The sequence below is a fragment of the Arachis duranensis genome, chromosome 6 (assembly GCF_000817695.3).
Source record: "Arachis duranensis cultivar V14167 chromosome 6, aradu.V14167.gnm2.J7QH, whole genome shotgun sequence".
Taxonomy (NCBI): domain Eukaryota; kingdom Viridiplantae; phylum Streptophyta; class Magnoliopsida; order Fabales; family Fabaceae; genus Arachis; species Arachis duranensis.
This window is the reverse complement of record NC_029777.3, coordinates 10,960,398-11,026,648: the sequence shown is the minus strand read 5'-3', so window position 1 is coordinate 11,026,648 and position 66,251 is coordinate 10,960,398. Positions and strand designations below refer to the sequence as shown.

Genomic DNA, 66,251 nt, shown 5'->3' with positions numbered 1-66,251 from the left:
AATAATAATAATAATAATAATAATAATAATAATAATAATATCTACAGATTTTATAAATTGGTTTCATTCATTCCAAAACATATTAATCAATAATCATAAATTTCATTCCAAATCAAAACATAACATATTATTAATTAAAATTATTCACAGACTTTATAAAAACTAATTAAGTCTACTTTAATCTCTATTTCTAACACCTAACAATAACAATATCATACATACATATCTACTCTCTATTTAGTACTATTATAATATTACTACTAAACTCTAATATTATCACTATTATTTTTATTAAATCAAAATATTAAAAAATAAAACTTACATAATTTAGATACCCAAGATAATTAACAACATAATTGTAAGAACCGAACTGGTGATCGAACTGGTGATCAAACTGGTTAAACTACTGATTTATTGGTTTATTAGTTCAACCGATAAATTATTGGTTGAACCGGTAAAATCGATCATATGTAAATAAAAAATATAAAATAGTCAAAAATTTTAAAAATTTTAAAATACACATCTTCACCTATATTTTAAGAACAACTAAGTCTCAAATTTTAAAGACAACTAATACAAATATAGACATAAAATTAGTTAGTACTACTACACTAGTATTTTAATTTGACACAATAAGAATACCAATCCATCATATCAGTAAATTTCAATGCTAGTATCAAAACAGATAACTTTAATCACAATACTAACATTAAAATAGATAAAGATTAATACATTTTTAGTAAAGTTTATATTTCTATTAATAATGGTACATAATTAAAAATATCATTAATTCGAAAAATAGAGAATACAAAATTAAAATTAAATTAGATATTTATATAATTATTTAATTCAAAGATTTATTATATAATTAATGTTTGTCACATATAACAATGAGAAGCACGTTGATAGAGTAGCATTGAAGGTGGATTAACAAGTGGCACGTTGAAGGATCGTAGGATGCACTGTATCACAGGTGGAGATGCGGTGCTATGGAGCACCATAGAGTTCACCGTTATTGAATCAGTTGGAACGGTTTTTACCTAATTTAATTGGTTTATAATTCAGTTCATCGGTTTTTTGTCAAACTGGTCGGTTCGATTTGATTTTTGCCGCTATTTATTAACAATGTGAAGCTCTTGCTAATTCACTTCTTTAATATTTGGTCTTCTTGGCATTGTATTTCAAATTTTTTTTTTCAGCTGCTTTGTTGTCCAACAATGGTTGAAAATGAAGATGGTTGTGGGGTTGAGGTACAAACAGAGAGGAATCATGTATGAGAGTGAAAATGATGGCTACTGAGAAGGAGAGATATAAGATGCAACGAAACCAACCAAGAACCCGTTGCATGCACGCCACGTTGATTCAGTATGCAAATCGGACGATCCGATTTGTGTACCGTACGATTACTGAAATTGGACCGTCCAATTACAGTCCCCCATCGATCCGTTCGATTTGCTCGGCGCAGCCATCACAACCCGATAAAACACCATATACCTCCATAACTATGCTATATACCAACAATCACTCCATATCAAAATTAAAAAAAGAACTCTAAGTTTGCTATCTAATCCAGTAGAAGAAAGGTTGTGTGGTCTGCTTTTCGGTTTTTTTCATTGGATCCATAATAATACTGGTGTAAGCCATGGGCCTTTGGACTTACTTTTTTACTTAAGTCGCTATGGGCTAAGGGCTCAATCGAGGAAAAGTTTTATCAAAAATTTATTTTACTGTGAAGTACAAAGAGCGGAAAGAGATAATTATGATTTAGTAATTATTTATTAATTTTGTTTGAATGAAAATAATAATTGAAAATGGTTAAACAGTTCACACTATATTTAGTTAAATTAATTAATTAATATAATATATAACCATTTTAATATTATTTTTTACATAAAATATCATTATGCAACACACAATAATAGTGATTATTGGTGATTAATCTATATATTGCATATTTGCATCAATTATTAGTTTGTTACCATTGACGTTGATTGATTCTATAACATATAAACAAAAAGAATCTATCTTCTCTGTTTCTTTCCAACTTTTTCTTTTCTTATTATTTTTTGATGTTTTTAAATTTAGCATTGTCAATAGGTCAAGAAATACAAAACATATATAGCCACACATTTAAATGTGTAAAATCGGCATATCAAAATTATGTATAAGCTTATCACCATTAACTTTATAAATTATAAATTACAAGTGATTATCATCAAATAAAATGGAGTAACCACCAAATTTATTCATAAATTTCACAATATTTAACTATCAATGCTAACTGTTCACTCAAATATAGTTGTCAGCATTTGTATTTGAATTATTCATGTTTTGACTAATTCTGTTCTCCATTTTTCTCATCCTATTGATCTTATCCCTACAATATTTGTCAGCATCAATTTTTCTTTTTCTATCCTATTTTTATTTTATATCTAATCAATATTTTGCTCGGTAGAGCACTTATAATAAAATCCCTATCACCCTTAATTGCTTAATTTAAGTATTATTACAGGGAGTTATTCAGATAAAAACGACTAAAACGTCTTTTTTTAAAAATGTTTTTCAGTAATTAAAATTTAATATATATAATTGATTAAATCATGTTATTTTTGTCAAAATTAAGCTAGACAAATTGATTTAACCGAAAAAATGGTAAATCAAATCTTGAATTAATCTAAATTAATATTATTTTTTTATAAAAAATGACTACAATACTCTTATTATAGAAAATGATTAAAATTAATTTATTATATATATATATATTAATTTTAAAAATTCTAAATTCTAACCCTACGATAGAAAAATACAAGACTAAAATTTAGAATTCTCAAAGTTAATATATATAATAGAAGTATTTTAATAATTTTTTATAATAGGATATTGCAGTCATTTTCTATAAAAAATAATATTAATTTAGTTTAGTTCAAGATTTGATTCACCATTTTTCGGTCAAATCAATTTGTCTAGCCTAATTTTGACAAAAATAACACAATTTAATCGATTATATGTGTTAAATTTTAATTATTAAAAAACATCTTTATAAAAAAACGTTTTTAGCGTCTTTATCTGAATGACTCCCATCGTTATATCAATTAACATATCTATTCTTAATATATAAAAGTAGGTACATAGGTTTACTCACGTTGCTTCTAAGTTATTTCTCTTCTTCTACTAACGCCATGTCAGCACCAACGCTTACTTGGCAAAATTTTAAAATCCACCACTCAAATCTTGACAAATCAACTTTTATTTTCACATTAAAAAAAACACAAAAAATAACTAAAAAACACAATAAAAACCAACAAATTAACTTTTTCCAAATAAATCCTTATTTCTAAAACAACAAAAACACAAATTAACATTTAACAAAAAGCTCTCAAAACTAAAGAGCTTATTACTTTTCTCAAACCCTCACCCTCTTACCACCTCTCCGTACCAATATCCTATTTCCTCCATCCTCTTCTGGTCTCATCTTATTTCCTCCATCCTCTTTCGGTCCCATGAGCCATTGTTTTTTCCTTAAAACAAATTGTACATTGTGATGTTCATCTCCGGCGAAGCCTCATTGCATAAATTACAAAAATCAGGGCAAACTCCATTCCTTCTCTTGCAGTTTCCCTGCCAGAGCTGGATTCTGGGTCTCAAAACAACGTCACAATTCGGCGGCGCCAACGTAAGAAATTTGTCCCAGGTATCTTCCTAAACATAACTATCATACAACTTTTATGTCATCTCCGGTATTACCATCAACAACATGAGTTATTTACAACACCAATCTCTAGCATATGCAAAGGATTAATCCACGCAGTCTGTAATCCCTGTTATCTTGTTGTGAAAGATGACATCATTTCTGCGTAACCATATAGTCCATATCACTGAAAAGAAATCAACTATCCAATACCTGCGTTCCTCTTTCCTCATTGGGACAGCTCTCCAACTCTCAAATTGCTCTTTCACAGTGCTAGGGATAATCCACTTTTGTCCAAATGTCGATACCCAAGCACACCACACCTGCCAAGAGTACTCACATGTAATAAACAGATGTTGTATATTTTCAGCATCTTTCTTACATAGCATGCACATAGTATCATTCTGTTGTAGGACACCCAGGCGACTAAGCCGATCCTTTGTATTGACTCGGCCTACCAAAACAAATTAGGAGAACAGTTCCACTCGTGGCGGAACTAGGCCTTTCCAAATGTCTTTTGTGAACTTGTAACTCAGGAGCTCTTCATCCATAGTCTCTTCTTGCAAAATTTGCACAAATGAATTAGTTGAATAAACGTCTTCCTTGTGAAACTTTCACACCACTCTATCTTGTACATCTGTTATCAATCTAACAGATTGCAGGACAAGCAGTAACTTTGTATTAAGGTCTCATTGCATGTTATGTTCTAAGAATATTTCTTTTCTTTTTAAAAAAACACCTGTTGTCACTTATTGCGATCTAATCGAAAATTTATATCTAATATGAGAATTTAATTATAAACTTTTAAAGTAAATAAACTTAATTGAAAATTTGATAAAGCTACGAGAAGTTATAATGTAATTAAATATAAATAAAATTTCTAATTAATTGACTTAAAGATGACTTCAGAATGAAAAAGTGTGTGTCCGGTAATCTCTCTCTCTCTCTCAAATAAACATCAAATGACAATCTCTAACAAATTCATACATACCTCAAACATCTCTCACAAAATAAACATCAAATGACAATCTCTAACAAATTCATACATACATTCATACATACCTCAAACATCTCTCACTTTCTTTAATTTATTACCACTTTTGATTCTTCAAACTAAAAATAAAAACTTTAAAATTGGCTAAAAGTTAAACATCAAACATCAAACAAAACCATAGAATTGGCCAAAATAAATATACGACTAGATCTTATCAACTCGAGATGTGACAATTTAAAAATATCAAATTGAACGTAGCATTCTTTTTAGATAGTCATAGTTAATGCAAGCACGAAATTTTTATCGTCAAGGTCCAAGAAATTGCATCCTAATAATTAAAAACAGATTAATTTAGGATTGCTTATAAGATTATTTAATTAATAATACAATAAAACAAGACTAAATAGTAAATACTCAGTTCGACACCATTTTTTTTTTTGTTGACTATTTCTTATTCTTTTTAACAACACCTGTTGTTACTTGTCAGGGATCTTATAAAAAGTTTGCATCTAATATGAAAATTTAATTATAAACTTTTAAACTACAAAAACTTGATTGAAAATTTGGTACAACTCTAGAAACCCATAATGTAATCAAATCCAAATAAATTTTTCTGTTACTTGATTAAAAGGTGACTTCGAGTAAGATATTAGAACGAGTAAAGTATTTGTCCTGTAATAAAATCTCTCTCTCTCTCTCCACATCTCATAATTAATATGGTTTACTCATTACTCGTATACCTTTATGCTGCAATTCGTCCAAGTGTCTCCAATTATTTTTGTGTAACGACATTGTTAGTTATGCTGTTCTGTTTTACGCAGAGATTCTTCAGGAGATTAAAATAAAAATAAAAACACATACATCAGACATATTTCACTTTCCTTAATTTATTACCACTTTGATTCTTCAAAATAAAAATAAAAACACATACATGATCAAACAACAACACTTTTTCTCATGATCATCCACTTCTTCAATTTTGCCATTCTTATTGCAGTTGTGACATAGATCGTGTCGGCTAAATCTTCCACCCATCTGAAGTAAGCATGCCTCCATGTTCTCTTGAACCACAAAGTGCCAATAACTCCCCAAAACCCAGTTGCAAAGCCAATTGCAATAACAAAGTAAAACAACCACTTTTCCAACTTATCTGTTTTGCTGTCTTCATCTTCAAATTCACTGCTCCCATTAACTTGATGTGAATAACCACATTTGTTGGGCAGAGGAAATCCACAGAGATATGGGTTGCCAGCATAACTGGATGGATTATAAGTTAAAAACTCGTTATCTGTGGGTATTGGTCCAGAGAAGTTATTGTGTGACAAGTTTAACTGACTGAGTGATGTTAAGGCTGACATACTTCTTGGAATTGTACCCGAGAGTTGGTTAGTTGAAACATCAAAGGATTCAAGTGATCTCATATCCCCTATCATGTTAGGGATCTTTCCGATCAAATGATTGTTTGATAGATTCAAGCTATGCAAACCATTGAGCAATGTTATTCCATTTGGAATGGAGCCAACCAAATTATTCTCGGACAAATCCATCATGACCACAAGCTTCAAGATTCTTATGTAGTCAAGTTCTCTTCCTTTCACGACTTCTATGACATCCTCAGTTTTCCAACCAGACGAATTGTGAAGCTCAAGCGCAAATAAAGTAAGAGACAAAGCGGGAGCGGGAGCCTCAAGAGTCATTCCTTGAAATTTGCCTATGCAGGGAGGTATTGAACCATTTAAATTGTTGCGAGAAAGGTCCAAGATTTTAATGGATGATAGTTCACATATCTGCGAAGGAATGCTGCCACTTAACCTGTTTTGCCGCAATCTTAGAATTTGTAGTGAAGAAAATGTGTTAGCACTCCATGATGGGATGGTGCCAGAAAGTTGATTCTCTCCGAGATCCATAATCAACAACTGTGACAAATTTCTCATAGACGCTAGAAACTCTCCATGAAGGCTGTTATTGTTCAAATGCAACCATGACAAAGAGGAAAGATTCCCAAATGAGCTTGGAATTTATTTCTTCCAATGCTTTGTTATCCTTCCAACAGTCAGGAATTTTTTCAGATAGCCTGTTCTTTGAAAGGTCAAGGATACTCAAATGATCAAGTTGGCACAATGATTTTGGAATTGAACCATTTATGAGGTTATTTCCAAGAATCAAGTCCTCCAAATTGGGCATTATATGACCAATATGTTCAGGAAGTGAGCCACTGATTTGATTATGTGAGAGATTCAAATACCACATTTCAGAGAGAACCAAAAGCCTGCTTTCTTCCACTGTAATGGATCCATTCAAATTGTTTGAAGATAGATCCAAGTATGATAGATCCACAAATTTTTTAAAATCAATACAAATTCTCCCATCTAGTTTATTCCTTGAAAGATCAAGTGTATGCAGATTTACAAGTTGGTTAAGACTAGTAGGGATGATTCCTTTTAAATAATTATTTGACAAATCAACATAGAATAGATTTATAAGTTGACCAAGACTTGAAGGAATGGATCCCCTTAGATAATTATTGGAGAGATAAAGAGTATATAAATTTACAAGTTGTCCTAGATTTTGAGGAATAATTCCCTTGAAATAATTATTTGAGATATCAAAATATTGTAAATATACAAGTTGTTCAAGATTTTGAGTAATGGTTCCATTAAATGAATTATTTGAAAGATCCACCCCCCGTAAATTTACAAGTTGTCCCATGAAATCAGGAAGGTCCCCTTCTAACTTGTTGTTGGATAAATTCAAGTCTTCCAATTTCAGTAATTTTCCAAAAGAAGAGGGAATGGGACCATAGAAAAAATTATATTGGAGATAAAGGTAGCCTAGATTTTCAAGTTGTCCTAACCAAGATGGCAAATGATCGTTAAATTCATTTTCACTCAAGTCAAGATTCTCCAAATTATGTCTAATGCAGGTAGACAAATCATTGTTTTCTATGGATTTTTTTAGGAGTCTGTTTCTTGCTATATCTAAACTTTTCAGGTGACACATTTTTTTTAAAATGAATGAAATGGAATATTCCATGGATGTTAATTTATTACTTGAAAGACTGAGATAGGCAAGTTTCTTTAACTCAACAAACCAAGATGGAAGTGAAGTGAAAGAGTTGTCAGAAAGGTCAAGGGACTCAATGCTAGTCATATTTTGTAAAACATCAGGAATTGAACCCTGGAAATTATTAGATGAGAGAGAAAGATGCTTGAGTTTCTCAAACTTGTGAAACCAGGATGGAAGAGAGTCAAAATTGTTCCAAGAAATGTCCAAAAATTCAATGGAAGTTGCATTTTGGAAAGCATTTGGAATTGGGCCATGAAGCCCACACTCTGAAAGACTAAGATACTCAAGCTTTTTGAAGTTGTCAAACCAAGATGAAACTGAAGTAAGATTGTTCCCACCAAGATCAAGATGCACAAGAGATGTCATGTTTTGTAAAACATTAGGAATTGAACCCTGGAAGTTATTAGACGAAAGATAAAGATGCTTGAGTTTCTGAAACTTATGAAACCAGAATGAAAGAGAGTCAAAATTGTTCCCAGAAAGGTCCAAACTTTCAATGGAAGTTGCATTTTGAAAAGCATTTGGAATTGGACCATGAAGATAACACCATGAAAGATCAAGATACTCAAGTTTCTTGAAGTTGCCAGACCAAGATGGAACTGAGATGAAAGAGTTGTAAGAAAGGTCAAGAGACTCAATGCTAGTCATATTTTGTAAAACTTCAGGAATTAAACCCTGAAAATTATTAGATGAAAGAAGAAGATGCTTGAGTTTCTCAAACTTGTGAAACCAGGATGGAAGAGAGTCAAAATGGTTCCAAAAAAGGTCCAAAAATTCAATGGAAGTTGCAGTTTGGAAAGCATTTGGAATTGGGCCATGAAGCCCACACCCTATAAGATCAAGATACTCAAGTTTCTTGAAGTTGCCAAACCAAGATGGAATTGAAGTAATACTGTTCACACTAAGATCAAGATGCACAAGAGATGTCATGTTTTGTAAAGCATCCAAATTTGGCACATTAAGTCCATTGTTGGCAAGACTTAGGAATTGAAGTTTAGGAGCAGTGATGGTGAGATTAATAATATTAACCTGAGGGAGGAACAAGAAGCAACTTTGTCAAGTCCATGAATTATTAACCATCCAACTATCCAAGTAATAAGTTAGGATAAATACCTGAAACTCATTGTAAATAAAAGAGCCCTTCATGTTGAGGTGCTCCAGCAATGGCAGTTGAGAAATCCAGTTGATGTTGCTGTCTGGTGAAAATTCATTCCAACTCAGATCAAGAAAGTGAAGGTTGGTGAGATTTCCAAGATTATTGGGTATTTTCCCGCCAAAACCAGCACCAGAGAGGGACAAATACCTGAGGCGTTGCATAGAACCAATGAACATGGGTATGGGATTCCAATGGAAACGATTTCCAGTCAAGTCCAAATGAGTCAAGTATTCCAGTTCCAGCAGCGATGAATTAACATTCCCAGCTTCTAAATATTGATAGCGTAAAAGGTCACAGTTGTCCTCATCATCACTTCTTAACCAATATTCTTCTTCCGGCATGGATCTCCAGCATTTCAGATAAGGAGTGGCGAGATCAAGCATGACAACGTGACCAGTAACATTGTCGCAGCCGATCCCTTCCCATCGACAGCAGTCATCGCCATGCCATGAGGAAAGCGTGTTTGACGAATCATTCAGGGATGCTTTGAACTTCACAAGAGCTTGCCTCTCTCTTTCAAGACACGGAGAGTGGAGGAGAGTACTTGAATTTGCACAAATGCCTGCAATTTCAGCCATCACCATCACAAGTACCAATACTGCGCATGCAGCAACATTTTGGTATCCAATTCCCATTTTCAGTTATTGGTGATATTTAATTTGTGAATGGCTTTCACTCCACTCACTCAACCACATTATATATACATAATCATGAGAATGGAATAATCAATCAAACCAAGCTTTACGTTCCAAGAGTCTTGAGTATGTGTGGTAAAGTTTTAGTCTCCAATGCTTATCTTAAAAGTCTTTGAGCGATTCTCTCTCTCAGTTTCTAATTATTCCAGGAGTACCAAATACGCATGGAAAATAATGTATCAATTTGCTCTAATTCTTTGCTATATCCTTGTCACTCTTTAAATTTATATGCAGATGTTTATGACATGATATGCATTTTTGCCTTCCTTCATAAACACGGAAAACAAAGTATGTAACACTCAGAGATGGATTCCATGCCACTCTCTGATTAATGTATGCAAATTATATATAAACTTGCGAGAGATAATATATGAAAAATTCATAAATATTAGCTCAACATTATTTATATTAGAACCCAAATATTCTTTGGAAAATTGAAAATAATCAACTACTTAACCATTACCAAATATAAAATAGAAAGATAATTTTTTTTCTAATTAAGTATTTCAAGTGATATATATACATATATATAGATTCTTTTCTTTTTCTTTTTCTTTTTTCAATATTTGGTTGTAGTTAAATAGTTGATTATTTCTGGATTGGCCAAATGTAACTCAAAAGAGTGAAGTTAGTGTCCTATTTGGCAGTTTCTATACTCTTAGCTTACAAATTAAAACATTTTATTAGATTGTAGATTTTAAATATTTTTTATACTTTTCTCACTTTTTAATTAGTAAGTATTTTAAATACACACATTTAATTTAAGATTATAAACATATTATAAGTTCTATATATTTGTAAGAATATAGTTTATTTAAAAGCGTAAGATAACTTTTTTATTTTATGAATTAATTTTTTTTATGAAGTTAAATACACTCAATTTTAATAATTTATTTGATTCAATATAGTTGGACTATCCAGCAATTGTTCTAACTAGAATGAGATCCGCACGATACGTGGGACGGTTAATTAATGATAGTATATAATAAATATTAAAAATTGTTATGTTTTGTAGAAATAAATTAAATATGTATAAATTGAAGTTAAATTTAAAAGATGTTTTATTTTAAATAATTTGTAGTACAAAAAATTTGGATATTGAAGTTGTACAAAGGGACATTTTTATTTGGTGGTTTGATTTTTGTATTTGTTTTAGTTGATGGACTTAGTCATCTTATGTGGCGCTCGTCCTCTTTTTTTTGTGGTTTTTAGAGTTGGTGTTTTCTTCTTTTTGTAGTAGGTTCTTGCGAAAACATGTTCTTTATGAATTGTTGAGTTTGATGCACTTTCTATTGTGTTATTTTGTTCTATCTTTGTATGTATGTTCTTTTTCCGAAGATGTGTCTTGAATTTATATGGTTTTCCTTCTCCTTAATCTCTAGATCGGGTGATACTTCAATGTCATTATTTTTCTGAAATGTCATTAGATTTGAAGCTGTTGTGCCCAATAAGTTTTTTGCGTCGCCATCAAATAGTATAAAAGTTGTTGTAACACTTTGATCTAAAACCTTTAATTGAATTCTGAACCTAAAATAAGTATTGGGCTAACAACTAATAATTTGATAGATGAGATTATAAAAAGCATATAGAGTTACCTTATTGTTGGATATTGTGGTGTTTGATTACATGTGCCACAAATGTAGTTGTTTCTTTTTTTATATGCTTTCTTCTGACACTTTTTACATTTAACATAATTTCATCCTAATTTGTCATCAATTTCGTTTATAGTTGCTAAAATTGTGAAGTATATGGTATTTGAGTAAGTATGAATGTATGATGCATGTTGTGATTTTTTTTGTCATACCTCATCATCAGATTCTCATTGCATGGCCATTAGATCTTGGATAGTTATTCGATTTCTAATCGTTCTACACTGAAAGAATGATGCTTTATTGAGTAAGTTTGAGATCTGCAGTTCAAAAATAAATTTTCTGTGCTAAATTTGATGTTAGGTGAAGGAATAGTAATAAAAGACTTATATATGTAGTTTAAATGGTATGAAATTTAAATACTTATAACGTAAAATTTATTATGGTTAATAATATTATTATGAGATTTGTAATATGGATGTTTATTACCTTTAGTGAGTTATTTATAAAAATTAATAAATTAATTGTTGCGATTATAAATTTATTGTATTGTTTATAACGGTAAGATATAATAAATATAGGAATATGAATTCAATGTATTTAGAGGTTACAAATTTATTGGATTCTATTTTTTAGTTTTTTATTTATATATTTTTTTTACTGATTTAAAAATAATAGTTGATTTGGCAATAATTGAGTAGTTAATTCTAAAATTATTGCTCCCTATATACTATCGATTGCAATATTTTATCATCAAATTATAAATTGTTATTTTACATGTGAAGTACTTCTTCCACAATTTACATTTACGTGTTCCTCTTTTTCAAATTGTTATTCCACATGTGCAGTATTACTTCCACAATTTACTTTGAATAGATTATCATTCTTTGACCATGTCTTATTCTCTTTGTTGTAGAAGAATTTGCAGTACCGAAAGAGTTAATACTCAAAATTGCTAGATGAAAATCAACCAGTAAAATATTTTAAAAAAATTAAAACAAAAACTCTTATCTATTATTATTCAATTGAAACATCAAGTACTAATTAAATACAATAAATATACATTAAAAGTATCATAATAATAATAATTATAAGAAATTTCAGTTACAAATATTCAAATTCTACAATTTATACATATTAAGACTCTTACTACTCTTCATTTCTTAATCTCTTATACTAATTGTCAAAAATTTCTTAAATTTAATATAACATTTTTATATGTTTTTCATTCTCATTCATTTATTTTTTTCATTATTTACAAACAAAGAAACCGCAAGAAAAGACAAAATGTAGCCATTAATGCAAATCGAAAAATAAAAAAAAAAAGAAAATGCAGTTTTGTATAACTTTAATATAAATAACCTATGTCTTTTTTAAAAATAAATAAATTCAAAATCTATTTATAATATGTTCTCTAAAATTTTTTAATATAACATTTATTAAAATATATTATATAGTATAAATAATTTACATCTCCGCGCATTGCGCGGGTCTCACTCTAGTTCTTCCAAAATGATCGATAAAGATTTGAATTCAATCAAGAGGTTCAGATTCAGAAACCATTGCCAATACTCAATAGGCAATACGACAATCTAGCAAAATGCATAAATATAGATGTTTGAAGTTTGAACTTTGAAAGAGTAGTACAGAACTTTAAAAAACAAACAGAAAATTTTCAGACCAAAGGCTTGCTCATAGAAGCGGTGCAATATAATGGGAAAAAGATAAAGCATAGAAACACTTGTCATATGTGTTTGTGTTTGTGCTTGTGCTGCTATGCTTTTGTGATCCACCTACTCACCTGGTAATCATCACACCAAATAAAATGCTATCCAAGTTCTTGAGAAATTCCACCATTTTAGTTACATGTGCTAACTATTTTCTCAAATATGTATATGTTTCAGCAAGTAGATGATGTCATGCATGCATGTTCTTCCTTGAGATTGTAACTTAATTTCTACTTTGTACAGAATCTCATTAGAGGCAACACTAAATCAGACTCGTTGAATTACCATCTTGAATTACAAAAGAACATACAGAAAATTAAAAAATCACTAAAGGCATATAGTTCAAAACAAAACAAGGACAATAGTACACATTACGGAAACTGATGAAGAAACAAAAGGCACTTTGACTCCAATCCGGGTTGTCAAGACAATTCTTCTTCATCTTCCATGAGATACTCCATCTTCAATTCTTCATTACTTCCTAATGTCAGTATGCTTGATGTGAGATATCATGGGCCAGCACTCTCCAACTTGTGGCTCGTATTTTCTATATAACTCGGTGCAATTTAAGATTCGCAAAACTTGAAGACTTGTTAGACGGTGGATATCACTGGGAAGAGACTTCAATTTTGGACAACCGCCCATAAAAAGAAATTTCAAAGAACTCAGATTTGACAGCCATTCAGGCAGTACCTCCAGCTCGTAGCAACCTACAATCACCAAAGTTTGTAATGTGCTTGCATATTGTTGGAGAGAATGAGGCAATGTTACCATTTCTGAAAGAACAATGGTTTTTAACCTCAAGACAGCATTAGTATCCTCTGATCTATCAAGCCAATCTTCATTGCCAACACCGCTGATTGCCAAAGTTTCTAACTGAGGAAAATGGTGAGTATCAAGTGGCAAAGACTTTAGACTCGCACAGCCACCAACTTCCAAAGTCCGAAGTTTAGGCAATCTTGTCTCAACAAACAAGGACTCCAAATTAACACAATTTTGGACACACAAATGTTCAAGACAATTCAACTTTGCAATGTCACTCTCTGGCAAAATAGATTGCTTTGTGGTTATCTCCAATCTTTGCAGGCTGATCAACTTTCTTAACTTTTTCGGTAAAGTTTCAAGATTTGAACACCGATCAAGACGCAAAACTTGCAAATTTTGGAGCATGCAAATAGAGTTAGGGAGCCTCTTTATTCTTTTATTATCACAAAGAGAAATATATCTTAAATGTTTCAACTTACCAATTGACTCAGGCAAAGTCTCACATGTAGAATCACTTAAATCCAAATATCGCAGGTATTTGCAGTTTAAAACCCATGCATCCAAGAAAGCTTCACTGGCTCCCTGATTGTCAACTGGAAACAGAATGCTTCTCACACCTTGTAAGCTTGTCTTGATGGAACTGTAAGGCAAACCATTCTCAACAAAAGACAAATGCAGCACATTTTCTGATATATCCTGCGTGTTTGAACTGACCAATTGACACATATCTCTTGCAACATATACTGCAAGATCATGCACTAAATCATGCAGTTTGAATCCATAAAAGGTGCCAAAGTCAAGAGCATCATTGAGAAAAGATCTTGTCATTAAGTCACTCAAATATTGGTGGGCATCGTCTAGCGTTGTTTTATCTTTGCTTTGCAATGGAAGCAAACCTGCTGCCCCCCAAAGTGAAGCAACGTCAAAAGAATTAAAGTGATGATTCTTTGGGTAAAGGGAGAGCAAAGCAAAACATTGCCTCAAATAGGATGGCATTTCATCATAGCTTAACTTTAAGGCGGGTAAGATATCATCCTCTTTTTGCGGCAAATTCCAAATCTCCTTGTCTCTCAGTGATTCCCACTCTTGTATATCGTGTTTGGAAAATAGTGAACTTCCCAATGTTCTTACCGCTAAAGGAACTCCTTTGCACTTTTTTAAGATTTCTCTTCCAATCTCTATCAAATCCGGATACTTTCCCTCTTCTCCTTCTTTAAAAGCCCATCTAACAAACAAACGCAATGAATTCTTGGGAGAAAGACCTTTTAAATGGTGCGAGTAGGCAACGGTACCCATCATGGAAGCGATGGACTGGCTACGTGTTGTGACTATAACTTTGCTTCCTTGAGCACCCACTGAAATGAGATGTTGCAGCTCAACCCATTTAACACGATTTTCATTCCATACGTCATCCAAGACCAGCAGGAACTTTTTACCCTCAAGCACGTTTCTTAGACGATGTTGCAATTGCTCAATCTCTAAGTCTCTTAAGTTTTGTTGCCCAGTAGAAGAAGCAAAATCACTGAGAGGATTGATGATTTTGAGAATCAATGATTTAATATTAAAATCATCAGAAACACTCACCCACCTTTTCAATGGGAAAGACTTTGTTACCCTCTTATCATTGAAGACAAGCTTAGCAAGAGTGGTCTTTCCCAAACCTCCAAATCCCACAATGGGAATCACAGAGATATGTTTATAGCCAGCATTGTTGTCAAGAATCGGTTCCATCAAGAGCTTTATGATCTTTTTTTTATCATGAGCACGTCCTATGACATCAGACTCAACAACATGGGAGTAAGTCATCTCCCTCTTATGCACAACTCGCCTATCAACATCAATTACTTGAAGCCCAAACTTATCCCTATCAGCTGCAACTTTGTCTAATCTCTTCTTAATCTCTTTGATCTGATGAGCAAGCTTATAACGAAACACAAGCGGATTAGAACTCGAGAAGAAGCGGCCTACCTTGTCCTTGGGAGTGCCATAGTCTCTGATGACTTGCTTGCGCAGTGTTTGACAGTCAACTTGATCAAGCAAGTTCTCAGCATCATAGAAGACGAGTTTGATCTGCTTCAGCCACTCCCGCAGCTCGTGGCTCTGCTCCTGCTTCTGCTTCTGCTCAGCATCCAAGAGCACAGCTTTGACATAAGAGAGACTGGTTTTCAAGTCTTGGAGGTCATCATAGACACCAACCACTCGAGACGCTTCTCCGTATGCACGAGAAGCAAGCTTGGAAGTGAGTGATTCAGCGATGCTGAAGATGAATGATTCCGCCATGGTTACCACATATCCAAGAATCAGAAAGAAGAGAAGAGAGATAGCAATGCAATAATGCAGATCAGAATAAGGCTAGTAATGTATGCGTTGAAGACCAAAGTCTAGATATCAAAACTAAGTCGTACGTTCATCAATAATAGCAATAATGGAGATGAATAGTAGATGTGACGGATGGAAGAAAAAAATAAAGCATGTGAACCAAGAAAGATATTACCCACTACTTCAGGCCCCAGACACAAATTTGATTTAAAATTCTATTCCATTAAAATATCTATATGACTTAATTATTTCCTTTTTTACTCGTTTACTTTTAAAGTTTTCCACATCTCAATATACATGTCTTCCTCCACACCTCTATTCTCCTTTTCACTGCTTCACTGACATACGCACAAAGTACGTATATTATTGTTCTTCTCTTCTTCCTTGAACGTATATATTAATAGGAACCTATATATTAATAACGTATATATATTGTTTTTGTTTCAATTTATATATCGTTTGTTCAACTGCCTTTGGTGTTTGCTCAACAAGTCAAAATGGATCTTATGTGAAAGTAAAGTACGAAGTCAAGTTGTTGAATTTTCAAGTTACAGTTCATTTGAATCAGTCACTAATCTCTCTAGAAAATTTTGAACAATTGAAATAAATTCCTTCACCTTTTTTTCCTGGGGCAAATAATTTATATATGTTTTGTGAATTTTTATATATTCATGTATATGTGTGTCAAATAATTTTTTTTTTTTTCAAAAGAGGTAACTTAATGTCTAATTCTGTAGAGAATTTTAACCAAGACAAACCTTTAAATCAGATTTATTAAATTACAATATATGACAGAGAAAGTTGCTCAATTATTACAAAGAGTAACAACCAAAAACAGAAACAATCATCAAATACATGGTCCAAAAGGAAACAAGAACATCAATTAGACATCATGGAAGAAGAAAAATAAAAAAACACTTGGACAATTTGGTGCCAATACTCTCCATGTCTTGGTTGTCACAGAAATCCTCTTCACGACTCCTCCATGTCTTCCTAATGTCAGTATGCTTGATGTGGGATATTTGGTGCCAATACTCTCCAACATGTGGTTGATACTTCCTGTACAGTTCAGGGCAATCGTGGATTCGCAAAACTTCAAGGGCTATAAAACGGTGGATGCCATTGGGGAGAGATATCAACCTTGGACAACTCCAGATATGAAGATATTTCAAAGAAGTCATATTTAGCAGCCATTCAGGAAGCGCCTCCAGCTCGTAGCACCTTGCAAACACCAAAGTTTGTAATGTGCTTGAATATCCCTGGAGAGAATAAGGGAAGTTCATCACCATGCTAAAGTAAATTGTCTTTAACCTCAAGACAGAATTCATGTCCTGATCTCCATCTGACAGTTCAAAATTACCACATGCATGGAGAGTGAATTTCTCTAGTTGAGGAAAATGGTGCGTGTCAAGTGGCAAAGACTTCAAATTCTTACACCTCATAATCCGCAAAACTCGAAGGGCAGACAACTTTACCTCCACAAATGGGGATTCCAGGTTGTCACAAGCATAAATATCTAAATATTTAAGCGAACCCAACTTTGCAATATCACCCTCTGGCAAGACAGATTGCTTTGAGGTTATCGATATTCTTTGCAGATTGATCAAATTTCTTAATTTTTCTGGCAAAGTTTCAAGCTCCACACACCCACGAAGATGCAACTCTTCCAAATTTTGGAGCGTGCAAATAGAAGCAGGGAGTTTCCTTATTCTTCTGTTTTTTATGAGTGAAAGAAATCTTAAATGTTTCAACTTGCTGATTGATCCAGGTAGAGTCTCAAATGTGGAATCATGCAGATCCAAGTATCGCAAGTATTTGCAAGTTGACACCCATTTTGTGAACAAATATTCGTTGCCAGCTTTCTCTATTCCAAAAGGAAATAGTATAGTTCTCACACCTGATAAGTTTATATCGAAAGATTGGCTAAACAAATCAAGTTCTGTAAAAGATAGATGGAGAACATTTTCTGGTATATTTGGATTTTCAGAACTGATCAGTTGGTAGTCATCGCTTGCAACATATTGGGCAAGATCATGCACTAAATCATGTATAAAAAAGTAATAGTATGTGCTTACGTCAGAAACATTTTCAAGAAAAGACCTTGACATTAATTCACTCAAATATCGGTTTGCAACATCCAGTGAAGTTTCATTTTTGCTTGGTGGTGGAAGCAAACCTGCTGCACGCCAAAGTGAATGAACGTCATGACTCTGAAATTCAAAATCTTTTGGAAAAAGTGAGAACATAGCAAAACATTTCCTCAAATAGGATGGCATGTGATCGTAGCTTAATTTTAGTGCAGGTAAGATGTCATCCTTTTTTTGTGGTAAATTCCAAATCTCATCATCTCTCACTGATTCCCAATCATTTATCTCATATTTTGAAAATAGCAAACTTGCCAATGTTCTTATTGCTAAAGGAACTCCTTTACACTTTCTCACAATTTCTTTTCCAATCATTACTAAGGTAGGGTACTTTTCCTCTTCTCCTTCTGTAAAAGCCCATTTAACAAACAAAGAAAAAGATCCTTCCGAAGAAAGACCTTGTAAGTCATGAAAAGGAACAGTACCCATTATAGAAGCAACAGAACGACTTCGTGTTGTCACTACAATTTTGCTTCCTTCAGCACCACCGGCTTTGATGAGATCTCTCAGTTGAATCCATTTGGCACGATCTTCACTCCATACATCATCCAAGACAAGCAAGAACTTTTGACCAGTTAGCTTATTTCTTAGAAGATATTGCAATTGTTCGATGTCCATGTCTCTCAAGGTTTGTTGGTACACGAGAGCATCAGCAGAAGTAGTACCGCTAACAATAGCAGCATTGATGATTTTAATAATCAATTGCTTAATATCAAATTCATCAGACACACACACCCACATTTTCAATGAAAAGGTATCAGTTATTCTTTCATCATTGAAGACAAGCTTAGCAAGAGTGGTCTTTCCCAAACCTCCAATTCCCACAATGGGAATCACAGAGATATGTTTAGAGCCACCATTATTGTCAAGACTCGGTTCCATCAAGAGCTTTACAATCTTCCCTTTATCATGATCCCTTCCTATGACATCAGACTCAACAACATGGGAGTAAGTCATTTCCCTCCTATACACAATTCGCTTATCAACGACAATTGTTTGAAGGCCAAACTTATCCCTGTCGGCCGCGACTCTGTCTAATCTCTTCCTAATCTCCTTGATCCGTTGAGCAATCTTATAGCGAAACAAAAGTGGATTAGAACTCGAGAAGAAGCCACCTACCTTGTGCTTGTGAGTGATTCGCAGTTGCTTGCGCAGTGATTCGCAGTCAACTTCGTCAAGCAAGTTCTCAGCATCATAGAAGATGAGCTTGATCTGCTTCAGCCACTCCCGCAGCTCATGGTTCTGCTCCTGCTTCTGCTCAGCATCCAACAACACAGCTTTGACATAAGAGAGACTGGTTTTCAAGTCTTGGAGGTCATCGTAGACACCAACCACTCGAGAAGCTTCTTGGTATGCACGAGAAGCAAGCTTAGTTATGAGTGATTCAGCGATGCTGAAGATGAATGATTCTGCCATGATGGTCAATCTAAGAAAATATGAGAGAGTATGCAGAAGATGTGAATGCAAAAACGCAGACACTGTTTTCAATCTTCACCAGCGAAGTCTTCAAATTACAAGTATTAAAATCCAGAGTCTTCGGCAAAGATGAAGTAATCTCTGGCGCCACGAGTTGGTGGACCGTTTGGATGCGAATGGAGTAATGCTAACTATTCCACCAAACTCATGTTTGTTTTTATTTATTTATTTATTTCACTAGTGTTAAAAAGTTAACCAATCACAAATTTTAAGAGACTAATGTAATGAAAACCCTCCATCAGATGAAGTTGCTGATGAGTTGCTGATGAGTGTGTTTTGACTTTTAAGTGAAAAATTAGTTTATTTATATAAACAGTAAGTTTGCTTCAATTTTGATAAATAAAAAGTTATTATTTAAAAATATTTTAATTTCAAATAATAACAAAAAAAAAAGTCATTGCTTTCCTTCAACAATTTTTTAATAATTTATTTCTTTTTGAATATTTTAAGAAAAAGTATATGGAACCAAAAGGTTATCAGCCAAAAATTAAACAAAACCACATTAATTTATATTAATAATTAATTTTAAATTTTTTAAATTCAAAATTTAAAAAATTTGAAATTAATGAATTTAAAAAATTTAAAATTAATTAAGTAAACCTAATTAAAACCTATAAAAACTTTTTTTTTCTCTCTCACATTAACCTACTAACTTCCAACAATCACAAACACAAACCTCTCTCAACATTAACTGATGCTAACAATAGAAGAAGAAAAAAAAAAAGAAAAAGAAAACTTTTTCTCAATATAATGGGATCAAAGTTAGATCCTCCAACTTTAGACTATTCAGAAAGATTCGATAGCTTCTCTGTATCAAATCTTAGATCCAACGTTGAGAGGGTCTTACGTTGATGGGATTCATTATTGGCTTAGTTCTTATTATTGTGATTGATCACTCCAATCATATATGGGTGTAAGAGAGCATAATTGGGATGTGATTCAGTTTTGCCATTACTAGAGAAAATTGATGATGTTATTGACGATGCATTATTCATATTCATAATATTTTTGGAGCTCGATGATGTACTGCTTGCACTAACAGTGCCTGTTTTTTGCCCCTGCTTTTCTTACATGCGCTTGTGTGTAAGGTTAAAAAGGTGGATGGTGCTATGATGCTAGTGAGAATGATGGTGGATGATTGAGTTTCTATTTTGTATTTAACACACATGTTTGTAATTAGGAGTTTATTGCAGATGTTGTTTTCTGTGTTTTAGGATATTAGGTGTCCTCGTTTTAATGATTAAAGAGAATGTAAACTACACCATTACAGAATTATAAAAAAATATTTATTTAATATGAAAAAAAAAACATCATAATACTTAACAAAAGAAACATTTAATTATATTTTAGCAAAAATAATTAAATATCTATAAAATTTAAAAAAAATATGAAATTCTTAAAAAAATAGAGACATTCACATTTGCAATACAAAAAAATTCGAAAAATATATAAAAGAACATCCATTTAGTATGAAAAAGAAACATTCTGATACTTAGCAGAAGAAACATCCATATATATTAACTCATAGCGATTTTGGAAGTATTTGGCTGATTTTTGGCTAATACCCTTTTGGTTTCCTAATATTGCTCATATTTTAAAAAGCAAGCTTCTAGTGCTTTTGCTTTTCTTTGCTTCTTCGGTGTGTTTTTGCTTTCTTAATTGGGCTTTAAGCCGAACATAGTATAAGAGGAAAGCAAGGTTGTGCTCTGCTTTTGCTTCGCATCTAACAGTAGAGCATGCCATTGTATTTTTTTGAGAAATTCTTACTTAATAACTTCGAATAATTTTGATAACTGAAAGAGAAAAAGAAAACTAATAGCAACAATGGAGATGGATCGTAAATGTGATGGATGGAAGAAGGAAAAAAAAGTAAAAGGAAATGAACAGTAAAGGATAGCAATACACAAAACTTCAGGCCTCAAGCACAAATTTACCAAACTAAAATCCACTATGATTACTTTCAACTAAATACACGGTTGTTGATATTAATAACCATTAAGATCATATATAGTTAGTTAACCATTAAGAATAAAATGGCAGTTGCTAGTACTTACCTATCTCCAACGGTAGTGAAGTTGTTAATAACTAACTAATATAGAACAGAATTAGGAGATGTCTTTAAGCCTACTGAATAATAAAAAATTGGATGACATTTTCAATTACGGTAGTAGCAACGAGTTCATATTGAAACATCATACCTTTAGATAGGTATGGACAAGGTGCAATTCTGAGTTTTTTTGTTTTTTATTTTTCTTTTTAAGGACGTTTCGAATGATGATATCAATTTTTGTTCGACTATAATGACTTACATAGTGTAAAATAATAATTAATTTTTTGGTGATATTTAAGTATACATTATTTTATTGCTCATTCATTTTTAAATTCTAAATTTTTATTTTGTCCGAGTATATCTTTTTAATGCCAGTAAATTATTTATAATTGTATTTTTCTTTTATTTTAAGAATAAAAGCGGTTTTTTTAGGTGCCTCCAATGGAGGCTAAAATTTATGGCCTTTTTCTCTCTAAATATATGACTATGTCTTATATTATATATAGAGCAAAATTCACTAAAATAAATATAATCTTTTATTTCATTTATTTTTACTTATTTTGTTTGATTAGACACATTAAAGTTAACTCAAATCTTTGAGTTGTGTATACTAAAATCAATTACTGAAATTAGGCATTAATATAATCCCAACAAAAAGAACGCTAATATTTAACTCTAAGGGTGTGCATGGGCCGGCCTGATCCGAAGATTTGGCTCGATTCCGAACATTTTAGGGGCTAATTTAGTGTGATTTTACCGGGTTTATGGCCGGGTAAGGGTTTCAAAAATAGATCCGGTCATTATTTCGGGTCGGACCTGGGTCATTACTCGGGTCACCCGAAATCGGCCCGGTGACCCGATCATCATACACAATTAATATTTTGTGTTATTAGTGATGGATGATGGCTATTCTTATGTGGAATTTAAGTACTGTAAACCTTAATATTTTGTTATTAGTTATTATAAGACTGTAAGTTAATGTTTTATGTTTAAAATGCATAAGATTTTAGACTAATTAATGCATAATATTGTGTTATTTCTATTGATTTAAATATTTGGTGTTATTAGACAATATTAATATTGATTATGGTTGTGCTTTAATTTTAGAGAAGAGTTGGTTCTTATTATATTTTTCTAAGTGAATTTTACCATGTCAAATAATGGTTGGAGTCTTGAAAATTTGGATATTTTCACATGCTAGCTTATAAGAAGGTATCAAGGTAATATAATGTTAACAGCCCGGTTTTCACCCGATTTTTATCCGGTATAATCGTGGCCCGAAAGTGTATAGGTTTTATCGGGTCTAAGATCGGGTTCGGGTCTAATAAATATACCCGGTATATATTTCGGGTTGTATCTGGGTCACATCAAACCCGATTTCACCCGACTTATGCACACCCCTATTTAACCCCTTGTCATATCCGACATTGTCATCAATAACAAAAAAGATTTACACCTAACCATTCCTTGTAGTTCGTAAAGGACATATAGATGATTTCGTCAACGCTTTTTTTTATTCTAAAAAATCCTTCTATTCCTTTTTAACCAGATATTCCAGATTATCGCACAAAAACACACCATCCATCTCTTGTGCACCTCCTTTGTAGTTGATATCCCAGTCCAACTTAAAAAATATTTCTTTAACGTCTCTGGGTATAACCATTGCCTTCCAACAAATGATAACTAAGCACACCATACCTGTCAAAAAAAAATCACAGCCAAGAAACAAATGTTGACTATATTCAACACTTTTGTTACATAATACGCATACAACATCCTTCGGATTAATAACCTCAAACCGACTCAACCTCTCCTTCGTATTGACCTTGCCAGTCAATACAAACCAAACAAAAAGTTTAACTCTTGGTGGAACTAAACCTTTTCAAATTGTCCTAGTAAAGCTGTAGCTTGTTATACCCTATGTAGTTGTTTCCGCCTGCAGTACCTGTGCAAAAGAGTTAATAAAAAAAATCCTTATTTATCAAATTTCCACACAACTCTATCCTCTCTCTTATAAGTGAGTTGGACCAGCCTTAAAACATCATAGTGCTGGTTCACTAGTTCCAACTCTCATTGGAATAGCTCTCGCCTTAATTGGAAGTTCCATATCCACTCAACCCCATCCCAAAACCCACAATTTCGTATAACGAATTTTCTTTGTTTTGAAACTGAGAAAAGCCTCTAAAACTTATCTTTCAGAGAACCACCACGCAACCATACATCCTTCCAGAAACGCGTCTCTCTCCCATCACCAACCTTCATAGACAACTCAGTAATCATTTTCTGTCTTATTTGTTGATTCTTGAACTGACATATATTTTTCCAGGGTCCCCCGACAGGTAAAACTTGAGAGGACAGCAACACATTTGGATTCATGTTATAGCACGAGTAGACCACCTTCTTCTACAGTGAACATTCCTCCTTTGAGAATCGCCACAACCACTTAAGATACACATAAAAAATAAGTTAAATAACATATGTATTTATTTATAAATATTTAATAACTAATTTTAGTAGAAGTATTGGATCTTGGATCACCACACATCTACGTAAGACATGATAATTTTTGCAAGTTGAAAATGGGAGAAAAATAATAAATATAAAAATTAAGTGATCATCATAAATTATAAATTATGAAATTCTGACCTGGTGGAAATGCAGATTCCCGATTACCTATGAAAAAGCTGGAGGCATGTGGAAATGGTGGGTAGAGCTAGTATTGAGTCTGAACTCTGAAGCAGCAAAAGGAAGCTTGCAGTCGCCACAACGCTTCTATAGAACATTTAGAAGAACAGAAATTTGCATATCTTTGATAAAAGAAGTAATACTCCTCAGCATGTAATAACTAGTAGCTACTACAATCTCTCTAGCCGAGGAGATTTTGGTAAAAACCCATCTTCCATATCTTAGTGTGTTTTTGCTAACGAGGGCATAAAATTAGTCTCGTAAAAAAGAAAACAAGAAAAAGTGAAAAGTTTATAAAATAAAAGATCATTAACTTATCATTAAAATTTTGAGTTGGATATGATATTTTTTTTTATTTTATATTCTCTCACTTGGTGCCACTTCAAAATCTCTCTAGTGATCGAAAATTCCTCATGGTGGCCCAACAGCAGTATTTAAGTCCTCTAACTGCCAATGAAAATTCCCTCTAATCTGAGATGTTTTTTGGGCAGTTCAAAAGTGATCAAATTTCGTCGGTTTAATGTCCAAAACAATTCCGTTAGGAATTAATCTGTGTATTAATTTTTCTTGGGGACTGATTTGGGTAATTATTCTTTTTTTTAATGTTATAAATAGATTTCTACAGCCATACAAAGGTTTTGAAAAATAAAATGATAATTTTATTCTTTAAATATTGAAAAAAATCCATAACAGCCTTGACAATTATCTCAAAGGACAACGAGGTCTTTGACAAAAAAATACCCAACCCGACCCTTGAGCTTTACTCTTATGAGACTAATTAGCCCCTATGCCAAAAAAAAGTCAATATTGTTTTTTTTTGCACAGAAACTAATCAGGAGCGGATTGGGTGGAGTATTCACTCTTAAATATAATTTTATTCTTTAATGTTTCTATTTCTTAAATTCTGGCAGCCACCCTTTTTTTTCTTATTGTGTTTTATTCAGCTTTACAAATTTGATCAAAATCATTTGGTTGTTAGTTAGTGCACCGTGCTACTTTTTGTGATAAAATCCCTTCAAGTTGTGAATTTATGAATTCTAATTTGATTGAATCTGCAACATATCAAATTGAAGTAGCAAATACTGCTGTTCCAATTTTTCTCATCCTCTTATTCTTTGATCTTTCTATCACATATTCTCAGAAAAAAAGCTAAACACTCTTCCTTTTTTCTAAGGCCGTCTCTTAAGCATTTTAAATCGGAACAATGTCTTACTAAAGTCAAACCCCCAAGACAAGGAATCAAGGCTTTAAAATTGTATTTTCTGTTATGAAGATCTATAATTAGCATCACCTTGGCCTTCTTTCTATATGATTAGAAATGTGTGTTTTAATGCTCTATGCTGCTAATATCAATCCAAATTGCCGCCTTGTTCTAAAGCAACCATGCCCCATTCTTTCACTGCTAATGAAGTTTAGCATGAAATTCGCCAAAGATGTTTTACATTGCTTGCATCAAATAATCCATAACACTTATAATAGCATCATTAGTGATTATTAATGTATTGTGTCAATTGAGCTCACAACTCTAGTCCACAATGCAGCTTTTGTTATACCATCTATTCCAATCAAAGATTTGAAGTTAACAATTCTAATTTGTCAGGGCCAAGAAAGACAACATATATAGCAGCATATTTAAATGTGTATGATGGACATATCAGAATTATGCATAAGCTGATAAGCTAACCACCATTGGCTTTGGTGCCTGTACTTGGCATAATTTTACAAATCACAAGTGATGAAGTGCCATACAAATTTATTTAGAAATTCTATTTCATTTAATTATCATTGCTAACTATGTACTCTATTACAGGCTTCAGCAAACTAATAAATTATCATATATGTATGCCCCTCTGGCCCTCTTTGATATCCTAACTTGATTTTGTAGAGAATTTCAACCAAGACAAACATCATTTAAATCAGATTTTCTAAATTACAGTATATGATAGAGAAAGTTTATTACAAAAAGCAGCCAACAAAAACTGAAACAATCACCAAAATGAAAATAAAAGACACTTGAACATCAGCGTTGGTTGTCATAGAAATCATGTTCCTCTTCCATTAGCGACTTCTCCATGTCTTCCTAATGTCAGCATGCTTGATGTGGGATATTTGGTGCCAATACTCTCCAACATGTGGCTGATACTTTCTGTATAATTCAGGGCAATTTTGGATTCGCAAAACTTCAAGGGCTGTAAGGCGAGGGATGCCATTAGGGAGAGACATCAACTTTGGACAATTCCAGATATGAAGATATTTCAAAGAAGTCATATTTAGCAGCCATTCAGGAAGCACCTCCAGCTCGTAGCACTTTGCAAACACCAAAGTTTGTAATGTGTTTGCATATCCCTGGAGAGAATAAGGGAAGTTCACCACCATGCTAAAGTAAATTGTCGTTAACCTCAAGACAGAGTTCATGTCCTCATGTCCATCTGACAGTTCAAAATTACCACATTCATCGACAGTGAATTGCTCTAGTTGAGGAAAATGGTGCGTGTCAAGTGGCAAAGACTTCAAATTCTTACACCTCATAATCCTCAAAAATCGAAGGGCAGACAACTTTACCCCTACAAATGCAGATTCCAGGTTGTCACAAGCATAAATATCTAAGTATTTAAGCGAACCCAACTTTGCAATGTCACCCTCTGGCAAGACAGATTGCTTTGAGGTTATGGATATTCTTTGCAGATTGATCAAGTTTCTTAACTTTTTTGGCAAAGTTTCAAGCTCCACACACCCACGAAGATGCAACTCTTCCAAATTTTGGAGCGTGCAAATAGAAGCAGGGAGTTTCCTTATTCTTCTGTTATTCCTGAGTGAAAGAAATCTTAAATGTTTCAATTTGCTGATTGATCTAGGTAGAGTCTCAAATGTGGAATCGCGCAGATCCAAGTATCGCAAGTATTTGCAAGTTGACACCCATGTAGTTAACAAATCTTCATTGCCAGCTTTCTCTATTCCAAAAGGAAATAGTATAGTTCTCACACTTGACAAGTTTAGCTTGAAAGATTTGCTAAACAAATCAAGTTCAGTAAAAGACAGATGGAGAACATTTTCTGGTATATTTGGATTTTCAGAACTGATTAGTTGGTAGTCATCGTTTGCAACATATTGTGCAAGATCATGCACTAAATCATGTATAAAAAAGTAATAGTATGTGCTTACGTCAGAAACATTTTCAAGAAAAGATCTTGACATTAATTCACTCAGATATCGATTTGCAATGTCTAGTGATGTTTCATTTTTGCTTGGTGATGGGAGCAAACCCGCTGCACGCCAAAGTGCATGAACGCCATGACTCTGAAATTCAAAATCTTTTGGAAAAAGTGAGAACATAGCAAAACATTTCCTCAAATAGGATGGCATTTGATCGTAGCTTAATTTTAGTGCAGGTAAGATATCATCCTTCTTCTGTGGTAAATTCCAAATCTCATCATCTCTAAGTGATTCCCAAACATTTATCTCATATTTTGAAAATAGTAAACTTGCCAATGTTCTTATTGCTAAAGGAACTCCTTTACACTTTCTCACAATTTCTTTTCCAATCATTACCAAATTAGGGTACTTTTCCTCTTCTCTTCCTTTAAAAGCCCATTTCACAAACAAAGACAAAGATTCCTCAAAAGAAAGATCTTGTAAATCATGAAAAGGCACAGTACCCATTATAGAAGCAACAGAGTAACTTCGTGTTGTCACTACAATTTTACTTCCTTCAGCACCACCGGCTTTGATGAGATCTCTCAGTTCAATCCATTTGGCACGATCTTCACTCCATACATCATCCAAGACAAGTAAGAACTTCTGACCAGCAAGCTTATTTCTTAGAAGATATTGCAATTGTTCAATGTCCAAGTCTTTCAAGGTTTGTTGGACCACATGAGCATCTCCAGAAGTGGTACCGTTAAGAGTAGCAGCATTGATGATTTTAATAATCAATTGCTTGATATCAAATTCATCAGACACACACACCCACATTTTCAATGGAAAGGACTCATTTATCCTTTTATCATTAAAGACAAGTTTAGCAAGAGTCGTTTTTCCCAAACCTCCAATTCCCACAATGGGAATGACAGAGATATCTTTAGAGCCAGCATTGTTGTTAAGACTCGGTTCCATCAAGAGCTTTACAATTTTTGCTTTATCATGATCCCTTCCTATGACATCAGACTCAACAACATGGGAGTAAGTCAATTCCCTCCTGTGCACAACTCGCCTGTCAACTGCAATTGTTTGAAGCCCAAACTTATCCCTATCGGCCGCGACTCTGTCTAATCTCTTCCTAATCTCTTTGATCCGTTGAGAAATCTTATAGCGAAACAAAAGTGGATTAGAACTCGAGAAGAAGCCACCTACCTTGTGCTTGTGAGTGATTCGCAGTTGCTTGCGCAGTGATTCGCAGTCAACTTCATCAAGCAAGTTCTCAGCATCATAGAAGACGAGCTTGATCTGCTTCAGCCACTCTCGCAGCTCATGGTTCTGCTCCTGCTTCTGCTCAGCATCCAACAACACAGCTTTCACATAAGAGAGACTGGTTTTCAAGTCTTGGAGGTCATCGTAGACACCAACCACTCGAGATGCTTCTTGGTATGCACGAGAAGCAAGCTTAGTTATGAGTGATTCAGCGATGCTGAAGATGAATGATTCAGCCATGATGGTTATCTAAGAAAATATGAGAGAGTATGCAGAAGATGAACGCAGTCAGAGTCTTCAATCTTCAGCAGCGAAGTCTATAAATTACAAATTTTAAAATCCAAAGTCTTCTTGGATCATTGGATGCTAATGCAGTTTTTTATTTCACTAGAGATTAAAATTTAAAGACTTAACCAATCACATATTAAGAGAATAATGTAAATATGTAATTGCCGGAAACACGCCAGCATCACATGAAGCAAACTCAAGTGTCTTTAAAATATTGGTTAAACAAATTATTTAAAAAATGTTAAATTAATATCACAATTCATATCATTAGATGTATTTTCAAAAGACTAATTTACAAATAGATATTCTTTTTTCAATATGATTTAATTATTCGTATGAATACTATGGGAACATTTTAACTAAAATTAAATCCTTTGTTTTAATACATAGCATGACTCATTCTGTATTTTAAATAGTTCTCACTGCTGCTCTAATTAATATCAGGTAGGTAGAGGTGTTCAGATTCAAACAGGTCCAAAAGATATTGGGTTAAGCATGATAAATATCGGGGTAACATACATAACAATGAAGACTAAGTATGATAAAATATTAAATTAGTGACCGGATGTGTTTTTTGCTCAAAATCTATCCAAAACCGCCCTGTGAAAATTATGCTTCTTAGTCCAAATTGCATTACTTTGTTATATATGTTGCATTGAAATTTCATGTTCTCCAATCTAGTTCTGCTACAAGAGTGCTTTGTTTGATGAACTTTGAAGATTTCTCCTGTAAAAAAATTGTTAATGGTAATTATTTGTCATTTTTTTCCCCTCTACTAATCTGGTTTAGCTTGAACTTCACTTATGATCTTTTGCATCCCTTTCATCAAATCCAGAGAACACTAAATGGATTGTCAATTAGTACACTTCAGGTTCCAATGCATATCTTATCAAGCTTTTTCATCTATCCAAATCCAAGTCAAGATTTAAATTTTCAAGTTGTGAACTTATGAAGTCTAATGTCTTGTACTAAATAAAACTTTTAACAATTAGAACCGGTGCAATATAATGGGAAAAGATAAAAGCATAGCAGCACATGTCAAATATGTTAGTGCTCGTGCGGTGCACCTAGTCCATAGTAATCATCACACCAAATAAAATGCTATCCAAGTTCTTGAGAAATTCCACAATTTCAATTACCTGCGCTAACTCTTTACTTAAATATGTTTCAGCTAGTTAGATAATATCATTCATGCATGTCCTTCCTTCAGATTGTAACTTAATATCTAATTTGTAGAGAATTTCTAATCGTGGCAACACTAAATCAGACTTCTTGAAATACCATCTGATAAGAGAAAGTACAATAATTACAAAAGAACATACATAAACTTGAAAAACCATCAAAGACATATAGTTTAAAACAAAACAAGAACAATAGTGTACATTACGGAAACTGAAAACAAAAGGCACTTTGACTCCAATCCGGGTTGCCAAGACAATTCTTCTTCATCTTCCACTAGCTACTCCATCTTCATTACTTCCTAAAAGGAAATAGAAGAGTTCTCACACCTATTAAGTTTAGATCGAAAGATTTGCCAAACAAATCAAATTCAGACAAAGATAGATGAAGAACATTTTCTGGTATATTTTGACAATCAGAAAGTTACATTTTGAGGTTGATGATCATTTAAACCAACTCCCAGTTGATGCACTTCCTGGTATAGGGTATGTTATACAGGAGAAATTAAAGAAGCAGAATATTCATACTTGTGGACAGTTGTGAATGATTTCCAAGGTTCTACAGATTCAGTTGATTCCTCTTTAAGAACGTCAATTTGTAATGCTTTCTGTCTGTTATCAATCAGTTCCCTGTGGTCTTAGCTATTTCTCTCATTCCTTGAATTTAGAAGGCACATGGATTTATAAGGCTTAGAAAAAGGGAATATATGCTCTGATGAAATAACTAATTTTGTCAGAAATTTTAGAAATTACACTGAAGACAACAATAATATGATACGATAAGTTCTTTCGAGCAAAGGAAAAAAAGAGAGAGAAGTTGCAGCCCTTTTTTATTCAAGAATATAGTCATTGCAAAAACTTGTGTATTGTTGCAGCTTAGTTCATGTACCTCTATACTCCATAGCTATGTTCAATATTTCTTTTGGTGCATATAATTTAAAGGCATTGCCATCTGTAAATTCAAGATTGTATCCCTGCTTTCTTTGGTTTTTACAGACCTCACTGCAGAAAGGACTATGGAATGAAAACAGGGGAAATGCTGTGGTATTATAGCAGAGGAATTGATTATCGACCAGTTGGATCATTGAGGTAGTGAAAAGCCTATCATTTGTCATTAGATTTGCGGTATGTTAGAACTCCTTAACTTCTTATTAAACTGTTAGGATAGGTGGCTTACTCTTCTAAATAAAAATTGAATTTTAGTACAAGAATGATAAGCATGTGCCTTGTTCATACTTGAAGCCCAAAAGGAGATTGAGTATTGGATATAAAATCAATCGTGTATTTTTAGCTAAAAATTCAAGTTTTTGACTTTTGGAATGGATGATTCGCGAGTTACGCGAGTTACAATCAGAGTGTCATAAGGCATAATTGTTAGTGTTGCAAGAGGAGTGTTGAAGTTAGTTCCACATCAAAGAAAGTATGGAAAAGTGATGAGTTTATAAGATGAGAGACCCATTAAATTAAAATTTTAGAGTTTTGAATTGGATGTGGTGTCTTCTCATTTTATGTCCTTTCACTTCATGAGCTCTCCATAGTCAGTCCAACAATAATTTGAGTCTGACATGATCTCAAATAGAAACAATCCCATGTTATAGGCCTTTTTTTTTTCGTGCTAACTAGGAGGTACCTTTGCGTGAAGCATAAATTGAATAGGATGATTTCTAATTCCAATTCTGTGATTCCTAATCGTATCACATCCTATATACTCACTCCGGAAACGATGCTGTCAATTCCACTGAAGAAAACTGATCCGGTGGAGCTGTACCTGCCCTTACGTAAGTTGGTAGCCTCAAAATACTCCGAGAGCGATGCACAAAAAGTTGAAAGCGTTCTGGAAACCCTAAACAAATGCCGCAGGGACATGGTGGAGCGCAGAGGGGACCTCTCCCTTCCCATGCAACGTGACTGCCTCCTCCACTACTTCCAATGTCTTTGCATGGTTGAGCCACTATTCACCTCTCTCTCCTCCGACGCCGATCCCATCATCTTTGTCTGGTACGACGCCATCAACCCTGAGCATGAGGAAGGGGTCTCCTCCGAGCGCAACGCCATCCAATTGGAGAAGGCCGCTGCTCTTCAACCTTGGAGCCATCTACAGCCAGATTGCTGCCTCTTGCGACCGTACCACCGCCCTTGGCCGTCATCTTGCAATGGAATCCTTCAAAGTCGCCGCCAATTTCTTCTTCAAACTCTGGCAGGTTTTTGCCAAGCATGTGGTCTCCGCCACCCTCGATTTGACTGTCCACTTCGCGGAGTTTCTGCACCACCTCTTCTCCGCTCAGGCTTTCGAGCTCGAATTACGGCAACAACTCAACAACAACCACGCCAGTTACGCTCTCCAACGACACCGATGTGCCCCATTGTTTAGCCCGGTCAGTCTTCACTCTTGATTGATTTTACATTTATTTTTTCATTCTATTGATGATAAATTGATGATGATGATGTAGGTTTGTTGGTTTTATCTTAAAGCAAATTGTCTGATATTTGCGGTTTTGGGTGTGGCTGGACGGAAACATGACTACCGTTTTGACCAAGGCAAAACCTGGGTAACTCATCTTTCCCAGAAGTTGGACTTCTTTAAGGCGGAGGCGAATAAGGCTTTTCGTGTGAGGGAATCATCCATCCTACCCAGATACTTGCTACCTGAAGTATACTCATCGGTCAATTCTTGTGCTCTTGATCATGATGCAGAATGTGTCACTGAGATAGTAGTGAGAGGGATTTGCAGAAAACCCAACCTACAACAAATATACCTTGACCTCCTCCTCTCCGAGTTCAATCCTTTCAAGATTGTCAAGGATGGAAAGCTGGTGGCTAACCCATGGGACATGCCTCCTCCTTATCCAACAAATTCCGCAATCCTCTCATCTTCGCCGTCTCCGTGGTTTTCAGATATTCTTCAATACCTTCCTTTGAAGAAGAGTGAGCACTTGAATCTCTACGAGTCCCTGCGCAATTACTTTGTCCTCAAATACTCTGAGAGCGTGGCAAAGAAAGTAGAAGGCCTTCTCGAAATGCTACGCAAATTGTGCAATCAGATGCTGCGTGATGAGCTTTCTCTACCCTTTCACCGTGACTGCCTCATCCGTTATTTCAAATGCCTTTGCATGATTGAGCCTTTCTTCCCTATGAATGCCTCACCCAACCCACCTATCTTTGTTTGGTACAATGCCATCAGCCCGCAACAGCACTCTTCTCAGCATAACATCCATTTGGAGAAGGCCTCTGTTCTCTTCAACCTGGTAGCCCTCTGCACCCGCATTGCTCTCTCCTGCAAGCTCACCACCATCCAAGGCCAACGCCTTGCCATGGACGCCTTAAATGATGCTTCAAATTGGTTCTCTCTACTGAGGTTTGAGTCTAAGAAGGCATCTGGCACGATTGACTTGTCAGAACCATACACCACTATGATAGGAAATGAGATTTCCAACTTGAAATTGAAGTTTCCTCATTCCCAATCTGATGAATCATCATTACCTGGATATCCTGTATGTATAATCATCTACCTTTTTAGTTGATCTTTTCTTAGTACAATTTGATTGATGCCAATCTTTATTTGTTAAATTGTTTGATTGAGATGATGCAGGCTTCAGCTTATGCTTGGTCGATATTTGGGCTTTTAGGTGAGAATGTTGAGTGGAAGATGGAAACCTGCCATGATGAAACGGATCCGAATGATGTCACCGAACAATTTATTTTAGGGTATTGTAAGTCTCACTCCCTGCTTCAAGTGGTTTGTCAACTACGATGTTTGGACCTTCTCTCTGAGGTTAGCCCTGTCATGGCTAAGGATGGAAATCTTGTGGCCAATGCAACCTTAGAGGGACTAAATTTGGCATTGGAGAACATGAGCTTGCAGGAGACACCACAGTAACATTACCGAGAAAAACTAAACAAGCTTTAGGAATTACCTTGTTTTCTTTTTTAAATTGGATGTTGGAACTTTGTATTTTGATGCTAGAACTCTTCTTGTGAAATATTATCCTAGTGATTTTGTTTGTTGATGTATGAATATATTCTTCTTATTCATCACCAATTTGTAGTGATTTGTATGCCTCTGATCTTATCTCGTAGCTATTGCTAGTTATTGTTGCATATCGGTAAACTGAACTTATTGTGTTTGCAATCTCCATCAAGGCCTAATAATTTTAAACAAACAAATAATATGTTTCGTTTAGAATCATTTTAAGTTTTTAATTTATTTATTGTATATTTATTAAAATTAAAAATTTAAAAATTAGATTATGCACATATAATATTGGATTATATAAAACAAATATTAGAATATAAAATGGAATATATGTGCACCAAACTTTGCTACTTGACTTATCCTAAGCACTAACAAAAAAATTTGGTCAATTATAGATGTAGGCCTTCTTTTAATTTGTTCATGTTATTATTTGATACTTAGATGGTCATATGAATATATTATTACGCAAGACTCTGCAATGTCACACTCTGGTAAGACAGGTTGCTTTGTGGTTATTGACATACTTTGCAGACTGATCAAGTTTCTTAACCCTTTTGGCAATTTATCAATCTCTATACATCCAGTAAGAAGCAAACACTGCAAATTTTGGAGCATGCAAATAGAAGAAGGAAGTCTCATTTTTATATTATACCTGAGTGAAAGATATCTTAAATGTTTCAGCTGGCTGATTGATCGAGGTAGAGTCTCAAATGTGGAATAATCAAGATTCAAATATCGTAAATATTTGCAACTTGACACCCATGCTCTGAACAAATCTTCATTGTTGGCTCCCACTCTTCCAAAAGGAAATAGTAGAGTTCTCACACCTAATAAGTTTAGCTTGAAAGATTTGCCAAACAAATCAAATTCGGACAAAGATAGATGAAGAACATTTTCTGGTATATTTTGACAGTCGGAACTGATAAGTTGGCGCTCATCTTTTGCAACATACAGTGCCAGATCATGCACTAAATCATGTATACAAAAATGATAAGATGTGCCACAGCCAGAAATATTTTCAAGAAAAGATCTTGACATTAATTCACTCATCTAGTGAAGTTTCATTTTTGCTTGGTGTTGGAGGCAAACCTAGTGCACTCCAAAGTGAAACAACCTCAACACTGGTAAGTCTACAATCCTTTGGGAAAAGGGAGAACATAGCAAAACACTGCCTCAAATAGGATGGCATTTGATCATAGCTTAATTTTAATGCAGGTAAGATGTCATCCTTTTTCTGTGGCAAATTCCAAATCTCAGCATTTCTTAGTGATTCCCAATCATTTATCTCATATTTTGAATATAGTAAACTTCCTAATGTTCTTATTGCTAAGGGAACTCCTTTGCACTTTTTCACAATTTCTTTTCCAATCACTACTAAATTAGAATGCCATTTCTCTTCTCCTTCTTTAAAAGCCCATCTAAGAAACAAAAATAATGAATCATCTAGAGAAAGACCTTCTAAAGTATAAGAAGGAATAGTACCCATCATAGAAGCAATGGATTGACTTCGTGTTGTCACTACAATTTTGCTTCCTTTATCATCCACTGTAATGAGATCCCTCAGCTCTACCCATTTAACGCGATCTTCATTCCAGACATCATCTAACACAAGTAAGAACTTTTGAGCATCAAGCATATTTCTTAGATGATATTGCAATTGCTCAATCTCTAATTCTTTTAGATTTTGTTGGCCAGCAGGAGCATCAGTAGAAACAAAGTTGCTAGCAGCATTGATGATCTTAACAATTAATTGCTTCATATCAAAGTCATCAGAAACACACACCCATATTTTCAATGAAAAAGACTCACGAATCCTCTCATCATTGAACACAAGCTTAGCAAGAGTGGTTTTTCACAAACCTCCAATTCCCCAATGGGAACAACAGAAACATGTTTATCATCATCGTCATCATCAGAAGTCTGTTCTATTAAGAGCTTCACGATCCTTTCCTTATCATGTTCCCTTCCTATGACATCAGACTCAATAATAAATGTTATATTAATATCAATAGTCATAATCTATTCTAGACTCAATTCTAAACACGAAAATCACAGAGACCATCAATGTAATGAATTATAGTGAGCAGGTGACACATCTTAGCATAACAGAGGAAATAGTGGAGTTCATGTTGTGAGAGTGGTGTTAGAACTTTGAAGCGTGTCTCGCTGCCACAACAATTGTTTGTTCTCTTAAAAGCATTCTTTCTTGCTCCTCTATTTTATGCTTAACAATGACACAATTATACAACAATACAACATCCTTTATACTTGTTTGCACTATAGGTCATATTGGATTATTGACTGAAAATGGAAACTTAGATTTTCTTTGTGTTTTTTTTTTTTTTCAATTGTTCAATGCATTGATGCAACTGGAGTAGATGTTGCAATCATAGTTACCACCCCTCAGCAAGTCTCTTAATGACGTGAGAAAAGAGGTGAGTTTCTGCAAGAAAGTTGGAGTGAAAGTTTCTGGGGTAGTAGAGAATAGTCCCTCATGGATTTCAAGTTCATGAAGTTGGCAGATAATGGTGAGCAGAAAGATGTCACGGAATGGGTGTTGGGATACATGAGAGAAAAATTCATCTTCATCACACATTCCATAAATATCATTCTTTTAATGTGTCTCATTCCTCTTAATGTCCAACTTCCACAAGAGTGTTTATGCTACTACAACTGCATGAAATCGTTACATCAATAACCACTGAATCAAATATTGTGTTTGATAAAATTCTCCAAAGATTTCTACAACCAAAATTTTCAGTTCTATTCAACTTGGAGGAATTTTCATTCATTGCCGTCCTGATTTTACACGCATATTGGGAGATATATCTTGTTCAGCAATAGTGGCAGCAGAAAAAAGAAAAAATACAAGTTTTCTTTATGAAACCTGTGAATATTGGTGGAGGAATTTTGTGAGTTGGATAACGAATTATTTGTAACGGCTCAAACTAGGAAAGGAAGTAGATGGATATGCATTTCAATGATACAAGTTTGGACTGTTCTCAATGATGAATGATTTCAGCAAACTCATATTTGACCAGTTTGTAGCAACCATAAATCAACAAGGATTGCAATGTGTCCGGAGATGCTAGAGCTTTGAAGCCAATGAGGCAAGGTCAAAAATATTGGTAGAGATTTAACCTCGAGTCTCTACATATAGGGAGGGACATCTATTTACAACTACTTAGTACCCTGCATCAATTCTCATTACATCAAACTAGAATGAGACCCGCGCGATGTGCGGGACGGTAAATTAATGATAGTATATAATAAATATTAAAAATTGTTATGTTTTGTAGAAATAAATTAAATATGTGTAAATTGAAGTTAAATTTAAAAGGTGTTTTATTTTAAATAATTTGTAGTACAAAAGATTTGGATGTTGGAGTTATACAAAGTGACATTTTTATTTGGTGATTTGATTTTTGTATTTGTGTTAGTTGATGGACTTAGTCATCTTATGTGATTGTTAGAGTTAGTGCTTTCTTCTTTTTGTCATAGGTTCTTGCAAAAACATGTTCTTTATAAATTGTTGAGTTTGATGCACTTTCTATTGTGTTATTTGGTTCCATCTTTGTATGTATGTTCTTCTTTCGAAGATGTGTCTTGAATTTGTATGGTTTTCTTTCTCCTTAATCTCTTGATGGAGTGATGCTTCAATGTCATTATTTTTCTAAAATGTCATTAGATTTGAAGCAGTTGTACCCAATAAATTTTTTACGTCGCCATCAAATAGTACAAAAGTTGTTGTAACACTTTGATCTAAAACCTTTAATTGAATTCTGAACCTAAAATAAGTATTGGGCTAGCAACTAATAATTTGATAGATGAGATTATTAAAAGTATATAGAGTTACCTTATTGTTGGATATTATGGTGTTTGATTACATGTGCCACAAATGTAGTTGTTTCTTTTTTTATATGTTTTCTTCTGACGCTTTTTACTTTTAACATAGTTCCATCCTAATTTGTCATCAATTTCGTTTATAGTTACTAAAATTGTGAAGATCTTTTCCTATTCCAATATTCAACTTATGTTATCATTAGGTATTGGTATTTGAGTAAGTATGAATGTATGAGGCATGTTGTGATTTTTTTTGTCATACCTGATCATCAGATTCTCATTGCAGTTCAGAAATAAATTTTTTTGTGCTAAATTTGATGTTATGTGAAGGAATAGTGATAAGAGACTTATATATGTAGTTTAAATGGTATGGAATTTAAATACTTATAACGTAAAATTTATTATGATTAATAATATTATTATGACATTTGTAATATGGATGTTTATTACCTTTAGTGAGATATTTATAAAAATTAATAAATTAATTGTTACGGTTATAAATTTATTGTATTGTTTATAACGGTAAGATATAATAAATATAGGAATATGAATTTAATGTATTTGGAGGTTACAAATTTGATACTCTTTTAATAAATTTGTTTTTTTTTTTAGTTTTCAAATATTCTTTTTAAAATTTATATTGGTAAAATAAAATAGAATTTGTTTTTAATAATAAGTAAAAACTACAATAATAGTTCTTTGTACCTAGTGTTACTTCTAAAAATTAAAATGATTATTTTTTTTTTACCAAATATACAGAGATTCGAATTCGCGACCAATATGGAAGACTATGTTATTTGAGGTATAACTCATTGACAAAAATTGTATTGTTTATAACGGTAAGATATAATAAATATAGGAATATGAATTCAATGTATTTGGAGGTTACAAAGTTATTGGATTCTATATTTTAGTTTTTTATTTGTATATTTTATTTTTTTGCTGATTTGGAAATAATAGTTGATTTAATAAGAATTGAGTGGTTGATTCTAAAATTGTGTCGTGTAAGTAATATTGCTGACATGGCATTAGTAAGAGAAAAGAAATGTCTCAAAAGTAATGTGATGCATGCTTATGTATCTACTTTTATAGATTAAGAATAGATTAGTAACAAATTTTAAAGGCGGCAACACTAAGCAGGAGTGTTTGAATTGCAGTTTGAGGGAAAAAGAAAAATACAGGAACAGAAGACACTAAGATAAAAGAGATGTTGTCATAATGTTGTACATTAAACAGACAATCCAAGTGCAGTTCTGATCAAGTGTACAGTATGGAGAACAAAAGTTATTTAATTTTTAGTCATCTTTTTAATTTAAATATTTATTTTTTATGGATAATTTTTAAAAGATAGTTAGTTACACTGATAATTAATATTTCTTTTCCAATAAATGGTTACTTCATGTCACTTTCCGTCCTTTAAACAATCATTCCAGGGATTATTTGGTCCGTACATGGAATAACAATAAATGAAGCATAAACATGTGAACACTTTCTTCTTCACTTGTTTCTATTTTCGTTTCTGGGTGTTGTTGTCCAGGTCAAGTAGTTGAAGACTCTAAAGCTGACTTGATAGTTGATAGTCTCCTAAGCATTTCCATTGTTCTGTCTTTTTATCTCTTCTGGCCTATTTCCCAGCAATCATGATTGAAACTACCATTGTGAGCGTGGCGGGATCACTAATAGGGAAGATTTCTTCTCCTGCATATAAAGAAATTTGTAATGTGGTAGGTGTATGTAAAGGCCTGCAACACTTGAATGAAACCCTGTCATACATCCAAGCTGTGCTGTCTGATATTAAGCAATTAATTATCAGAATCATGGCTTCTTCCGAGGGGGGTGCTTCCTACTAGTCTTAGATGATGTATGGAACGAGGATCGTGGTAAATGGGTTGATTCAAGTGGGTGCTGAAGGAAGTAAGATCCTAGTGACAACACGTAGTTATGCAATTGCTCTTACAATTTGAAGGGTCTTTCTCTGGAGGATTTATTTTCTGTGTTTTGTAAATGGGCTTTTACGGACGGAATGGAGATTGTGAAGAAATGTGGAGGAGCTCCTTTCGCGGCAAGGATGATGGGCACCTTACTCTTTCAAAAATTCATCAAGACAGAAAGGAATTCTGGGAATCACTAAGGAATTTGCCGCAAAAGACATATCACATTTTTCCTGTTTTAAAAGAAAGGTATGATCAAATGCCATTTCACTTGAAGCGTTGTTTTGCTGTTTTCTCTCTTTTCCCCAAGGGTTATCAATTTGTTAATTACGAGGCTGCTGCACTAAGGAATGGGAAGCAACAATGAAGATTTGATGAACGCATGGTTGGCAAGGTATAATTGTTTGCGGTTTTTGGATACAACTGGTTCTATATTTAAGATTTTACCTCGGTCAATTGCTCAATTGAATCAGTTTACATGTTTCTCCCTCAGGAATAACACAGAAATAGAGACACTCCCTTCCACAATTTTCATGCTCGAAATAAAGTTTGCAAGTTTTGTATATCAGTGAATGTCCAGAGCTTGAAGAAATACCAAGTAGATCCGACATGATCACAGAGAGATCTGCAATTGTGAGCTCTCTTGAAGTTGTATGTATTCATGCTTGCCATAAGTTGGAGTCTGTTTTTGCAGGGATAAAATTGCCTACTCTTCGGAAGTTGAGAGTCTAAAATCACTGCAACTTGATATCAACCATTTTCCTCAGTTAGAGACTCTAACAATCGTCGGTTGTGCCAACTTGGAACTGTCAGATATACATCCGGATAAAAACTCCATCTCCAAGTTAAAATTTCTTTCTCTTGAGTGTTTGCCACAGGTGGTACCTCACCTGGTTGGATTCGGATTCATGGAGCTGCAAGCACGTTATAGTACTCGAGGGTTAAAGATTGCAAGATGCTGGAAGAACTTCCTGAGTGGTTACCAAGTATGAATGTCCTGAAATCTCTTTGCATCATAAATGCTCCAAAATTGATGTCTCTTCCTAATAATGTTGATCGCCTCACAGTCCTTGAATCTCTGGATATGATAGGTTTGTCCTAGCTTATATGAAAAGGAAAATTATAGGTAGACAATGAAAATATTAAACAATGTGAACAATGAATGTATCGGATGTTCATTTTACTAGGTGTGCGGATGGTTATTCTAATATTAAGATTTAGGTGGGTAATTTAGAGATGTAGTGTGTTTTTATTTGATTGGTGATTGTTCATATTGTTCAAGAAAGTCATTGGTTACCTAGCATTACCCATGTGAAAATATAATCCACAAGATATCTCGCATTTCACATGTGCATTTTCATTGTTGATCTTGAAGATCTGGAGATTACTTGATGGAAGTGGACAGTTATTGTTTCTGAATGTAATTGATTATTCTCCTAGGTTAGGCAAAGTTTTCTCTTAGGTATTATCTTCTATTAATTGTATATAACATTGATAATGATACTCCTCCAGTGGATTTGTAGTGCATTGGATGCAGGGAGCCTTTGTGGCTGTCCTTATAGATAATATATTACACTTTTCCATTGAATCAGATAACATTCGTTTTGTCACCATAAGCAGTTTGATATCTCTTAAGCAGATAACAGCACATTGTATGATCCTGAGAAATTCTTAATAACTCTCAATAATTTCAAAAACCAAAAGAAAAAGTAGATGTGACGGATGGAAGAAAAAAATAAAGGATATATGATCCATGAAGGATATTACACACAAAATTACCATCCATTGTGATTATTTGCAACTAAATACTTTGTTGTGAACATTAATAACCATCTAGATCATTGTTAGCTTGCCTTGATGAATAACAAGTATTAAACCGCTGCTGCCTGCTAGTAAGAGAAGTAGTTAATCACTTTAACTATTGTATTTGTATTATTCATTTTTGACTAATTCTGTTCTTCCTATTGTTCTTTTGCCTTTCTATTCCACAAAGAATTCTGGCAGCCACCATTTCTTTCTTATTCTGTTCTTTCAGATTTTCAAAATTAACCAATATTATTTGGTTGTTAGTAAACGGTGCTACATTTTGTTATACAATCCCAATCATGATTTTCATTTTGCAAGTTGTGAATGTATACGAATATGCTCTCATATATGTATGCCCCTTATTTGAAATGGTAACTTTATTTGGCAGACAATTTCAACCAAGACAAACATTTAAATCAGATTTAGTAAATTACAGTATATGATAGAGAAAGTTCCTCAATTATTACAAAAACCAACAAACAAAAACTGAAACAATCATCAAAGACATCATCCAAAATGAAACGAGAACATTAATTACACATCACGGAGCAAGAAAAACACAAGACACTTGAACATCAGTCTTGATTGTCACATTAAATCAAATAGTGCTATCTACTTCTTCCATAATTTCTTAATGTTCATTGTCTATTTGCTCAAACATGTTAAACAAACTGGTTAAAATAAATTAAAACAAAAAAGCTTGATTTCTCATAGATGTCCCTCCCTGAGGTTGTAACTTTACATTTAGTTAGTAACAAATTTCAAAGAAGGCAACACTAAGCAGAAGTGTCTGAATTGCAGTTTGAGAGGGAAAGAACAATACAGGAATAGAAGACACAAGCTAAAAGAGAGGTTGTCATAATGTCGTACATCAAACAGACAATCCAAGTGCAGTTCTGATCAAGTGTACATTATGGAAAACAAAACAAGAACAACTATTTAAAATGGAAAACTTGAACAAAGGCACTTATAGTTTAATCTCGGCAATAAAGACTTGGATCTTCCTCCAATTTTTCTTCATCTTCCTTTTATGATGTCTTCTTGATGTGAGATATCTCCTGCCAATAGTCTACATCTTGAGCTGGTGAGTCGTCTGTAATCTAGGACAATCACTGATTTGGAATGATTTAAGTGCTGGGCGATGAAGGTCACTGGGGAGAGACTTCAAATTAGGACAATTTGTTATTTGAAGAGATTTCAATGAACTTGGATTTGACAGCCATTCAGGAAGTGACTCCAGCCTGTTGCACTCTTTAATAGCCAAAGCTTCTAATGTGCTTGCCGATCCTTGAAAACAACTAGGCAAGGTCTCCACCAGCTGTGGCAAAGAATGAAGATAAAGGACTTTTAGTCTCAGGGTAGAGTTCTGCACTTCCTCAGAGAATTCCAAATCACTACACTTGTTGATTACCAAAGTCTCCAGTTGAGGAAAATGGTTAATTAATATCAAGTGGTAAAGACTTCAACCTCTCACAACTATCAACCTCCAAAGTTCGAAGATTAGGCAACTTTCTCCCTACAAACAAGGACTCCAGCTTGTCACATTTTTTAATACATAAAAATTCAAGAGAGCTCAGCTTTGCAATGTCACTCTCAGGCAAAACAGATTGCTTTGTGGTTATCCCCAGTTGTCGGAGATTGATCGAATTTCTCAATTCTTGTGGCAATATTTCAAGCTTTGTGCACCCATCAAGAAGCAAAGATTGCAAATTTAGTAGTTTGCAAATTGAAGCATTCAGCGTCTGAATTTTGGTATTGTTTCTGAGAGAGAGAAATCTTAAATGTTTCAACTTAGCAATGGAATGGGGCAAAGTCTCATAAGTAGAATCACTCAAATCCAAAAATCGCAAGGATTTGTATCTAGATATCCATGCATTCAACAAAACTTCATCCTTGGCTCCCACTCCATGAACAGGAGATAGTATGGTTCTCACACGAAATATTCCTCGTGAGAATAAAATGCCACGCAAATCATCTTCAATATAAGATTGATGCAGAATATTTCCTGATATATTTTGCATGTCTGAACTGACTAGCACGCATTCATTTCTTGCAACAAGTAATGCGAGATCATGAACTAAATCATGAATTTGAAAATAAAAGAAAGTGCCAGAGTCTTCAACAACCTGAATGAAATATCTGGAACTCAACAACAACAATAACAAAGCCTTGTCCCACTAAGTGGGGTCGGCTACATGAATCAAACGACGCCATTGTGCTCTGTCATGTGTCAAATATCTGGAACTCAATTCACTCAAATATTGATTTGAAACATCTAACAAAGTTTTACCTTGGCTTGGCAGTAGAAGCAAACCTAGAGCCCCCCCATAGACAAGCAACATCAGAACTAAGAAAAATATAACCCTTTGGATAAAGGGAGAACAAAGCAAAACATTGCTTCAAATAAGTTGGCATTTGATCATAGCTGAGTTTAAGTGCAGGAAGAATGCTTTCCAAATTCCAAATATCATTAGTTCTCAGTGACTCCCACTCATGCTTGGTACGATTAGAAAGTAGTAAACTCCCCAGTGCTCTGATGACCAAAGGAAGCCCTTTACATTTTCCCACAATTTCTTTTTCAATCATAACCAAATCTGAGTGCTTTTTCTCTTCCCTGTTTCTGAAGGCACATTTAAGAAAGAGAAACATTGAGTTTACAGTACCCATCATAGAAGCAACTTTAGAACTCCGTGTTGTCAAGAGGAATTTACCACCTTTATTTCTCATTTCAATTAAAAATCTCAGCTCCATCCATTTAACACGATCTTCATTCCATACATTGTCCAAGACAAGCAGGAACTTTTGACCAGCAAGCGTATCTTCCTATCAAAGGCTCCATGTCCAATTCTTTTAAATTCAGTTGGCGCAAATGAGTTGATGATCTTAACAATCAATTGCTGGATATCAAAGTCCAGAGAGACACACACCCACAATTTCAATGGAAAAGACTGAATTACCCTCTCATCACGGAAGACAAGCTGAGCAAGTGTGGTCTTTCCTACTCCTCCCGTCCCCACAATGGGAATAACTGGGATACGTTCGTCATCATCTTCAGGATTCTGCTGCATTAGGAGGTCTATGATAAATTCTTTATCGATCTCCCGTCCTATCACATTCACATCTGCAACAACGGGAGAGGTCGTTTCCCTGCTCCTATGCAACCATGTCTAGTCTCTTCTTCAGTGACTTCATTTTTCGAGGTTGTGAAGAATTGCTGTACCTTGGAGGCTCTATATCCACATGATTGCGTATTACTTGGGTTTGAATATCATCAAGGAAGTCGTCAGCATCGTCAGAGGTCGGTTATTTTCTTGCTTTCTCTCAGCATCCAGCAGCACAGATTTGACCAATAAAAGAGTGTCCTTCAAACGGATTTCATCAAGTGCAGGTGAAGCAAGTTCTGCTATCAGTCTCTCCATGATGCCGAAGGGGACAGGTTCCGCCATAGTTTCTGATACAAGAGGACCAAATGGTAGTCCAGAATGCTCGAAATGTGAACCAGGCTACACAATGAACCTTAGATATCAAAGTAAATAATAGCATGTATGTTATTAGATAGCTTATCTATTATATATTATTAGAATTAAATTTCTTTAATTAATAGCATGCATATTCTTTTAATATTTTTTATTTGATCAGAATAAATAAATTGATTTTGCTTTAATTTGTCTTATGTATACTTTGACTATAACTAAATAATTATATTAATTATTTGATTTGACTGAAATAAATGAATTGATTTTGTTTTAATTTATATTAACTACTCCTCCATGTCTCTATTGCCAAAGGAACTTCTTTGCATTTTTGCACAATTTCTTTTTCCATGGTCACCAAATTCGAATATTTTTCCCATTTAACTAGCAAACATAATGAATCTTGCAAAGAAAGGCATTCCAAATTGTGGGAGGAAAGGGTACCCAATATGGAAGCGGTCCTATGACTGTGTGTTGTCACTAGAATTTTACTTCATTAGGCACCTACTTGAATTAAATCCCACAACTCAACCCATTTCTGATTCCACAAATCATCTAAGACTAGCAGGAAACAATGTCGTAGCTGACTAGTTGCTGCATGTCCAATTTTTTTTTTAATTTCTGTTGGTCTGGCAGAGCATCAATAGAAGCAAAATCACTAGTTGACTTAATTATAATAAAAGAATATTGACATATTTTAATATGGCAAATTAATAATATAAAATATAAATTATAAGTTATATATAAAGTGAGAATGGTAGAGAGAAATAGAGAAGAGGAGAGGTAGATAAAAGGATAGAAGAAATGAGTTTATTAATTTGGAAAATAAATATTTTATTCTAATTTTAATAAGAGGATGTTATGTAACATATTTTGATTGTTAAATTAGTAATATAATAATTTTATAAGAAAATATTTCATTCTAATTTTAATGAGAGGATTGTGACATATTTTAGTTGTTAAATTAGCAATATATTATAGCTATATTTTAATTTTAATTTAATTTTAGTTACAATTAAAGAATGTCATGATGTACATTTTGATTATTAAATTTGTAATTAATCATTGATAATGATATACAAGAGAGATAGAATAGATGAAAGAATGAGAGAGAGATAGAAAAAGAAAAAGAGTGAAAAATACTAAAATAGAAAACTCTTTAATTTAGAAGAAAAATATTTGATTTTAATTGGAATAAAAGAGTAACATGTGACATATTTTACTTGTAAAATTAGTAATATATAATAGACAATAATTTTGAATAATTTTGAGAAATGAAAAAAAAATAAAAAAGCAATAATGGAAAAGCCTTTTCACCTAGATAAAATTAAAAAAAAATCATATTTATAAAATTATATCAATATAAAATCTATTACATACATATCTTCTTTCGTAATATATGTAAATTGCTATAAAAAAAATACAATTCATATACAAACAATAACGCTTACTATGTTGAAATAATATATATGAATTGTGATAAATGATGTATACATGTAATAAATAACAGTTTAAAATAATATGTTAATTGGTAAATATGATATTTTTATTTTATGTAGGTTAAAAAGCTAATGGAGATGGAAAATAAAATAGATATGATCCATGAAGGATAAATAGCTAAGGTGTGTTCTCACATAGGTAACTACTGGCTATTTATAGTACTAGTGTGTTCTCCACTTATTCTTTCTATTCCTCTTAGAATTCTGCCAGCTACCCTTTTTTTTTCTTATTCTGTTTTTTCAGCTTTACAAATTTGATCAATATATGATTTGATTGTTAGTGCACAGTGCTTTTTGTTATACAATTCCTTTTATTTTCATGGTTTCATTTTCAAGTTGTGAATTTATGAATTCTAATTTGATTGAATCTGCAACATGTCAAATCAAAGCAGCTAACTCTACTGTTCTCTAATTTTTCTCATCCTCTTATTTTTTTAACCTTTCTATTACTCTCTAAAACAGCTATACACTCTTTATGTGTTCTAAACATTTTAAATCAGAATAATGTGTTCCTAAAGTTAAATTTCAAAGGATATAACTTTAAAATTGTATTCCTGTTATCAAGATTTATATTATAGCATCCTTTTATATGATTAAAAATTTATATTTTAATGCATTATGCTGCAAAGCAAAAGTATTAAAATTTGGCCAATTCTACGGTGCCTTTTATTTGGTGCCTAACTTTTGCCTAAATTACTTTTTATAATAACTTTAAAATATTTAAAATTTTTTATTTTTATACTTTTAAATTTAAAATTAATTATTTAACCTATTATAGTAATTAGACAATATTTTTTTAAAATTTTGTGTTAATTAAGCCCACCACTCTAATCTATATCATCCAACTTTTTTATTATGTCATCTATGCCAATCAAGATTTAAATTTAGAATTCTAAGATTGACATGTTTATATTTCTAAAAACACTTCCACCCGGTACAAGATTTGTCACATGGTTTTTGTTCATAACTACGTACTGCATTGAATATATACTTGACAGACAATGATAAATATATATAATTTGATATGATCATGCTTTTTTGCTTAACCCATCAACATTAAAGTCCTTTTCCTTCTAAACTGCAAGACTTGGTAAATAGATAATCATTGTTAAGCTTCAAATTTTCTTTGAAAAATACCAACTTGTAGTACCTAACCATTCATAATTATTGATTGCAACCCAAGGTTCAAAAGTAAAAAATTTTGGTGGAACTTTCATGAATCAAACTTGGCATTTCAATGTTAGAAATAACATATGGCTTCAACAGTATCATCAAAGAAAGTCTTGTTACCAAAAAGAGTCATGTTAACTTTATCATCAATCTGAATTATGCAAAACATGGTGTCATGTAATCACACATGTAAAAACTAAGGAATGGTAGAAAAACAGATCAACAAGTAACAGATCTATAACCTAAAATTGAGAATGATGTAGCCCCATCAACAACATAAAGGGAACAACAACAAAGCATTTCCCATACTGCTACAAAAACTCTTTATTGAGCCATCAAACTAACCAAATCTAAATTCGTCGTTTCCTTGGGAGTCGGCAACCATTATGAGGCTTTCTAGTGGTATCTTCAATGTGAACAACCGGATTTCTACTTTTGTCCGCTCGAGAATCCAAAAAACCCTCCAACCAGCTCATTATTGCTTGCCTTTTTCTCCTGAAATGAGTAAATCCGTTCACTTTCATAACAACAGCTTTCAACCCCAAACCCCTTGCCCTTCGCCCGACAACCTCTGAAGTTGCCTCAGCAGCATACCTAGCAAGCTTCTGCCCTGATTTCATCTCTTTCACGGAACCAACAGAGCCGCTAAGCTTTATGTTCCCTTTAGAATCTGTTACGGTAACAAACGTGTTGTTCCGCAGCATCTTTATATGAACAAAATCGGCGTCTCTCTCAAATTGATTACTGTAAACCTGAAGATGATCCTGGCCATCTTCATCTATAACCCCTCTCACAAAATCCATAGGCCTGGAACTCTTCTCAGTCTCAGTCTCACCATCATTCTTATTGCTTACATTAAGATTCTCCCTATCCCGCATAAAAAAAGGACGAGTACCCGAATCACGGCCAAAACCCCTCCGATTCTGAGCATAATTGGCACCTCTTGAGTTTGAGTTCTCTCCATTCTGCATGAAAAAAGGAAGATTATCCGGTTGACGGTTGAAACTCCTCTCATTCTCAGCACCACTTCCACTCATGTTCCGCATGACACTATCCCGGATGGCATCCGGTAAAGTTTCATTCCCACTTCTCGAGTTTTCATTTAATCTATCCCGCATCGAAAAGGGGCGATTAGGATCCGATTCACCAGTTGAAAATCCTCTAACATGCTCTGCAGCATCAAAATTTCGAATAAGACCCCATTACACTCATGACTAGTGACTACCCTAAAAACTAAACCCTCACTTGCAAATTCTGAAACGGTGAAACTGATCCAAGACATCCATTTTCAATTTGCAACCATTTGAGCATTCCAATTCGACAATAACAAATAACAATTGAAACTTCATCTAAAAACACAGTAACCATAACGTTTTGCACAAATCCATATCAAACAACTCAGGTTATAAACTTCCAAACACACAATTCATCAACCAACCAGAACACTCACCCTAAACCACTAATCAATAAGCAAAATTTCTAACCAATAAGATCGAAATGCCATAATCCATGGATGGGTTAAAAATTGAAAGCAAAAAAGAGAACCAGGAAATTACCGATGTGGTTTTGCAACGATCCTGAGAAGAAGGCAGAGATAAGAGACGGTGAAGGTTTGGGTGCGACGAGAGAAAAGAGAGAAGATCCACGGGCATGGCGAATCGAAGAGAGATAACGATACATAATCAAAGATTAGGGTTTTCAGAGTTTTTCCTTCGTTTTTCTTTCTACCTCACTCACACTGAACCACAGCTCCATCTTACTGTGTTTCGGGTCGGGTCCCATACCCATTTTATGTGTTTTTTAGGCCCAACATTCTCATTCAAAACGCCCAAAAAGAACCTCCTTTGGATTGTAAAAATTAGTGTCCAATTTAGACAGTAATATATAGATTAAGAAATAATAAAAATTATTTTTTAATTTAAAAAAAATTAAATGATTGAAAAATTATTCTTATTAATTTGTCTAAAAAATATTTATTAATTTTATTTTTATACTCTACTTAATTTTTTCACAAGAAAAAAAAGTAAAGTATAAAATACAAAAATTTAAAATTTTCTAATTATTTTAGGTAAATACTTACTTGTACACCCAGAAATAAATTACTATTACTAAGACACTTCATTTAAATATTTAACAATATTTAATGTGTAATGATTCAAGCCCATGTCAACTCTTTTTATGTTCTTGAAGTTAGTGTTCTTCATCCAATTATGTAAATGATTCCCCTTCAAAGTTCAAACAAGATGACATTTTGTAGCACCCAAAAAATTCTTCTACTCCATTCATGAGTCTTGAGGCTTTTACCAATGTCAACTACCTCTACCTCTTTTAAGAAATGAACCTTCAGTCCAACTTGACAACCAGGTAAATAATCTTATATTTGAGTGATGAGTTTCATTTATGAACCAAAATAATAAAAGTAAAAATATAGTAACTCTTGTGATGTAGTTTTTTCATTGTTCTTGCCAATTGATGGCATCTTCTTTTGCCATTTTTCACGTACAATTATGCTAAGTATATACTAAAATTAATTATAAAAATTAGTTATTAGCATAGAATACGCATAAAATTTTTAGAAACACTGTTTTATATTTCTCAGATGAATTATTATTGATTTAATAATTCTATTATATTTAATTATCATTGCTAACTATTTCCTTAGTATAGGATACTAACATAGTATCGGCCAACTTCTGCCAACTCTTATTTATATTTGTGTTTCATGGAGGTGTGTTCGTAGATGTGTCTAATAAAAATGTCTTTTTTTATAACTATGTTTAATAACTGTCTTTTTTCTGAATGTGTCTCTTTATATATGTATTTAAAATATATTAATTATTAGACACATCCACGAACACACTTCCATGAAACACAATTATAAATAAGAGTTGGCAAAAATTGGCAGATATGTTGTTGGTAACGTAGCGGAACCGTTACTCTAAAATAAGAATACTACTAGTTTTTTTCATATATGTATGTCCGGATCCAAACTTAATGTTATTTTGTAGAGAATTTTAACTAAAAACATCTAAATTAGATTTATTAACTTACAATATATGATAGATCAAAAAATGTTCCTCAATTATTAAAAAAGCAACAAACAAAAACCGAAACAATTACCAAATACATGCTTCAAAATGAAACAACAACATTAATTACACATCATGGAAGTGGAAGCAGAAAAATAAAAGATTCTTCAACATCAGTTTTGGTTGTCATAGAACTCCTCATCTTCCATTAGCTACTCCTCCATATCTTCCAAATGTCAGTATGCCTGATGTGGGATATTTGGTGCCAATACTCTCCAACATGTGGCTCATACTTTCAATATTTTATTCAATCATTTTACTTGATAATCTCTTATAGTTAAGATTCGAGGTAACAATGGACATCAAGATTTGGGTATCTAAAATTTACTTGATAATCTCTTATACATTTAGACGGTTCTGTCTTTTTATTTCTTCTCGCCTATCTTCGAGCAATCATGATTGAAACTGCCCTTGTGAACATTGAGGAGTCACTAATAGCAAAGATTTCTTCTCCTGCATATGCAGAAATTTGTAATTGAAATAAATGAATTGATTTTTTTTTTGGTTTGCATTATTTTTTGTTTTATGTATTTTGATTAATAATTTTTTAAAATTTTATAATTTTTTTTACCGAAGATAGAAAGACTCAAACTCGCAACTTTTTAGGTGAATATGAGAAGACTATGCTATTTAAGTTATAAGTTATAACTCATTGGCTTTTAAAATTTTATAGTTAATTATTTATTTGATTTAATTAAAATATATTATTGAGTTATTTAATATTTTGTTTGATCACAATAATTATAACTAACCAATTATATTAATTATTTTATTATATCAATTATTTAATTTAATTAATTTAAATATATGTTATTTGATTCAATCTATTATCACATTAATATTTGAGTGATTAAGTTCTTGTTTACCAAAAGTTTTTTTTACATTTTTTTCATAATCTTAAATATTTTAATTTTAAATTTCAGATTTTTATTCATTGTTTATATTTCTTTTTTTATTTTAATATCAAATCTAATATTTCTATGAAAATTTTCTTTGCAATTATTATTTATATGGTCACTACTAATTATAGGGTCGTGAATATTTTTTCAACTTATCAAAAAAAATAATTTCATTATTTTTTTTTATTTTATCTATTTCTACATTTTATAATTTAGTTAAGATAAAAAATCATATATGTTATAAGAAAATTTTATTTTTTATTAATTATTTTTTTATTTGATAATACTTTTTTTTCTCCTATGAAGCATTATTTATACTCTTTAATTTTTTTTTATAAACCATAAAACATTATTATTTGTCATGGTGTTTTATCTTTTTTTATTTCTTTTATTTTGTTTCTATTTATTTAAGTTTTTATAATTTTTTATTATAAATTTTATCATTTTATCTTATACAAGTCAATTTATCATAATTCTTCATATGTAGAGTATTTAACTATTTAAATTATATTTTTTACATATTTAATTTTATTTTTTATTTTAGAAAATTAAGTGATGAAGATCTTTTTTATCTTTTTTGACTTACCTTCTTTTTGTACGGATTAGAGGTGGCAAAACTTGATAAAATTATGAAAGAATAGGGAAAGCAAAGAAAGAATTTTTATTGATTATTGATTGATTGAATTAAACATTATGAAGGTAAAACTAAGTATATATAGAGCATTAGTCTATGAAAGATAAAAGATAAGATAAAGATAAGATAGAGATAAAGATAAAGATAACTATAAGATAAGATAAAGACTAAAATTATAATTGAATTTGTGTATTCTGTTGGGCTGAATTTGTGGGTCACAAGACTTCTTTATTGTTGTCATGGGCTAATATAGAAGAGTAGTTTAATAAAACTTTTCAAGATACAAAAATTTTTGTAAGTATTATCCCAAATAGATATTCCCGAAGACGAGAAATTTTTTCCACAAAAATAAAAATAGGAAAAAAAATTTCTAAGACAATTGCGGGATCCGAATGAAAATCTCGGAAATAGATCCTCTCCATTTTTTTTGTCACTGGAGAGAATAAAGTGTAATCTCCCACCTTTAATTTTACAAGTGGGACCAGCAATAAATGAGAAAGAGAATATATTGAATGGTGAGATCTTCCACTGGATACCATCCAGTTTTTTTTCCACCGGAGAGGATCCATTCCCTGTCCCGTCTCCCACGATCTCTAAACAATACAACACAGTCTTAATATTTTAGGTATTCCTATAGGTATCTAAAATTCTAAATAATCTCATTTATTATATGTATATTTTGTGTTAAGACTTATTTTGTTTTTCTATATTATGTTGTGTTATTTTAGTTTTTAAAATTTGGGTGTTAAACTTTACCTAATTTAATATTTTAAAATTTAAGATAAGATGTATTTGTATGTTGTTTCAATGTATTATATATTTTTATTTTTTTTTTTAAAAAAAATATTTTATTAAAAATTTGTTTATGAATATAGAAAAGAAAAATGGGATCCTTGTGGATAGAAATGGCAACATGCACTCTATCTATAGGTATTCAATGCGGTCGGATAGAATTGCCAATTCAATCCGTAGCAAATAGGGTAGGGTGCGGGTGCCAGGTAGGGTTCTCGTACGGGTTGAGTAGAGTGCGAATTAAGCCTCAACCCTACTCAACCAACTCGCACCCTATATATGTATATATGTTATATATTTATATAAATGAAAATACGTTTTCAAGTTGTGCTGTTGTCGGGTTCCGGACAGGTAGAATTCACGGGTGAAAGAGTGAGAACGCCCTGACCTTGATCGCGCTGGTCGCAGACTTCACGAGCTGTCGAGCACTTGCCCTGGTGAGAGGATGAGGGGGAGGGCCACCTGCAAAGACACTCCGACGCTCAAGTCAGCTAATGTGCAGGCGGAGGAAAATGATGTGGAAAAGTGACGTACCTCGGGGGAAGAGCCAATCTTCCCCTTATATACGTCAGTTGTGGGCCCCTTGTGAGGACAGGCCCATATCCCCAAGGACATTGTCCTGCAGCCGCGTGCAGGTCGTACAAGACACGTGTCCGAGTCGTTCGAAGGGCGAGGAGCCGGGTCGGGTGGAGCTCGGGCCAGGGCCGACCCGTCTGGTGTTTGGGCCGGGCCGTAACAGTGCCCCCACGCGCCAATGGTAGCCGTGGGAGCTACCAATGGCGTGTTGTCTCGTTTCTCACTTGGGGTCGTCTGGTCAGTTGTCCGTGATAAGGACGTACCCTTTACGCGCGTGTCCTTTGGTTGCGCCAGCAACCGTTTTGTCGCATCGTTCCCCGTGCCGATCATTAAATGCTCGTAATGGGTGAAAAACCCTGGCTGAAAAGACTGTTCTGCCCCCAGACGTTTCGCGCTTCCTGGGACAGTTTTTAAACGGGCCAGTTTAAGCAACCCTTTCTTTCTTTTGCCACCTTCTCTTTTCTGCCATCTTCTTACTCCCAAATCTCATCATTTCTTTGCTGTGCTGTTTGTGCGCCTCTCCCTTCATATCTTTCTTTAACGCTGCTCTGCCGTTCTTCCCCTAATTCAGGTAATTTTCGAATCGCACTCTCTTTTATGCATTATTTTGCATGTCTGTTGTTTGGTTTTTTGTTGTTGTTGTGTAGCTTTTTAATTGCGACTAGATGGGGGGAAGTACCATTCTAGGGTAGGCTTTTCTTGTTCTTTTCGTGTTTTAGTCTCGATTGGCCTTAGTCGGGAAGTCGTGGGGGTAGTGTTTGTGTTCGGCCTGAGCAACCGATCTCTTAGACTGACTGGATGGTCCCCCCATGTAGGTATGGCTCGCACGGTTTCCCGGGCTTCCGTTAACCCCGCGGCGTACGATCCCTATGCTTGGGTCGTTTCCGACTTGAAGGATTCGCCTAACCAAATGGGCGAGGAGGAGCTTACCGAGTTCCGACAAGCCGGGTACCTGTGTGGAGGGTCTGACGAGGAAGCCAATTACGACGTTTTCATCCCGGCTCCTCACGAGCGATTGTATGAAATCAACTTCCACCACCCCCGAGTCGCCGACTGGATTTGGTTCTACAAGTCCATGTTCACCCAAGTCGGCGTTCGTATCCCGTTCTCAGCCTTTCAAATGGCGCTTTTAAGTCGAATTTCCGTGTCGCCGTCGCAGTTGCATCCGAACAGTTGGGCCTCGATCCGCTGTTTCGAGATGGTTTGTGAGTACCTCGAACTGCCGGTGTCCGTAGATGTTTTCCTCTTCTTTTTCAACCTCACAAACCCTTCCAAGGAGGGGAAACACAAAAAGGGGTTCATGTCCTTCCGGTCTACTCAGGGTCGGAGGATTTTTGGTTTGTTTGAAGATTCCTACCACGGGTTTAAGGACAAATATTTCAAGGTCCGCCCTGTTAAAGGTCGTCATCCCTTTTGGTTGTCGTTGGAGGGAGTACGGCTCATCCCGACCTATTGGAGTTTCGGGGCAGGGTCCAATACCTTTATTAAGGTAACCTATAACGGCATGTCGGCAGTGGATAGGCAGATTGCCGAAGTGTTGTGGCGGTCTTTGGGAAGAACCTAGTGAATCCCCACCTCCTTATGGGTGACCGGGAGTCCGGTCGTAATTATATTTGTGAGAAACTTGTACTTTTCCCTTTACCTTTCTGTTTTTACTGATACTTGGTGGCGATTAACCGATCTTCTTTACTTTCCTGCAGTGGAGATGTCTGCGTCGGTGACGGGCCTTCCCAACTTGTTCCAAACTTTCCTCTGTGCCAGCGACGATGAAGGGGATAAAGAAAAATCTGCCGCCGAGAAGTCCGCAATTCCTCCCGAGGACAAAGCTACCTCATAGCAAGAGGTCGCAGTTGATGGAACCGGGACCTCGACCCAAGCCGCCCAGGTCGAGGGCGAGAAAACGGTTCATGCCTCTCCCTTCCGCGAAGTGATAGGCACCGGGGGTTCGTCGTCTGCCCCTGAGACCGACGATGGCGTGGAGGAGGTTCCTAACCCCAAGAGGAAAAGGAAGATGTCCTCCAGTCCCGAGGGGGTCCTCACCGTTATGGAGAGGAACTTTGATGCTGGGAACTTCATAGATTCCAAGCTCATCCCTGGTACTGAGGAGTACTTTCACGAGTCTTCCCTTGCCGGTCAGGTGAGATGGATGTACCGTACTCTTCTGCGGGGCGCCGTGATAGCCCGGAAGGCTGAGTTTGAGCTGTCCGGGATGGAGTCCCTTCGTAGGAGGTTAGAAGCTAGTGGGAAGGCCAATAATGAACTGAAAAGTGAAGTTGAGACTCTCCGGGAGCAGCTGACCCAGTCAAACGAAAAGCTTGACGCTGCCGAGAAGAAGGCCACTGCTGCCGAGAAGAAGACTGCCACTGTTGAGGAGAAGTTAAAGGATTCGGACGCCACGGTTTCTCGTCTTGTTGAACGTGAGATGACTTTGGAGAGCCAGGTAGGCGCAACGCAGAAACGGGTGGCCGAGATGGAGAAGGAAAAGCAGGCCGTGGAGGCCGAATTAGCAACGTGGAAGGCTAAGTACAAAGATGTCGTGAAGCAGGGGAAGGGTGCAATTTTGGCGACCGAGGAGGCTCTTAAGGCTCAGGTCAAAGTCATTGCTCCCGAGTTTGATACGTCGGCGATTGGAGTTCTCAAAGTTATTCAGGATGGCAAAGTCGTCGACGCCCCCAAGAAATGAATCTCTGTTTAGAATTTTTGTCTAGCCGTTTTGTTTTGACTTGTGAACAATTTTAGTTTTAGCCATTTTGGCTTGTGAACAATTCGATTTTAGCCGTTTTATTTTTGCTTGTGATCAATGACCGTTTTAATCGTTTGCTCGAGTTGTCGTGATAAACTTTTCCTTATTCGTCTGGTCGTGTTTCCGTTTCTATTAACCGTTTTTGGTTTATTGTCGTCATTTATATCGATGGCCCATGGCTTTTCGTGTTACGATGGTGGTTGACGGGTTCCCGGGGTGATCAGTCCCAGGGACGCGCGTCGTCGTTGGTCGTGATGGGGTGGTTTATCTGGAAAATTGAGTGACAAAACAGGAGAGAAAATTTGCACAAGTATATCTTATTCGGTAATCATGTAAAGGACTCGTAAGTTGCTATGAGAAGTTCAAAAGTTAAATTTGCAAATTAACTACTTAGCTAGCCTGGTCGACTTGTCGGGCCATTCTCTAGGAGTAGAATCTTCTTAGGTTGTCCGCGTTCCATGTTCTCGGGACTTCCTTGCCGTCAAGCCTTTCCAACTTGAATGCTCCTTTTCCCATCACTCTTTTGATTCTGTAGGGGCCTTCCCAGTTCGCCGCTAGCTTGCCTTCTCCGGGAATCGGTAAGCCGATATCATTTCGCCTCAAGACGAGGTCGTTTAGCTTGAATTCCCTCTTAAGCACTTTGGTGTTGTAACGCAGGGCCATTCTTTGTTTTAGCGCTGTTTCTGTCAAATGGGCCATTTCCCTGGCTTCATCTATCAGGTCTTTTTCTACGGTTTCCTCCACTCCTTTCAAAAGTAATCGCGGGCTTGGTTCTCCGATTTCCACGGGTATTACTGCATCCACCCCGTACGTTAGTCGGAAGGGAGTTTCCCTAGTGGAGGATTGTTCGGTAGTTCGGTAGGACCAGAGAACCGCTGCTAGTTCGTCAGCCCAAGCACCCTTTTTATTGTCCAACCTCTTTTTTAGCCCAGAAAGGATAACCTTGTTGGCGGACTCCACTTGTCCGTTCGTCTGAGGGTGTTCTACCGAGGAGAACCTTTGCCTTATACCCAGGCCATTGAGAAATTCCGTGAACTTTTTGTCAGTGAACTGCGTGCCATTGTCCGAGATGACGACTTCCGGTATCCCGAATCGCGTTATCACCTGCCTCCACATGAATTTCCTGCAATTGGACGAGGATATGCTAGCTAGTGGTTCGGCTTCTATCCATTTGGTGTAGTAGTCAATTGCGACTATGAGGTATTTGACTTGCCCAGGGCCGACTGGGAAGGGCCCTAAGAGGTCGACTCCCCATTGAGAGAATGGCCGGGAGGTCGTTAGCAGCTTAACTCGGAAGCCGGCGCCCTGGCAAAGTTGGCGTTCTGTTGGCACTTTACGCATTTTTTCACAAACTCTTTGGAGTCCGCCATCATCGACGGCCAATAGTATCCGGCTCGGAGTAGTTTCCTCGCTAAAGCCTTGCCTCCGATGTGGTGCCCACAGCAGCCCTCATGGACTTCCCTGAGGACGTAGTCCGTTTGGTCGGGATGTAGGCACTTCAGTAGGGGTTGGTTGAGCCCTTTCCTGAACAGCTGTCCTTGGATAACGGCGTATTTGGCCGCTTCCCTTCTCAATTTTGTCGCGTCCTTTTGGTCACTAGGGAGCTTGCCGTGTTCCAGGAAGTCGGTGATGGGATCTAGCCATGAAGAACCTAGGCTTGTCATGTGCAGTGTGATTGCTGGTTCTCTCGTCAAGCCTTGGAGGAGAGACCGGTTCCCCTCTCCCGGCTTCGTGCTGGCTAACTTTGATAGGAGGTCTGCTCGTGTGTTCCTTTCTCTAGGTACGTGGTGGACCGTGACCTCTTCGAACTTTTGGCTTAAGCTTTTAACCTTTTCCAAGTACTTCTGTAGCAAAGAGTCTTTGGCTTGGTAGCTACCGTTTACTTGGGAGGTGACGACTTGGGAATCACTGCATATTTCTATTCTTCTTGCGCCGACTTCTGCTGCTAGGGTTAGGCCTCCTATAAGGGCCTCATATTCTGCCTGGTTGTTCGAGATGGGGAACTCGAATCTGATCGACTGTTCGTATACAACTCCAATCGGGCTTTCCAGGATGATCCCGGCACCTCCGAAGGTCTGGTTGGAGGCTCCGTCCACATGGAGCTTCCACCGTGTGCCCCCTTCCTCGCTTGCGTCCCCCGTTACTTCTACTAAAAAATCCGCCATAGCCTGCGCCTTGATGGCTTGCCAGGGCTCGTACCGTATGTCATATTGGGAGAGTTCGATGGACCAAGTCATCATTCTTCCCGCCAGATCGGGTTTTTGGAGTACTTGCCGGATCCCTTGGTCCGTTCTGACGAAAACTTGGTGACTCTGGAAGTACTGCTTCAACCTTCTTGAGGAAGTTAAGAGTGCCAAAGCTAGCTTTTCCAACTTGCTATACCTTAATTCTGCCCCTTGCAAGGCCCTGCTTATGAAATAGACTGGCTGTTGAGTTCTCCCGTCCTCCCGCACCAAAACTGCGGCCAGGGCTTCACTCGTTATAGCGAGATATAGGTATAGTGGCTCCCCGTCCTTTGGCTTCCCGAGAACGGGTGGTGCCGCCAGGATTTCCTTGAAGTGCTGAAAGGCTTCTTCACATGCGGGCGTCTACTCAAACGCCATCCCTTTCTTCATGAGGTTAAAGAATGGCAAGGCCTTTGTTGCCGAAGCTCCGAGGAATCGAGATAGTGAGGTCAACCGCCCTGCCAACCTTTGGACGTCCTTGATACAACCCGGGCTCTTCATCTGGAGTATTGCCTGGCATTTCTCCGGGTTGGCTTCTACCCCTCTCTGAGTTATCATGAATCCCAGGAACTTGCCAGCTTCCATGGCGAAGGCGCACTTTAGGGGATTCAGCCTCATACCGTGTTGACGGAGAGACGCGAATACACTTGCCAGGTCGCTCAAGAGGTCGTCAGGTCGTGTTGTTTTGGCCAGGATGTCGTCTACGTATACTTCAACTGTTTTCCCTATGAGATCGTGAAATATCCTGTTCATCAACCTTTGATATGTTGCCCCCGCATTTTTCAAGCCGAATGGCATTACCTTATAGCAGAAAGTTCCTCCTGGCGTTATGAACGCCGTCTTGTCTTCGTCAGGACGGTGCATCGGTATCTGATTGTAACCGGAGTAAGCGTCCATGAAACTTAGATACCGGTATCCCGCCGCGGCATCGACGAGTGCATCTATGTTGGGGAGGGGGAAGCAATCTTTGGGGCATGCTTTGTTAAGGTCAGAATAATCCACGCACATTCTCCACTTGCCGTTGTGTTTTCTCACCAACACCACATTCGAGAGCCATGTCGAGTAGTCCACTTCCCGTATGAAGCCCGCTTCTAGGAGGTTGGCCGTTTGCTTGGCTACCTCCTCTGCTCTTTCTGCCGACATCTTTCTCCTGCGTTGAGCTACTGGACGTGCTTCCGCCTTGACGGCCAAATGATGTGAGATGACTTTTGGATCTATTCCCGGCATGTCGGCTGGAGTCCAGGCGAACAAGTCCCTGTTGGCCCTTATCATTTCAATCAAAGATTCTTTCAATTCTTGTGGGAGGCTCTTGTTAACGAACGTGAACTTTTCCTCTTCGTCACCAATTCTAAACTTCTCCAGGTCCCCTTCTGGTTCTGGCCTCGGCTTGTCCTCTACTCTGGCATCAAGGTCGGCTAAGAACACGTCGGATGCCTCTTTGGACTTCTTTCGAAGGGAAAGGCTGGCGTTGTCACAAGCGACCGCTGTCTCGAGGTCTCCCCTTATGGTCCCTATGGATCCATCATCGGTAACGAACTTCATAACTAGCAGCTTGGTGTTGATTATGGCTTCAAAATCGTTGATTGTTTTTCTTCCCAAGATGATGTTGTAGGCTGTGGAATCTCGGAGGATCACGAACTCGGCCATCGCCGATCTTCGGCCTTGGGTTTGCCCCACCGAGATTGGTAGGGATATGACTCCGTCCGGTTTGATGAAGTGGTCGCCCAACCCGATGACCCCGTGCTGGTGAGTCATCAGGTCGGCATCCTTTAGCCCTAGTGCGTCGAACACGTTGCGGAACATGATATTTGAATCAGCTCCCGTGTCGACAAGGATCCGTTTGACGAGGCCGGTTCCCACTCTGGCCGTTATGACCATGGGGGGGTTTTCCGGGGCGTCGCTGAACCATTGGTCTTCGGGGCCGAAAGAGATGGATGGGGGTTTTTTAGAGCCCTGCGCCGGCGGGGACGAGATCGTCAGGACCTTAGCGTCTTTCTTGTGTGCCGACCTGGATTTTGGCGCAGCGTTTTTTGCCGTTACCACGTTTATCACAGTGAGGCCGTGGTCTCTGTCTTCGGGTTCTTGTCGCCGCTTGGCTGAACGGGTCTTGCCTTCTTCATCTTGATCGCGATAACGTCTCCTCGGCTCCCTGATGAGATGGGAGAACGCTGCTAGCTTTCCTTCCCTTATTGCCTGTTCCAATGCATCTTTTAGGTCGAAACAGTCCTGCGTTTGATGGCCGTAACCCTTGTGGTAATCACAATAAAGGTTCTTGTTTCCTCCCGTACGGTCCTTGAGTGGTCGGGGCTTCGGAAGGATTCCCTTCTCAGCTATTTGCTGATAAACTTCCACGATGGGGAGAGTGAGTGGAGTGTAGTTAGTAAATTTTCCGACCCGAGGGAACGGTCTGGGTGCCTTGTTTGATGCCTCGTCCCTGGCTTTTTCTTTTGCTCTTTCGCCGTTGCCTGGCTGCCGAGCCTGGTTGTAACCGGACTGCCGCTTATTGGCGGCCACGACCCGGCTGACTTCCTCGTCGTTTATGTACTCCTTGGCCACCGTCTGGATTTCATGCATTGTCCAAACCGGTTTCGTGGTAAGGTGTTTTCGGAAGTTCTCGTTGAGGAGGCCGTTTGTCAGGCAGAGACTGGCCACCGAGTCGGTTAAGCCGTCGATTTCCAAGCATTCGTCGTTGAACCGATCCAAGTACCTCCTGGTCGGCTCTCCTTGTCTTTGGGTTACCCCTAGAAGGTTGATAGGATGCTTGGCCTTTGCTATTCGCGTTGTAAATTGGGCCAGGAATGCACGGCTGATGTCTGAGAAATTGTAGATGGAGCCTTGAGGGAGGTCGTTAAACCATCTGATCGCTGGTCCTGCTAGGGTTACCGGGAAGGCGCGGCATCTTACTTCGTCCCCTACTCCCTCTAGATTCATCCTGGCCTCAAAGGCCGTGAGGTGTTCTAGAGGGTCTTGAGTTCCGTCGTACCTCATGTCCGTCGGTTTGTCGAAGTGTTTCGGCAACCGGACCTCGAGGATAGATCGGTGGAACGGCGTGGCACCCATTATCACAGGTTGTCGTGTTCTCTCGGTTTTCCCTTCTAGGTTGCCGTGTTCTCTCGGATCTCCCTTCCCTGTCCTCGTGGCCTCTTGCCGCTCGGCGGGTTGGTCCGCCTCGAGAGTAGATGATCCTGTCGTTTCGCCTTCTTATTATGGGTGACTCCTCCCGCGTGCTCTCCGCTTCCGTCCGGGAAGCGGATGTACGCCGCTGGCGGCTTCGGTGAGAGTCTTCCTCCTCGCTCCCGGGAGATGGGGTAAAGCTGGGATCGGTAGACTGTCCATCCCGCTCCCGGTCGGCTAGCTGTCGTTCTAAGTTCTGGACTCTGTGGCGTAGCTCCTGCATTATTATGGCGCTATCGCCACCCGTTCCCCCGAAGGGTCGTGTTCTCGTGTGTTGTTGGGGGGACCTCCGCCGCCCCCTCAGTGAGGCGACGGAGGCTGCCCCCTCCGCTCCGGCTGCTCGAGCTTGGTCACCGGGACCCAGCACGACTTCCATTTAGGCAGGAGGTTCCCCACAGATGGCGCCAATGTGCTGTTGTCGGGTTCCAGACAGGTAGGATTCACGGGTGAAAGAGTGAGAACGCCCTGACCTTGATCGCGCTGGTCGCAGACTTCACGAGCTGTCGAGCACTTGCCCTGGTGAGAGGATGAGGGGGAGGGCCACCTGCAAAGACACTCCGACGCTCAAGTCAGCTAATGTGCAGGCGGAGGAAAATGATGTGGAAAAGTGACGTACCTCGGGGGAAGAGCCAATCTTCCCCTTATATACGTCAGTTGTGGGCCCCTTGTGAGGACAGGCCCATATCCCCAAGGACATTGTCCTGCAGCCGCGTGCAGGTCGTACAAGACACGTGTCCGAGTCGTTCGAAGGGCGAGGAGCCGGGTCGGGTGGAGCTCGGGCCAGGGCCGACCCGTCGGGTGTTTGGGCCGGGCCGTAACACAAGTAGATGTTAAATCAAAGACCTTTCATTAAATGCAAAAAATTCTTAACCACTAAAAGAAGATAATTAATTAATAATTTAATATATTTTTTATATAAAGGTTTTTATTTTAAATTATCATCAAGTTATATAATAATGTTGCTCCTTTTTGGTAACTTGTCGGTCTGATCAGGTATCCACGGGATAAAAACGGATAGGGTTAGAGTTGAGATATTCTCAACCCGCGAATAGGATAGGATTGGATTTATATAAAAATCTTAACTCGCGAATAGGATTAGAGTTTGATCCAAATCCTACTTTATCCTACCTATTGTCACCCTTACCTGTGGAATACTGCTGAAAAATGGAAAATAGGAAATGAAGAATGAGGAATGAGGAATGAGGCTCGGTTATCCCCACGACAGGTGGGGATGGAGGTATTTTGGAAATCGGAGACGGGTTTGTCCCCATTGACGTCCCTAGTATGAATCATGAGTAATTATATATAATGGTACTTATGCATAAAGAATAAATATAAGTATCTCATCTTCTTTTATTAAATTTTTTATTATTTATTTTGAAATAGACAAAAATATTGTAATTACTTTGGACTAATAAATTTGTCATCATTGTGACAAGATATTATGTATTTAATTATGTATTTTTATTATCTTTAGTAGTTTTAATAGTGTTTAAACTAACAAAAAAATTGAAACGTTTTTAAATACAAATATAGTTATTTCAACTAAAAAATAGACAAAATATCTTGGTAAGTCTTAACAAGTGATAATATTGGTCATATTACTTTGATTCAAGAATGAATATGATACTAAAATATAAAATAATTATAGATAAATTTTAACAAAAACATATTTTCATAACATCTTTTTTTGCTATGAGAATAAAAAAAGTAATTTAAAAGTAAATTTTATCTCTTATTAAATCGTACTTGCTGAAATCAATTTTAACATAAAAATGAGATGATTTAAAATTTTTATTCATAAATATAAAAAAAATCTATAAATTCGACCATTAATATCATTTAAAAATTAAATATTTAAAAAATAAGATTCTAATATATTCTTAACATTTTTAAAAAAGAAATGCTTTATATATTTTTTAAATTTTGTATATTATTTCGAGCCTTGTATGAGTACTTATACTAGATCTGATTTTAAAAGGATATTAAATCTTTGTTTCGACTTAAAAGATGACATGAAATAAATTGAGTTAACACAAAAATCGATCTAATGTAAAATCAGTATATACAAATTTATAAATTTTATATACTAAAATAATAAAATTTTATGTTTAAAAATTAAATTAAATAAATCTTATATCATATTTATATTAAAATAAATTATTTTTAAATAAAAATATATATTTTTATTATATAAAAAATTTTGTTTGGAGTTGGCCGGTGGCTTAAACCATAATCAAAACTCGATCCAAGAATAACATAGAGTAAAAATGACAAATTCAAAGACAAAATATGTTTTTGGTATAGGCCGGTCTAACTTTGTCTTGAACACAGAACACCGTAAGCATAGATGCTGCAGATGACAAGTAAACGAGTTAAAGAATGGGCGGATGAGCAAAGAGACGAGGAAAGACAAAATTTGAGAATTTAGGATTTCGATGTGGAAATAAAAAAAAACACATCATTTTTTCCGTTTGCCACGTAGGTTACTGTGTATTCATATTTATTTTATTATACTGAATGTTAACGGACCAAATATATTTTTATGAGTGGTAAATTTTATGGTGTAAAAAGAGAGAATTTTTTATACTTATATGTATTTGTTGTCAATAAAAAAATTGTTAAAGTGTTCAGAGAGAGAAAACTTAAAAACTAATATCTGCCATTGCATGATTTTTTTATTTTTGTTGCTTCTTAATGCACGTGAAGGGGTTTAATAACTAAATGAATAGATAGTTTTAAGTTTTGGCACATTTTAAAATAAAAAATATAAATAGACAATAAAAATATTAAATAATATGAATAATAGATATATTAAATATTTATTTTATTAGGTATGTAAATGATTATTCTAATATTAAAATTTAGGTAAATAATGTAAAAGTATAGTGTATTTTTATTTTATTAGTAATTATTTATGTTATTTAAAAAAATTATTAATTATCTAGCATAACCCTTTTTAAATTAATTATTGTCAATAATAAAATTGAGGATTATTTTTGTCGATATTAGAATATTTCAAAAACATTTTTAATAATTAACCCATATTTTAATTTTTTATTTTGATCTTATAAATTTTTATAATAATTCAATTTTAATAAGATAAATACAATTGACTAAAATATACATTTTTTTTATTTTGGTCTAAATTATGCCTATTACAAATTTGTTTGAAAACTCTCACAAAATGATTTGTTTGAAAAACATATAAAGATTAAAGAGAATGATTAAAAATTTATCTTTTATATAAACATTATTAATTTTTTATTTTTTTATTTCTTTCCTTTTAAACTCGTCGTCAAAATCAAGTCCTCACACATCTCTATTTAGGGGTGAGCATGGGTAACGAATACTCAATTACCTGTCCAAATAGTCACCAAAAAAAAATTACCTGTCCGAACTTAAACTGAACCAATTAAATTGGTTATGGACCAACGGGTAATCAAATCCAACCCAAACCAAACCAATGACCTTTATTATTAATTGATTCGGGTATCGATTCTAGGGGTGCAAAATTCGAACCAACACGTGAACCCAATCATATATTAATTAAATAATATATATATATGTGTGTGTGTGTGTGATTTTTAGTGACTTTTAGTGAGATTATTCACTATTAATATGTTTGAATTTTAATGAGTTTAGTTTTTATTGTATTTGATGTTTAACATGTTTAAATTATTTATATTGATATTACATGTTTATTGTACTTGTTGAATTTTTAAAATAAATTTTGATTTTTTTATAAATTTCAAAGTCATCGAGTACTCAATTATCCGAACCGAACCAATTCATTCTTAATCGATTTGGTTTGATTCAAGTACATACACAAAAAATACAAATCCAAACCAAACCGAACCAATTACATTTTGATCAATTCAATTCTAATTTTACGTTGAATCCGAACCAAACCGATCCGTACTCACCCCTATCTCTATTCGTCAACGTCAGAATTGAAGGATGATCAATGGCCTAATTCAGTAAAGAAACAAACAAATAAAAAAAATATTAAATCGTCTTTCATCATTAACTCCTAGTTTTACATTTTAAATTTCTTGAAATAATTTTTTCTATTATGTAACAAAAATTTATTTAATTTACATGTGAAAAAATTTAATGAGAAATTTAAAATTTAAAAGATATTAATAATTTTAAATGAATAAACTATTAAAATAATATTCAAAGACAAAAATATCT

At 35.3% G+C, this 66,251-nt stretch overlaps 6 protein-coding genes and 3 pseudogenes across 9 annotated transcripts; 1 reads left to right on the top strand and 8 right to left on the bottom strand.

Annotated features, from left to right (window-relative positions):
* Positions 1-5,585: 5,585 nt before the first annotated feature.
* LOC107492546 (receptor-like protein EIX1) lies at positions 5,586-9,540 on the bottom strand (annotated as a pseudogene).
* A 3,298-nt stretch (positions 9,541-12,838) lies between these two features.
* On the bottom strand, positions 12,839-16,082 carry LOC107492615 (putative disease resistance protein RGA1). Of its 2 annotated transcripts, XM_052263087.1 has the most exons (2): positions 14,160-16,082; positions 12,839-14,066 (listed from the first exon to the last, which is right to left on the bottom strand). In XM_052263087.1, the coding sequence occupies exons 1-2, from the start codon at positions 15,958-15,960 to the stop codon at positions 13,390-13,392; spliced, it is 2,478 nt and encodes an 825-aa protein (XP_052119047.1). In that variant the 5' UTR covers positions 15,961-16,082; the 3' UTR covers positions 12,839-13,389. The 2 variants fall into 2 exon arrangements, with proteins under 2 accessions (XP_052119047.1, XP_015969136.1); XM_016113650.3 differs by having other exon boundaries at positions 12,839-16,082.
* Positions 16,083-16,740: 658 nt separating this feature from the next.
* Positions 16,741-19,729, bottom strand: LOC107492614 (disease resistance protein RGA2-like). 3 transcript variants are annotated; one of them, XM_052251327.1, is made up of 2 exons: positions 18,569-19,729; positions 16,741-18,178 (listed from the first exon to the last, which is right to left on the bottom strand). In XM_052251327.1, the coding sequence occupies exons 1-2, from the start codon at positions 19,557-19,559 to the stop codon at positions 16,890-16,892; spliced, it is 2,280 nt and encodes a 759-aa protein (XP_052107287.1). In that variant the 5' UTR covers positions 19,560-19,729; the 3' UTR covers positions 16,741-16,889. The 3 variants fall into 3 exon arrangements, with proteins under 3 accessions (XP_052107287.1, XP_052107288.1, XP_015969134.3); XM_052251328.1 differs by having other exon boundaries at positions 16,741-18,175; XM_016113648.3 differs by having other exon boundaries at positions 16,741-19,729.
* Positions 19,730-26,412: 6,683 nt separating this feature from the next.
* LOC107492547 (disease resistance protein RGA2-like) lies at positions 26,413-29,043 on the bottom strand. The gene has a single exon (XM_016113591.3). It carries the CDS (start codon positions 28,999-29,001, stop codon positions 26,413-26,415), a length of 2,589 nt encoding a protein of 862 aa, XP_015969077.1. The 5' UTR covers positions 29,002-29,043.
* A 2,880-nt stretch (positions 29,044-31,923) lies between these two features.
* LOC107492616 (uncharacterized) lies at positions 31,924-34,238 on the top strand. Its single transcript, XM_016113651.3, has 3 exons — positions 31,924-32,602; positions 32,678-33,718; positions 33,817-34,238. The coding sequence occupies exons 1-3, from the start codon at positions 32,249-32,251 to the stop codon at positions 34,102-34,104; spliced, it is 1,683 nt and encodes a 560-aa protein (XP_015969137.2). The 5' UTR covers positions 31,924-32,248; the 3' UTR covers positions 34,105-34,238.
* A 14-nt stretch (positions 34,239-34,252) lies between these two features.
* On the bottom strand, positions 34,253-36,216 carry LOC107492548 (putative disease resistance protein RGA4; annotated as a pseudogene).
* Positions 36,217-42,627: 6,411 nt separating this feature from the next.
* Positions 42,628-45,226, bottom strand: LOC107492550 (disease resistance protein RGA2-like; annotated as a pseudogene).
* Positions 45,227-48,126: 2,900 nt separating this feature from the next.
* On the bottom strand, positions 48,127-49,665 carry LOC107492617 (probable ribosomal protein S11, mitochondrial). The gene is made up of 2 exons (XM_016113652.3): positions 49,479-49,665; positions 48,127-49,093 (listed from the first exon to the last, which is right to left on the bottom strand). Exons 1-2 carry the CDS (start codon positions 49,600-49,602, stop codon positions 48,273-48,275), a joined length of 945 nt encoding a protein of 314 aa, XP_015969138.1. The 5' UTR covers positions 49,603-49,665; the 3' UTR covers positions 48,127-48,272.
* An 8,267-nt stretch (positions 49,666-57,932) lies between these two features.
* Positions 57,933-61,811, bottom strand: LOC107492551 (uncharacterized). Its single transcript, XM_016113593.1, has 2 exons — positions 59,394-61,811; positions 57,933-59,243 (listed from the first exon to the last, which is right to left on the bottom strand). Exons 1-2 carry the CDS (start codon positions 61,809-61,811, stop codon positions 57,933-57,935), a joined length of 3,729 nt encoding a protein of 1,242 aa, XP_015969079.1.
* Between the last annotated feature and the right edge of the window lie 4,440 nt (positions 61,812-66,251).

What these genes read in the sequence shown, in the direction of transcription:
- LOC107492615 (XM_016113650.3), bottom strand. Translation starts at nt 15,960, where the DNA reads ATGGCGGAATCATTCATCTTCAGCATCGCTGAATCACTCACTTCCAAG.
- LOC107492614 (XM_016113648.3), bottom strand. Translation starts at nt 19,559, where the DNA reads ATGGCAGAATCATTCATCTTCAGCATCGCTGAATCACTCATAACTAAG.
- LOC107492547 (XM_016113591.3), bottom strand. Translation starts at nt 29,001, where the DNA reads ATGGCTGAATCATTCATCTTCAGCATCGCTGAATCACTCATAACTAAG.
- LOC107492616 (XM_016113651.3), top strand. Translation starts at nt 32,249, where the DNA reads ATGAGGAAGGGGTCTCCTCCGAGCGCAACGCCATCCAATTGGAGAAGG. An exon ending in GTGCCCCATTGTTTAGCCCG is followed by an intron (nt 32,603 to 32,677) that starts GTCAGTCTTCAC and finishes ATGATGATGTAG; the next exon opens with GTTTGTTGGTTTTATCTTAA. An exon ending in CATCATTACCTGGATATCCT is followed by an intron (nt 33,719 to 33,816) that starts GTATGTATAATC and finishes GAGATGATGCAG; the next exon opens with GCTTCAGCTTATGCTTGGTC.
- LOC107492617 (XM_016113652.3), bottom strand. Translation starts at nt 49,602, where the DNA reads ATGTATCGTTATCTCTCTTCGATTCGCCATGCCCGTGGATCTTCTCTC. An exon ending in ATCGTTGCAAAACCACATCG is followed by an intron (nt 49,094 to 49,478) that starts GTAATTTCCTGG and finishes TTGATGCTGCAG; the next exon opens with AGCATGTTAGAGGATTTTCA.
- LOC107492551 (XM_016113593.1), bottom strand. Translation starts at nt 61,811, where the DNA reads ATGAATCTAGAGGGAGTAGGGGACGAAGTAAGATGCCGCGCCTTCCCG. An exon ending in CCAACCCGGAGAAATGCCAG is followed by an intron (nt 59,244 to 59,393) that starts GCAATACTCCAG and finishes GCGTTTGAGTAG; the next exon opens with ACGCCCGCATGTGAAGAAGC.